The sequence below is a fragment of the Crocuta crocuta genome, unplaced genomic scaffold (assembly GCF_008692635.1).
Source record: "Crocuta crocuta isolate KB4526 unplaced genomic scaffold, BGI_CrCroc_1.0 scaffold142, whole genome shotgun sequence".
Lineage (NCBI taxonomy): Eukaryota > Metazoa > Chordata > Mammalia > Carnivora > Hyaenidae > Crocuta > Crocuta crocuta.
In genome coordinates, this window is record NW_027528892.1 from 3,007,379 (window position 1) to 3,069,745 (window position 62,367).

The 62,367-nt window shown below is 45.9% G+C and overlaps 4 protein-coding genes across 4 annotated transcripts in view; 1 reads left to right on the forward strand and 3 right to left on the reverse strand.

Annotated features, from left to right (window-relative positions):
* LOC144225717 (uncharacterized) overlaps positions 1–335 on the forward strand; it is a gene marked incomplete at its 5' end in the record, with an annotated part of 6,756 nt that extends 6,421 nt beyond the window's left edge. Inside the window, 2 exon segments of the mRNA XM_077756954.1 lie at positions 1–158; positions 161–335. The exon segment at positions 1–158 is cut by the window's left edge and continues 1,119 nt beyond it. Of these exon segments, the coding sequence (XP_077613080.1) occupies positions 1–158; positions 161–238 (236 nt within the window).
* Positions 336–2,581: 2,246 nt separating this feature from the next.
* LOC144225718 (vomeronasal type-1 receptor 1-like) lies at positions 2,582–21,653 on the reverse strand. Its single transcript, XM_077756955.1, has 6 exons — positions 21,642–21,653; positions 16,615–16,817; positions 11,375–11,424; positions 8,178–9,130; positions 5,524–5,595; positions 2,582–2,671 (listed from the first exon to the last, which is right to left on the reverse strand). Exons 1-6 carry the CDS (start codon positions 21,651–21,653, stop codon positions 2,582–2,584), a joined length of 1,380 nt encoding a protein of 459 aa, XP_077613081.1.
* An 11,110-nt stretch (positions 21,654–32,763) lies between these two features.
* ZNF550 (zinc finger protein 550) lies at positions 32,764–41,444 on the reverse strand. Its single transcript, XM_077756956.1, has 4 exons — positions 41,308–41,444; positions 38,996–39,122; positions 37,226–37,321; positions 32,764–33,614 (listed from the first exon to the last, which is right to left on the reverse strand). The coding sequence occupies exons 1-4, from the start codon at positions 41,332–41,334 to the stop codon at positions 32,764–32,766; spliced, it is 1,101 nt and encodes a 366-aa protein (XP_077613082.1). The 5' UTR covers positions 41,335–41,444.
* A 4-nt stretch (positions 41,445–41,448) lies between these two features.
* On the reverse strand, positions 41,449–57,576 carry LOC144225721 (uncharacterized). The gene is given in 7 exon segments (XM_077756957.1): positions 41,449–41,663; positions 48,652–49,079; positions 49,320–49,675; positions 49,760–49,906; positions 56,609–56,680; positions 56,790–56,828; positions 57,406–57,576. Coding segments are annotated over 7 exon segments (1,428 nt in total).
* Positions 57,577–62,367: the final 4,791 nt, after the last annotated feature.

Genomic DNA, 62,367 nt, shown 5'->3' on the forward strand with positions numbered 1-62,367 from the left:
GGCCTCCCACATGCAGGGAACATGGGGAATTCTTCAGTGACACCCAGTTTGCTCAACACCAAAAAATTCACATCAGAGAAAGGCCTCATGAGTGCAACAAATGTGCAAAAGCTTTCAGCCGAAGGTCTAACCACATTCACCACCACAAAAGAAGTCTGTATACATGCAGCAAGTGTGGGAAAGTCTTCAGTCAGCAGTCTGCTCTGATTCAGCACCAGAACGTTCACAGTGCAGGTAGGCTTTATGAGTGCACTGAATGTGAGAAAGCCTTCAGCCAGAGATGCAACCTCATTCGACACAAAAAAGTTCACACTGGAGAAAGATCTCATGAGTGCAGGGAATGTGGGAAAACCTTCAGCCGAAAGTCTCATCTCATCAGGCACCAGGAAGTTCACACAGAGCAAAGGCATAGCCATGCAGAGAATAGGCTGTTTACTTGTTTGATCTAAAGACATCGGAGGAGCGCCTTTGTGAGGGAGACATCTTCCTGAAGTTGAACTCCTATCTTAAAACACCACAAGGAAGATTCTCTGTATGTTCCAGATACGTGGGAAGCTTCCAGGAACCGCTCTTCCTAACCTGGTTGGGGCCCTTGCTGAAATTGTGTCACTGCCAGTTTCTGTGGTATAAGTCATCTGAACTCAACTCCCTGAAAGGCCCAGGCCCCCATGCTGTGCATCAGTCACCTGGTATTTATGGATGTAGACCTCTGTTTTCTCTGGAGAAGACGAACAACCTGAGCCTTCAGAGGGCATAATTTCCTTCTCTCTAATGCGTGTACTCGACCCAGTTTTCTCCGAAAAGACCTTATTTGTGTTCTATTAGTGACTTGCAGAGAAAGTTTGTCTTCATAGACATTGTTTTCATATGACACTTGTGATGGAATTTTTCCAGTCTCCATGTAACCAACTTGTACACCGCCTCCCTTTGCTATGGTTTGTGCAGTAAAAAAGGCATTATTCAAGCCATCTTTTGTCTTGGGGGTTGTATTCACTAATGGGTGCTTTGAAAACATCATGCAGGGGTAAACTGCTTGAGGGGTGGTTCTATGGTGCACCTCGGAAGAAATCATCTGATGGCAGAGGACAGCTCTTGAGTTTGGTCCTAGTTTGCATTCATGTCCATGGCCTCCAAGGAAAGACTGTAACCTTTGTACAACTGATTTGTAGCCTGAATGCCAAGGTCTTTTTGTGGGCCCAGAGGTCACATTGAAGAGCAAGCACTTGCAAGAATATCCAGTGCTTCTGGGATTGATTCCTTTCCTTATAGTGCATATTCTGTAATGACCGCATGGTGAAGGGGAGTCTCTTCCCCCAGGTCCTTCAGAGGAGCCATGTGCCCTGATGTCTAGAATTTGTAAAGTAGTGTCACTGATCTTAAAGCTGTAGGGCCCAGGGAGGGTATCGTAATTGCTGCAGGTAGGTGGACCGTGCTGCTTCTAAAAGTGCACCCTCAGCTATTGCAGTGAGTGTGGCTGTGGCTGTGTTGGGTAAGCACATACCTCTAGACCTGTGTGTCTTGCGTAGCTGAGGTCATTGGCAGAGAAAATAAAGGTTTTGTGATTCCTGTAGCTTTCTGGGCTGTTGACCTTAGAGGACTTATTACACATGCAGGAAAATAAGAATAGAGAAGGGAGAGTTTGTGGTCCAGTGATACGACCTCTGTGACTAAGGTGGAAACATCCACCATTGCTCACCAGTATTTGTTATTCTTGAGGTAAGACCTTCCTCCTAAAGCATTAGGAGAGAGTGATGGGTGGGGCGCCTTGGGGGCTCAGTCAGTTAAGTATCTGACTCTTGATGTCAGCTCAGGTCATGATCTCAGCTCATGAGTTTCAGCAACATGTTGGGCTCTACTGTAACAGCACAGAGCCTCTTGGGATTCTCTCTCTCCCTCTCTCCGGGCCCTTCCCCCATGCTTGCTTGTTCTCTCAAATATAAATAAACATTAAAAAAAAAAAAAAAAGTTGATGGGAGATAATAGTTGCCAAACCTGATTTTTTATAGAGAGGGAAATCCATACTCCTTTTGTTGTTGTTTTTTAATTTTTTAAAATGTTTTATTTATTTCTGAGAGAGAGATAGAGACAGCGTGAGCAGGGGAGGGTCAGAGAGAGAGGGAGATACAGAATCGGAAACAGACTCCAGGCTCGGAGCTAGCTGTCAGCACAGAGCCTGACACAGGGCTCAAACCCACGCACCATGAGATATGACCTGAGCCGAAGTCGGACGCTCAACCTACTGAGCCACCCAGGCGCCCCAGATCTATATTCATTTTGAACCGTTGCTTAAAGCTTTAAGTTACAATGACTAGACATATGTTTTAAGTATAAATTGGTAAGTTCTTGACAGTGTAATCCACGAAATCGTCATAATTGTGATAATAAGTCCCACACATATTTACCTCCTACATTTTATTAATCTCTTTTCCCACCCTCTCTGGCTTTCTGGACAAACTTGGATTTACTTTCCTTTACAATAGACTATATTTTCTAGAATTTTAGTTGATTAGAATCATAAAATATTTACTTTTTTCTGGCTTCATATATGCTGCATAATTAGAGATTCAAAGAACTAGTTCTTTCACTGCCGAGTAGTGTTCCGTGATATGGATCTACTGCTATCTGACGTTGGGTTCATCTGTTCATTGACATCTGGGTTTCCAGGTTTGGGCTGTTACAAATAAGGCTGTTATGAAGATTCACATATAAATCTTTATACAGATAAACGTTTCATTTCTTTTGTGTTAGTACCTCTGAGTGCAATGCCTGAAGCATAGGGTACGTAAGTATTTAACTTTTTAAGAAATTGCCAAACTGATGTGAAATGGTTATTTCTTTTTCATATTTCCTACCAACAGTGTATGAGAGTTTCACTACCTTCTTGGTTCCTATGAGACATGGAAATTTCCACTTAATCTTTCCCTCCGTAGGGTCCATCTACAAGAATATAAAACCACTCAGATCCAGGCTTGAATAGGCTCCTCAGCAACAGTACCACTACACGTGTTGCCTGTAATCTGCTCCCTTTGGTTTGGTGGTGTCCTGTGTGACAAGAATAGCAGGAGGTGACAGTGTTTGCTGTCTTATGCTATCTATGTAAGGAATAATCTTTCTCAATCAGTTTGGGCATGTGGCTTCTTTACTAGACAAATCTATGGCAGATTGGCAAGCAAAACCTAGCAGCTGCTACTGCATCAAGATTAGATGACTATTTGACACCACCCTTTTCATTGCCATGACTTTCTGGTTTTCTCGTATCTGAAGAAGGCATCTGTTAGCCTTATCGTTCAAAGTTACCTGTAAGCAAAACCATTGTAAAGGCGGCTACCTATAACACTGGAAAAACATATTTTTAATACATTTAAAAAATTTTTTTTAAATTTATTTCTGAGAGCGAGAGAGACAGTGAGAGCAGGGGAGGGTCAAAGAAAGAGGGAGACACAGAGTCTGAAACAGTCTCCAGTCTCTGAGCTGGCTGTCAGCACAGAGCCTGGTGCAGAACTCAAACCCATGAACTGTGAGATCATGACCTGAGCCGAAATCAGACGCTTGACCGACTAAGCTACCCAGGCGCCCCTGGAAAAACATATTTTGTAAAAGACTACAATATCTGTAAAGTAAAATATAGTTGTTTTCAAAGTGAGGAGAGTATTAGTAATATATAGTACAATATAAAAGTTGTGATAGTTGGATCACCTGGGTTGTTCAGTTGGTTAAGCATTTTGGCTCAGGTCATGCTCTCACAGTCGTGAGATCAAGCCCTGTGTTGGGCTCTGGACTGAGGGTGGAGCCTGCTCAAGATTCTCTTCCCTCCCTCTCCCTCTGCTCCTCCCGCGCTTTTGCAGGTGCATGCTCTCTCTCAAAAACGGTAAAAGTAAAAATAAAATTTTAAAAAAGCTGTGATATGTGGAAATATCGGACATCAAATTCAGTGGTTTCGTAAAGAACACAATATAGATAGGATAAATGAGAATGTCTGTGCAACGAAAAAGAAATATCGGTGTCTGGCTTGCTCAGTTGGTAGCGTATGTGACTCTTGATCTTGGGGTTTTGAATTCAAGCCCCACATTGGGTGTAGAACTTGCTTTAAATTTTTTTTTTTAATGTTTTTTTTTTTTATTTATTTCTAGGAGAGAGAGAGAGAGACAGCGTGAGCAGGGGAGGGTCAGAGAGAGAGGGAGTCACAGACTCTGAAACAGGCTCCAGGCTCTGGGCTGGCAATCAGCACAGAGCCCGACGCGGGGCTCGAACCCACGAACTGCGAGATCATGACCTAAACGAAAGTCGGACGCTTATCCGACTAGTAAGCCACCCAGGCGCCCCGGGTGTAGAACTTGCTTTAAAAAAAAAACAAACCAGATGGAGGAGATCTCAAAAGCAGTTGGAAGGGGGTAAAGCCATTGGAAATTTTAAAGGAAGGCTAAAAATCTAAGACATGAAAGAAGCAGACCTGTAGATAATGCAACAAACATGAAGAAGGAGGAAGTTACCGAGGGGGGATGTTTAGAAAAGGGAAATACATGCTGTCTAGAATTGTCCAGCATCGCAATAAGGAGAATCAAGGACAGGAGAAAGTTATATGCAAGTACAGTGAGAAATATAGCGGAGCAAGAATAAGCATGAGCTCTTCCCTTTCTACAATTGGTGAATGCAAATGTACCATGAAATAAATGTTTTTAAAATGGGGTAAACAAAAGTGTGGTCCTTAAATGTCAGCATGAAAAAACATAAAATGTAAGGATTTAATGGAGATGAATTATACATAACCTGCATAGAGCAGAAAAGAAAAAAAGTGGAAATGGGAAACAAAGCAATAGATTGAATATTAGATTTAACTAGTAGGTTTCTCTGGAATGAGATTTAAAAAAAATTTTTTTAACGTTTATATTCGAGAGACAGCATGAGCAGGGGAGGGGCAGAGAGAGAAAGAGGGAGATATGGAATCCAAAGCAGGCTTGAGGCGCTGAGCTGTCAGCACAGAGCCCAATGTGGGGCTTGAACCCAGGAACCATGAGATATCATGACCTGAGCCAAAGTCAGACACTTAACTGGCTGAGCCATCCTAGTGCCCTGAGATTTCTGTCATGAGGGGCAAGGCGTGCAACATAAACACAATCAGTATCCGTATCAATTTCTCACAGACCCAGAGAGTGAGTGAGTGAGTGGCTGAAAATCAGGTGAAACACAGATCAGTCCATAAAGTGCAAAAGAAAACCCTTTCCCCAAATGATTCATTCACCTTCAAAAACAGGATGATCAGGTATTTGGAAGCAAAGTATTTCCATTAAAAACAGGGTTTGGAACTTGGACAAACAAGGTTGAGTCAAGTGGTGCCATGGAGTGATGGCTGGAGTTCATAGGCTGTAAATGTGTTTGCTCATCTTCCAGATGGACATGAGGATACCTAGACTGTATGTATGAGCAAGCTGTTAGTAAACCCATAAAGATAAAATGATTTCAGCTGCACTGTTAGAAAATATGAAACCTGCCATAGGATGTACAAACCAACAAGGTCGGACAGACCTGCAGGTGAGGAAAGAACTGAGGGCAGGCATTAGAGCAGATCTCCGGGAGCTCGCTGGGAGGTGGGTCTGCCTGAATCAGAGACGTGGGGTCATCACAGATGAGGAAACTGCTGTGTCTTCTGTGGCTTCATTGGTCAGCTGTGAATTAGGTGTCATTGGGATAAGGCTCAGTTATAGACACAATGTTTTCTCATCAACTATTCAGGAATTAATTGGTCTAGGAATTACCTTAGGATTAGAGAAGACAGAAGTTGGTTGGTGAGTGATAGGTAATTAGAAAGCATTTAATCAGGGTGGTTTAGGGAAACACACCCTGACTTGATAGCAGAGACTGTGTGAGTAAACATAATGGGAACAATAAGGCCTCATCACTGACTCTTGTGCAAACTTGAGCTCAAGAAAGTTGCACAGTGCATGAAATTTTTATAAAAATTGGACTTAAGGAGGCTTTGAATGTCATTTTCTGTGTGCAAGTAAATAAGGTTATACATTCTTAAAGACAGCATTCATTCCTAGGATTTATCAAAATTAACTATAAAACACAGTAAAACCTTGGTTTTGAGCATAATTCATTCTGGAAGCATGCTTGTAATCCAAAGCACCTGTATATCAAAGTGAATTTCCCCATAAGAAATAATGGAAACTCAGATAATTCATTTCACAACCCCAAAATATTAATATGAAAATGATTATAATCCTGTAAAGCAAAATAGAAAGAAAAATAAACAAATTAACCTGCACTTACCTTTGAAAACCTTTGTGGCTGGTGTGAGGGAGAGGGCTATGGTGTAGGATGACTTTCACTGTCACTAACAAATCACTACTATCGGCTCAATAGAATCTTGATGCATGAGGGTCATTGTATACACGCATGGGTATTGACTGCAATACAATATTAATAAACGTCATATGCTATATTAAATGTAACTGGCAATAAGGCAGCAGAGGAAAGGGTCTCTATCTGCAGGCAGCCTGACCTAAAATGAAACAAAGCATTCCTAATTTGTCTCTTGTATGGAGAAGCAAAGGACTGTTCATAGGTGTTTGAACTGACAAAAAAATACACTGGTGCCAGTTGTGAGCACCTTCCAACATTCTGAAGAATCACTGATTTCTGCCAAACACTGCGGCCTGAGACCGAGCATCTGAGCATGGGAGACAATCACCCACAATCCTGGAGAGTGAGAAAGAGATGAGCCATTGGCTCAGTTGTGATCTTGTGATGTTTGGCATCACATACTACTCGTATTGCAAGACATTGCTCATTTATCAAGTTAAAATTTATTAGAAATGTTTGCCTCTTTTGTGGAACACTCACATAACGATCCAATGTTTTACTGTAGTTGTAAAATTGCCTGGACTCTTCAGGAAAATTAAAGGATTGAACTAAAATCCTTAAAGACAAGGGGCGCCTGGATGGCTCAGTCAGTTAAGCAGCTGACTCTTGATTTCAGCTCAGGTCATGATCTCATGGTTTGTGAGTTTGAGCCCGGTGTCAGACTCTGTGCTCACAGTGTAGAGTCTGCTTGGGATTCTCTGTCTCTCCCTCTCTCTCCATCCCTTCCCTGCTCTCTCTTCCTCTCTCTTTCTCTCCCTTTCTCACAGATAAACTAAATAGAAAATAAGAGAAAATCCTTAAGACAATATGAACAGCCTGAATTAAATAGAGAAAAATAGGTCAGCGGGGAACATTTTTTTCTTGTATTTGATATTAAATGTGAGAAATGAGTGAAAAATGCTTAAGCTCTTGAAATTTTGTCTTTATTTTAGAGAGAGTGCAAGCAGGGAAGAGGGGTGAAGGGAGAGAGAAAGAGAATCTTAAGCAGGCTTCACGCTCAGCACAGAGCCTGATGCAGGGCTCAGTCCCACCACTGTGGGGGTCATGACTTGAGCCAAAATCAAGATGGGACGTTCAACTGAATGAGCCACCCATGTGCCCCTGGCTTTTCTTTATAATATATGCCAATGATTGAAGATTGGAAACACACTAGGTTTGAGAACTATTAAACCAAAATATTTTAACCAAAATTAGGAGCCAAATGGAAGTTTATTAAAATGAAACACATTTAATTATGTATGTGCTAAGTGACATCTAAAAAGCAAAGGTGATGATTCATACATATCCCTAAACCTCTTCATTGACCTTTGTCATTGTCAGGACAAAGTTTAGAATTTTTGTCTGATCTATGGCATTCTGCCACAAACACTACAGTTTTGTTGTTTGTTAAGGTTGCATGTACATTCCCCATATGGGCCATTTCAGATCTTTTCCCTGATCGATACAGCCTCATTCACTTATGCTTAAGGAAAAATTATTTAAAACTATTGAAAAGCCCTGTTTAATACCAGATATAGGTTACTTTTTACTTATGTTGGCAAACTTGATGGTTCTCATACACTATACTCTCCTAAAGGACCTTAAACTTCTTAGTTGAGGAATACAGCCTGTGTATGTTAAGTAATAATTACATAATTGTGTAAATCTATTTTGGCTCTACTGTACTTGCACGAGAGGGGTGTTATTCTTGATCACTGGATTATCACAGATTCCTAGAATTGTAACTAGCACCAAATAGTCACGTATATATTAACAAAGGGTGAAATTAAAAATAGTTGTATCTGCACAGATCAAAAGATATACAACTGTTTTACCAGATTAAGGAACTTTGTTTTCCTTGTCCAGCAGGCAAAGCAGAACTGAGAGACTTTCATTTCACTACTAATGAGAACAAATGGGCTGAATGTTGGAAAACACGATGCTACAAACACACTGGTGTTTACTAGCCACTGTTTTGGACTCATAATAAGTACTAGGCAAAGAGACAAAATAGAAGACAGACAGTAACAGCAGACGAAGGAGCTTGCTAGAATCAGGATGGTGCATGTGGCTCTGGCCTCATGGGAAGGTCTGGGATAAAGGCTGTGGCTGTGAATGTGTTGGACTCGCTGCTTGTGCCTGAGCAGGACAAGGACCATAGAGCCACTGGCCCAGACCATGATATTCAAACACACAAAGTCAAAGAAAAAATATGTGACAACGTTTAGTGGGCCTATAAGTTTATCTTGTGGTAGTCTAGAACAGTAGACAAATACATTTTTTAAACTAAGGTTTTTGCTGTTCTCTGGCTCAGTCACTTGCATTGGAATGTAGATATTTAACAGGAGATGCAAGATCCAGCAGAGGAAACAGCAGAAGCCAATGCACTTTGGAGATGTTCTGAGCCCCATCGCCCCAGAGATATTAGGATGAAGCTTACTAGCCTGGTAGCCACTCAACAGGCAGGTGATGCTGAGGGAAACTCCTCTGCCCACCCTGTGTACATAGAAGACAACTTTACATCCAGGGTTATCCAGGAAAGATTTCCATCCAAAAGCTGCCATGGTCTGAGGGATCCCTTTGGAGAAAAGCACCAAGTTGTTGGCTAAGACCAGTTGGTTGAGAATCAAGTCTTTGGGTTTCAGCTGGTGTCCAGTGAGCAAAGTGAAAGTATAAATACCAAAGAGGAGGGAATTTCCAAGAATCCCCACTGCTACCTGAACGAGAAAGATAATCCCCATTTCCAAGTTGTAAGAGCCCAGCACCTCAATATCAAGTGGAAATTGGTCTTAATTGGAGCCGAAGATCTGGAGGAAATCCAAAATATATGTATTACTATCTTCATGTTTCCTGTAGGGGTTTCCATAAACCACGTTTATTTCCACATAGAGGACATTCAGAATATGTCCTTAAAAAGCAACAAAAGGGTCAAATAGAGGTCATTGTAGATAAATCAAATGTTTCTCCAAGGATGCACACCAGTTGACAACAACATTTGGGCCTTGGGTTATTGAAGGAGGAGGGAGCTGTGGCATATTTAGACATAAACATTCACATTAACTTTATAGGCAGATGGAGTTCAAAATGTTTAGATACAATTGTAATTTTCATAACAGCAATTAAAATTGAAGGGTTAATTTTTGTTGTTTTTTCTTAGATAGTTTATTGTCAACTTGGTTTACATATAACACCCAGTGCTCATCCCAACAAGTGCCCTCCTCCATGCCCATCTCCCCCCTTCCACTCTCCCCCACTCCCATTAGCCCTTAGTTTGTTCTCAGCATTCAAGAGTCTCTCATGGTTTGTCTCCCTCCCTCTCCCCAACTATTTTTCCCCTTCTCACACATCGTCCTCTGTTAACTTCCTCCTAATCCACCTATATGTGCAAACATATGGTATTTGTCTGAAAGGTTAATTTTAAGAAAATGTAGTACAATATACATATGAACTTTATCAGAGAAGAATTTTAAACCAAGAGAATGTTCAGGAAATAACTTTGAAAAAAGCATGTAATGAATTCTCCAACAAAGATATCATTTTATGTGGAATGAGAATTTATATAGCTTCTGTAAATCAAAGTGTACTTTGAGAAGTCTCTGACTCCTCGACAGCTGTGATCACCATGGGTCACTCCTATGCTCAAACTGTAGTCATTCAAGGGCAAAAAGAAGGGACTCAGTCCCTTAATCAAAGGGGAATGGAGGCCATGGAATCATGGGTAGGGGCTAAATTATATGGGCTGTGCTCTCAGAGAAATAGTGAAACATCTATCATTATGCTTCTTGAGTAGAACTTTATCTGCCAGAACAAACCATGCTGTTAACGCCACACATATGTGAGGGTGACCACATTAGAAACTCCTGTTGATCAGAGAGGATCATGAGGTCCTGGTTGGGTAGGAAGAGTTACAGATTTGGAGGATCATTTAAATGTCACAGTAATTTTGAAATCTGGTTCCAGGTCAGGGTAACATTGAGAATCTGAGAATATTGAAATCCTCGATGATCTCTGCTCTCTTAAATGTGGAATCTTTAGTTCCTTTTCTCTGAAAAGAGTGCTGTCTCCACATGGGAGTTGGAGGTTTATACTCTTCCACCAACCGTACATATTTTAGAGAAATGTGATTATGGATTTCTTTAAACACACAGGCTCTCAGTGGTGAAAAACTAACAAAACCCTACTGCATCTGTCTGCAAGTGTCACCCAGAAACCAAGTGTCCACTTTGCAGATGAGAACTACAAATCATGATCTTGCTGTTCTTCACTTCCATTTAGAGTAAAGCCTTTGCCCTGAATGTCATGAGGGTGTCTGCATGTCTGCTTCCAGAGGCAAGAGGGAGAAGATGTAGACAGGGTAATATCAGGAAAGAAGGAAAGATCTGCTCGGGAACCCAGAAGCAGATAGACAAGCATGACAGTGTGTCAGGAAACTCCCTGGTGCTTTTTTGTTGTTGTTGTTAAGTTTATTTATTTTATTTTTGAGAGAGACAACACAAATGTGAAAGGGGCGGGGAGGGTGGGGGGATTCCCAAGCAGGCTCCGCACCATCAGCACAGAGCCCTACGCGGGGCTCAAACACATGAGCCATGAGATCATGACCTGAGCAGAAACCAAGAGTTGGACATTGAACCAACTGAACCACCCAGGTGCCTCCTCCCTGATGCTTTTAATCATGAGAGTATTTGTTTTAATATGAGCAAGAAGAATGGATTTTTTTCCATAAAATTTTCTTACTAGGTTTTATGGAATATATCATATTTCTTCAGGGTTTCTGATATTTGTTTTTAAAAACAGCCAATTGGGGGTGCCTGGGTAGCTTAGTCAGTCGAGCGTCCGACTTCAACTCAGGTCATGATCTCATGGTTTGTGGGTTTGGGCTCCGCGTCAGGCTCTGTGCTGTCAGCTTGTTCAGAGCCTGGAGCCTGCTTTGGATTCTGTGTCTCCTTCTCTCTCTGTCCTTCCCTCATCTGTCTCTGCTTCTCAATAATAAATACACGTACAAAAATTAAAAATAATAAAAACAGCCACTTACCCAGTGTGTTTGCTGCCAGGACAGTAGCTTCAGTGGTGATATCTATGCACCTGTGCGTTTGTGGAGATGGGCATTCTGAACCTGAGATAAAGATGGGATTTCATGATCTCACCTCTTGCCAGGAGGTGATTATCTCTTCACTTGTAATTGGTGGGAAAGGGTCTTATGGGATTTAATATTATATCTGAAAAGCATTCATGAAGTGAGAAAATTATGTAAAGCTATTAATGTTAACACAGTTATACAAAGAGAACAACAGAAATAGAGAATTATTTCGATGAAATTGATAATAAAGCTTCAATGAAATTATCAATTAAGTTGGTGATTGGATAAAGTCTCAGTGGGAAGTAGAAGTCTTGAGTTCTGAGACATGAGAGAATGGAGTCTGTGGCCATGTTGCATCTGGGCTACCATGAAAGCTGTTTTATAAAGTATGTTTTTATTTCTGAGAGCACTGAGCAAAACCTAACTTGGATGCTAAGAAAAAGTAAAGTTAGAAAAAGCTGACCAACGTGTATAAACAGGAGGAAAAGGGTAGTGTCTTGTTTCATTGTCGAATAAATATTTACTGAGCCCCTAATCTGGCTCAGATGCTATTCTAAACGTGTGTTCACACCAGTGAAGATAACCAAACTTGCATTCACATTCGAATTGATGGAAAGAGAGAACAAATAATGAAAGATAAATACTGGAGTTCATAGTAAGTTGTAAGGTTATGTCACGCAAATGCAGACAGTAGAAAATTCAGGTAATGATGAGCGTGTACCGTCGAGTGGATGGCATTATGAAATAGGATGCTCAGGGTTGGCCTCACAGGAGGAGTGGCATTTGAGTCAGTATTTGAGTGCTGGGGGAGCATATATGGGAGGATGTCCCACACAGATGAAATAACCAGACCAGTGCCTACAGGACGGATCCTACTTGGATCTTTCTGAAAATGTGAGGAGGGGAAACAGCTAGGAAGGGAGTGAGTATAAAGCCTTGGGGTTGAAGAGCTAGGGGAGCCAGGTCATGTCGGGCGCTGTGGACCATTGCAAGGAATTTGGAGTTTTCTCTAAATGAAAGAATGAGCCAGTGTGGACATGGTATTGGAATAGGGAGGGGCATGATCCAACCTGTATATCTATAAGGTCACTCTGGTCTCTGTGTCCTATGTAGACTGTAGGAGGAACAGGAAGTGGAGAGGACAGTGAGTCTCTATTGCACCATAATTTGAACAGGGAAAGTTGAATATAAAGTAAAGTTGGGGCACCTAGGTGGCTCAGTTGGTTAAATGCTGACTCTTGATTTTGGCTCAGATCATGATCTCATGGTTTGTGAGTTCAAGCCCCACATCAGACTCTCCACACAGTTCAGAGTCTGCTTGGGATTCTGTCTATCGCACTCTCTCTCTTCCTCTACCCATTCGTGCTCTCTTTCTCAAAATAAGAAAACAAAAACAAACTTAAGCATCCAATTCTTGATTTCCGCTCAGGTCATGACCCCACAGTTCTTGAGACTGAGGCCCTGTGTTGGGTTCTGTACTGGCAGTGTGGAGCCTGCTAGGGATTCTCTCTCCTCATCTCTCTCTGCCCCTCCTCCCCTCTGTCTCTATCTCTGTCTCTCTCAAAATAAATAAACTTAAAAGAAGAAAGGGGAGGAGAGGAAGAAGAAGGAGGAGGAGAAGAAGATGAAGAAATAATACTCTGTTTTGGAGTGCCTGGGTGGCTCAGTCGGTTAAGCATCCAACTCTTGATTTCTGCTCAGGTCATGATCTCACAGTTCTTGAGATTAAGTCCTGTATCGGGTTTTGCACTGACAGCATGGAGCTTGCTTGGGGTTATCTCTTTCCATCTTTCTCTTACCCTCCCCCCTCTTTCTCTCTCTTTCTCTCAAAATAAATAAATAAACAAAAAACCCCTTAAAATCAGTACTAAACAGAGACAGACTTATTTCTAAGACAGAAAGTCCAGCACTGTAAATGATTTAATTAACATAATTAGTGTCCTTTGCATGTAATTCAGCTGAAAATTTCTAAATTTTTCTTTTTTTCTTCTTTTTTAACTATTATTTTAAGTAATCTCCGTGTGTAATATGGGGCTTGAACTCACAACCCTGAGCTCAAAAGTCAACCGCTCTCCCAAGTGAGCCAGTCAGGCATCCTTATGTTTTTCTAATGCTACAAAAGAACAACAAATTTAAACATACCTAATTACATACTATATATTATATACATTCCGTATTACAATGTATTTTATATCATCTAAAAATTTACACTTAAGTTCAATGAAGAGAACTTGCTATCCCAGATACAAAGACCATTAACCATAACGTGTCATTGCTGAAGAAATATACAGATCCTCAATAGCACAAAACAGTCAGTACATCAAAAACAGTACTGGATGAAAGCAAATCATTAAATATTTGGGAAAACTGTTGATTTAATACATGATTAAACTACTTGGAGATTTATTTGAAATAGAGGTATATTTTTTTTAAGGGGTAAATTTCTTGCTTTTATCTTAGAATTAAATTACACAATATATCTTAACATCAAGACATCAAATCTGCCATGTAAAAATATTAGAGTATATTTTTATAAATTTGTTTTGATACATCATTACCGTGCGTGGCCCAGATCAGAGGCCTTTTTTTTTTATTACCATGAAAGTCGTGATAAGTAAAGGTGTACGAGAAATGAATTAAATACAAAGAAATTATTTAACTGTGTAGATTATAAGGAGGACAAGTAAGGATAGTAATCATTTAGATAATCGATTTTAAAAATGCTGTCAGGCCTGTTTCAGTCTGTGACTCCCTCTCTCTCTGACCCTCCCCTGCTCACGCTGTCTCTCTCTCTCTCCTNGTGGTAGTCAGAAGTAAAAACATTGTAAGGTTATGAAATGCTTGTTTCCAAAATAATAAAGTGAACTCAATTGAAAATGACATTCCATTATTTTCAGGTGTAATCGTTTTTAAAGTTTATGTATTCATTTTTTGAGAGAGAGAGAGAATCCCAAACAGGTTCCACACTGTCACCAGATGCAGGGCTTGAACTCATGAACCTCCAGACCATGACCTGAGTCAAAACCAAGAGCTGATGCTTAACCGACTGAACCACCCAAGCGCCCGCCCCCACCTCCCCCAACGCTGATGACTTTGACACAGGGTCCTTCACAGTGTCCATCAGCTTGATGATAATTGTTTCACCACGAAGCTTCTCCAGAACTTTAGCCTCTCCTTTTATCTTTTTTCTTCACTGGCTTGAGAGTTTTTACAACCACTGCCTCACTGTTGGTGATGTTTAACGGCCTCAAATACTTCACTGCGCTTTCCCCGACCACGTTTTCCAACCAGTTGGTAATCATGTTGATGACCTGAGCTGGGGAGGCGCGCCTCCCCCGCTGTGCACCTGACCTAGACCCGGGCCCTGCTGCCGCAGTGGGCGGGGCGCGGCGGGTGGGACCCGGGGCGCCGCTGGGTGCGTCGCACGGGGGCACCGGGAGGGAGCCACGCCAGGCTGGGCCCACAGGGCCAGGGTGAGGGCGCGGGGTGGGGGAGGCACCAGCACCCAGGAAAGGGGCAGCGCCAGGGCGGCAAAGGACTATTTTTTTCTTTTTAATAAGAGATCTAGGGGCGCCTGGGCGGCTCAGCGGGTCAAGCGGCAGGCTTCAGCTCAGGTTGTGATCGCGCAGTTAGTGAGTCCGAGCCCCGCTTCAGGCTCGGCGCGGATAGGAGCCAGGAGCTGCTTCGGATTCTGTCTCCCTCTCTTTCTGCCCCTTCCCTGCTCATGCTCTGTCTCGCTCTCTCAAAAATAAATAAGCATGAGGAGAGATCTCACAACAGAAACATGTGGATCTTCAGATGAGTGTGATTATGAACACTCCAGGCCGGTAAAGAACTGTAGCAACGCACAGGGCACTAATGGCCCACAACGTCCACCTGATCATCGTGGCTTTGTGAGTCACAGGCAGAATCTCGCGTTAGTGCCCTCGCTCTCTGAGAGCGGAAGGCGAGCAAGCCTGTCAGTAGAGCCTCTGGTCAGAATGATTTTCTCTTTGAAAAAAAGAACAATGTATAAAATGAGGTAGGTGGGTAAGTGGATGGGGTGGCCACACACGATGTATATATTTAGATAGAATGATAGAAGATAGAAGATAGATAGATGAATGGATAAGGATGGATCCAAAGAACAGCTGGGGTCCCTAGAGGGTAGAGAGAATGTCAGATTTGTACAAGGACAAGACTAGTGAAGCACCTTTAAAATCTGATTACCTGTCAGAGTAACAAGTGTGTTTTGTGACTATTACAGTCCTGAATACTCCTCTTGTCCCCCACAATCTTTTTTTTTAATGTTTATTTATTTTGGGGTAGAGAGAAAGAGCAAGGGAGGGGCAGAGAGAGAGTCGAGTCCCAAGCCGACTCCATGCTCATCACAGAGCCAGACATGGGGTTTAAGCCCATAAACTCAGATCACGACCAGGCTGAAATCAAGAATCTGAGGCTTAACCGGCCACCCAGGTGCCCCTGTCCCCCCACAGATTTTTGGCCACATTTTTCTTACCACAAGGTGTTTGTTTCTTTTTTATATTTTTTAATTTATTTAGTTTAAGTAATTATTTACTTGTTTTTCTTTTTTTTAATATTTTTTAATTTATTTCTAGGAGAGAGAGAGAGACAGCGTGAGCAGGGGAGGGTCAGAGAGAGAGGGAGTCACAGACTGAAACAGGCTCCAGGCTCTGAGCTGGCAGTCAGCACAGAGCCCGACGCGGGGCTCGAACCCACGAACCGCGAGATCATGACCTAAGCGAAAGTCGGACGCTTAACCGACTAAGCCACCCAGGCGCCCCTATTTATTTGTTTTTAATGTTTATTTCTAAGAGAGACAGACAGACAGTGTGAGCAGGGGAGGGTCAGAGAGAGAGAGGGAGACACAGAATCTGAAACAGGCTCCAGACGCGGAGCTCAAGACGCCCACAGAGCCCACCGCGGGGCTCGAACCCACAACCGTGAGATCATGACCTGAGCGGAAGTCGGACGCTTAACCGAGTGAGCCACCCAGGCGCCCCGTAAAATGTTTGTTTCTTTCATGAAAACAACTGAGACCTTATTTTCTGTAAATGAGATGTGAATGTTTACAAACGAGAGAAATTTAGACACAGATCATCGGACTTCAGTCAGCACCATATGCCTCTCCCCTTTGCAAAGCAGAGCAGCACCCGCCCGCCCCCCACCCCCCAGGCGGCCGCTCAGACACTCACCGTCCGGCCACTCTTCTCTCGCCGCCGCTGCAGCCGGTCACGCCCCTGCCGTCCCTGCCGTCCCTGCCGTCCCCGCGGTGAAGTGCCGCCTGTGAGGTGCGGGCTGGGACCCGGGAGAGCTGGTTTCGCACAGGGGGAGGGAGCACCCGGCCGCCCAGGGCCTCTGCTTTCCTCAGCTGGTTCCGGGAGCAAATGTCTCCATACTGGAGAAGAATTTATCTGGGGGAAAAAAAAAAAAAGCTACTAACCGAGTTGGAGTTTGCCGTAAGGGCAGTGGCTGTGGTGTATGTGCTGCGGAAGCGAGCACAGGGGCAGTGGCTGTGATGGCACCTGGGCAGGTGCGGAAAGAGGGATCCTGCGCCCTGAGATAAAGGCTTGGAGTTTCCATGATCTCATCTGCTTGCTGGAAAGTGATGATCATTTCACCTGTAACTGCACTGACAGTGTCTGCTGGGGATTTCCGATTATTTGTGGAAAACATTTGTGAATTGTGCATGTCCCTGAACGCTCTGAAAAATGATTAATAGAGATATCTGTCAGGAGGGTCAGGACAGGACGCGGAGGGCAGAAATCCCAATGCAAACTGAACAGAAGGCACTGAGATCTAGTGAGAGAACTAAGCTGAGCACATCCTATCCCCTTAGTCAATCCAAAATACCATTTCTCTCCTTTCCTGAGAGATCTGAGGGCACTGAAATTGAAGAGAGAGACTCCGCTGGGTGGGTAGAGTTGGAAACAAGACACGACGTCGCAAAAGAACAGGAACTCTGTGCGGGATATTTGTTCAGTGCCTCGGCAGATATGCGGGCCGTATGTGGGCCAGGCACAGTTCTAGGTATATGACATATGAGTGCACAGAACATGGACAAGGAATGTTTCCTTGTAGGATTGCATTCTGGTTAAGGGACACAGACAATAAGCAATGTTTCTAGGTTGTTGAGTTACATGGTATCTTAGAAGTTAAGAGGTCTCCTGGAAGGAGAAAAGAACCAGAAGGAGTGAATAAAGTACATGGGCAGGGAAGCATCATAATAGTGTAGACTGGATCTCCATAGTAGGACCCAGTGCAGATGTTATTTGAGGAAAACATTTAAGGTGGCTAGTGAAAAATTATTTATTCCTTTCCAAATGTTATATATTCATTTTCTTGTTTTATTGCACTAGACAAAAACACCAATATTAATACTGGATAAAAGTGCAGACAGAGAGTGGGCATTGTGCTTTGTTCACAATCTCAGGGGAATTTTTTTTTTTTTAATGGACAGAGTCATGGCATTTGCAATAGCACGTTTGTAGAAGCTCTTTAGGAAGATCCCTTCTAAGTCTGATGACTGTCACATACACACACCAAAATAAATTTTAAAAATTGCTCTAAAATTATTTTGAATGGAATGGGGAAAAAAAATCCCTCAACCTAAGACTATTTGTGGAAGGCTTCTAAAGCAGTTCTTCAAGGAAAATTTATCACATTAAACACTTAAAGAAAAAAAAAAAAGGTCTCAAGTCAAGGATCCTAGCTTCCACCTTTAGAAGCTAGAAAAGGAAGAGAAATGAAATTCAGAGAAAGCAGAAGAAATAATAAAGATCTGGGGCGCCTGAGTGGCTCAGTCGGTTAAGCGTCCGACTTTGGCTCAGGTCATGATCTCACGGTGCGTGGGTTTGAGCCCCGCGTCGGGCTCTGTGCTGACAGCTAGCTCAGAGCCTGGAGCCTGTCTCAGATTGTGTCTCCCTCTCTCTCTGACCCTCCCCTGCTCACATTGTCTCCTTCTCTCTCAGAAATAAATAAAACATTAAAAAAAGAGAAATAACAAAGATCAAAACAAAAATGAATGCAATAGAAACTGAAAAATTATAGAGAAAATTAGTGAAACCCAAAGCCTTAAGGTCACTAAAATTGATGAACCTCTATGCAAACTGATCATACAAAAATGATGGGATACACAAATTTCCAATGTCAGAAACATTAGAAGTTACGTCACTACGGATGGGCTTCTGGATGGGTTCTGCTCACAGAATCTATAGGTATTAAAAGGATAATGAGGGAATATCATGAATCCCTTTATGCCAGTAAATTGTATCAATAAATCATGTAAATGGCAAATCCCTTGAAAGACACAAATCACCAAAACTAATTTTAAGAAACAATAGATAATCTGCATATCTGTATCTACTAAAGTAATGAAATTTGTATTAGGATACCAGTCCAAAAGAAAAACTGTAAGCTCAAAAACATCCGCTGTTGAATTTTGCCTTTTAATCTGGCCCTTCACTGGGATGGCCAATCCCCAGTTGAAGCTCTGTGTGGGTCACAGTGGAACTCTCACACCTCTCCCACCCCAAACCTCTCCTTACATCACTTCAGTCCCCAAATTTAACTTGGAAAAAAATAACCAGGGAATATATACATTTTTAAAAACGTGGTTTCAAATTACTAATTGAGAATAAGGAAATCATGTCAATATATCACATAAAAGTGGAGGTTCATTGTCAATTGGGGTGTCACAGAGCAAGAAGAAGTTCTAAATAAAAGTTTATATTCATTTTATATATATATATGTGTATATATATATATATATATATATATATATATATAGGCGCCTGGGTGACTCGGTTGAGTGTCTGACTCTTGGTTTTGGCTCAGGTTATGATCTAACAGTTTTGTGAGTTCAACGCCGCACGTCAGACTGTGTGCTGACAGTGCAGAGCCTGCTTGAGATTCTCTCTCTCCCTCTCTGCCCCTCACCTGCTCGTGCTCTCACTCTCTCTTAAAATTAATAAATAAACTTAAAAATACAAAATATATATTATAAACATATTTCAGGAAAATGATTAAAAGCTGTGGATACACATAAATAACTAAAATTTTAACACATCACAGAAATGATAAAGCAGATAAAAAAGTAAGCAGAAACACAGGAGATAATAACAATGTTCAGAAGATACACACATCTATGTCTTAGATCGTTGAACATTTACAAAAACTTAATACACCAAAAATGAATTGACAGTGAAGATTGCAAATTTTTCAATTGTTTGTGGGCCTATAGATATGGAATCTCTTTTGAAAACAGATTTTCATTAGATAATTAAGCTCTACAGAAAACAACCTGAGTTTATCTTTTTTTCTGATGAAGCTACATATGATACTCGTTTAGAGGTATTAATTGTAGGTGAATTAATCCATTGTTGGGAGATAACAGAAAATATGTATTACTTTCTAACCCTGGTTCCTGGGCCAGAGCTCCTGAAACTCATATAAATTCATAAATTCATTTATGAATTCATAAATTCATAAGAGCACTAAGAGCATTTTTTGTTGTAATGAGGTGATTCTGGGTGGGCTTCTGGACGGGTTCTGGTCACCTGAAAGAACAAGGTAAGACTTAGAAGCTTGGAACATTTAGTTCCACCCTCAATTCTCCAGAGACGGGAGAGGGGCTGGAAATAAGAGTTAATGATTGATTGTGCCTGCATAAGGAAGTCTCCACAAAACCCCATTAGTAAGGTATTTGTAGAGTTTCCAGGTTGACAGACACATTCACACTGGGAGGACGGTGCACCCCAACTCCACAGGGACAGAAACTCCTGCACTTGGGCACCTTCCCCCGTGACCTCGCCCCATGTATCTCTTCATCTGGCTGTTCGTCTGTATCCTTTATCACATACTTTAGAGTGGCCAATGTCAGCAGGTGTTTCCATGAGTTATGTGAGCTGTCCTAATAAATAATGGAATCCAAGGGGCAGAGGTCATGGGAATCTCTGAGTTGCAGCCAAGTTGGACAGAAGTTCTGGGTACCCTGGAGACCTACTACTCGCAACTAACGTCTGACGTGGGGGTGGGAGCGGTCTTGGAGACCTGAGCCCCTAACCTGTGGGATCTGGGCTATCTCCAGGGAGTGTCCGAATTGAGCTAAGTTGCAGGATACCCAGCTGGTACCCCAGACAGTTGCTTGGTGGGGGGAAAATTCACACATCTAGTGTCAGAGTGCTGCACGTGTGACAGCCATGCGAGTATAAGGGACACACAAGGAGGAAGACTGGCTTCTTCCCCCCCCCCCCCCCCCCCCACCTACCTCANCTGGTCACGAAACATGTGGTGTGGGAAGAGGGTGGGGGGTGAAGAACATGTGACTCCTGGGTGGCCACATGGTCACTGTGGTGTGAAGCAACAACTGCGCTGCAGTTACTAATGGTCAGAGTTACCAGTGGAATTCAGAGATGGATCCAACGCCTGGGGAGCCGATTCACTGGATGCATAAAGAAATGCAGACTCATAAGCGATCTCCTGGTTGTTGCTGTGTGTAAGAGTTGAAATTCAAAGAGTGCTGGTGTCTCATAATACGTTTCATCTGCATTTCCCCCAAGGACTGATGACTTTGAGCATGTTTTCGTGTGTTTCTTTGCCCCCATGTTCTTTGGTAAAATATCTGTTCATAGCTTTTGCCCATTTGTTATGACTGTTTACTGATATTAACAAGAAAAAAGATTTTTGTCAGACATTTGTTGGAATGTAACTCCTTCATCAGATGACAGGACTCATTTGCTGAATGTGGTAATCATTTTTAAATACTGAAAGAGTATGTTCTCATTTATTGTGCTATTTACAACATAAAGCCACAGACACAATACATGTTTAATTCTGCATTGATACTATTTTCTTCATTACTTTCTTAAGTCCGCACAGTCAATAAAGCAGTAAGGCAAACCTTGAATTGTGTTTAGAAATTTCACTAATGTAAATACTCCCACCATGGCCAACTTCAAGCTGTCAATGAGTGTTTAGACCAAGTGGAGCAAACCAAATATGCTCCCCTAATTAATCACCTAAGACATCCAAATTCTAGTTGGCCCTCCTCCAATTTTCCCACCAACAGGCTCCAGTCATGGGACACCTGAAGCCTTCCCATTTTTTCCAGCATAAAGCTTTCCCACTCCTTTGCTGCCTTTGAGGAGGTGACCGACTCCCTTGCTTTACAAGCTCAGAATAAGTAGCCTTTTCTTGTTCTCATCAGAGTGGTCTTTATTACCATAGCTATCATGGAGGTTCCACTGAGATAGTCTGCATTTTTCTTGACCAGCTTTTCGGTCTGTGGAGATTGGTCAGTGGCCAGACTATCAGTGTATGACCCTGAGTTTTCTGTGGCTTTGAAGAAGAAGCCCTATAGGAACCAAACGATGACGGCAAGTTCTGAACCAGGCTCCCCTACACAGCCCACCAGCCACGATGCCTACAGACAAAGGAATGCAATGTGGCCTTTAAAAGAAGGTGGTAACTTTAGGAATACAGGGTGCCTAATAAGGAAGTATGAGGTGTACGATGAGGAGGTGGCTTAGGTTGTCCAAGATAAGTGAGAAAAGCAAACTGCAGGTCAGTGTACAAATAAGTAACTTTATATGAAGAAAAATGACTTGTATAGAAACATTTGAACACACACACACACACATAGTGATGCGCACAATCGTGCTGCCACAATTCTAGAAGGACAATACTATACTGCAAACATTTTTCTCCAGGACGTATAATTTTCAGAGACTTTTTACTTTCTATTTTATAATGCATAGTGTAGTACTCCTTAAATAATAGGAAACTGACATTCATTCGATTTTTTTCAAGAATTAGGAAGATAAAGGTACCCTGCTTCTTTCAACCTCACTGTAAAACTGTTTTAGATGAGATTCCTACCACTCACAAGAGACAGGTAAACCCCATGCCCAGCAATCACGGGAGAAAGATGTAATTTCTTTGCACGTGCACTGAAGTCACTCGAAAAGCTTGTTAATTCTCAAGCTCAACTGCTGAGTGTGTGATTCAATAGGCGTCTGGACTGAGAATTCGAATTTCTAACGAGTTTCCAGGAATTCGGATCGTGGAGGCATCAAATCCAAGAGCCAGCATTGTAGGAAAAGCGAATCCATAGGCTGGAGGTGTGTGACTAGGCGGGCCAGCCCAGAGTTCTCCCTGGCATCTCTGCGGCGAGCCTTCTAGGCTGATGGAACGCCGACTGTGCTGGGGCGCCAGGCACCCCGAGCCCGGCTAGGCGCCGGTGAAAGCCCCCAGCCCACGCGTGGCAGGTGGCTTCGCAGGTCGCTTTCCACGTGGAGGCGGGACCCGGAGCCCCCCACTCCGGGGTGTAGTCCCCACCGCTGGCCGGGGACTTCCCCCCGCGCAGAGGCGCTCCGCGCACGTCGGCTGACAAGCCACCCTCCCTACTCCCTCCCGTAAACACCTGGACCCCAGCACGAGGCCCCACACCTCACCTGATGCCGCCCCTTCCGGCAGACCTTACCTACCCCCGCCCCATCCTGACTCTGAACCAATCGCTCTCTGTCTCTCGCGCAGGCTCTGTTTCCTCCTCTACAACTGGGCAGTTTTTCCGTCAGTCTCAGAAACTCCAACCAATGGGAGTCAGTCTGGAGCTCTGCGCTCAGCCAATGGAGGCTGAGCGGGAAAGGACGCGGAGCCCTGAGCTGGATTGCGGGTGCTCATCCCAGTTCCCGATTCTTGGGCCGTCAGGTGAGGCAGCGGCTGGACTCCCCGCCTCAACCCGAACCCCCACCGCTGGGATACCTCCTGGTGAGGTGCGGCCCACTCCCTGCCCCAGGGCCTCCTTGGGAGCAGAAAGGAGTTATGGGACCTGGAGCCTGAGTGCTTCCTTCTTCCCTCGCGCCCCATTCCCAGGACGAGCTTGGCCCAAACACCAGTGTCCGTGGGTTCAGGATAGAGTCAGCCGGTCGTGGTCTCTTGTCATGAGCCACCCCCGGGCTGTCCTGAACTTGGTCGTGGCTGAAGCGCACAGATGCACGGGACAGAGAGGGATAAGGGCAATGAGAGGTGGCAGGAAAGGGCCGCAGTGCAGGAACTGGGGGACCGGGCGAGGGGGCACCAGCAGCTATTTTATCACCAGGTGCCCTGGGCCACCAGCAGCCCAAGCATGAGAACGACTTCGGCTTCATGTCTGTAAACAGAAATGCAGGGGGAGGCGTCCAGATGGAGAGGAGCGTGGATTCGTGACGTCAGGAGCCACCCGACTGAAGCCCCAGGCTGGGGCTTGAGAAGGAAAAGATCTGCGAGAGGCCAGCCCTGCAGCTCACCCAGGGAGACCTCCAGAAGCTCGGGGCCCTCAGGGTGGCGTGGACACCGCTGGGGCTTTCCTGACTTGCTGCTTGGGGACGGCTTCGGGCCTCAGTGGTCTGCGGAAAGACAGAAGCAGCCGAATCACGTCCAGCACAGCCTCCTGTATACACTCAAGGAGCAGGCAGAACACTGAGCAGAGAAATCAGGCTTGTGTTTCTCTGCCTCTGACTGCGTGACGACAGGGGAGTTTCCCCATCAGCGCGCTGACCCTCTGCAGCGTCTGTGTGCGGGCGGCAGTCTGCACATCCTCCGTGTGTCCCTCGCCAGCCCCACCCGCTCCCCTGGGAAATGGGTTTGGTTCTCCTCTGACGATGTGTCACGAATCAGGACACTCTTCATCACGCCCCGCTTACCCTCCCTTTCCCCTGGATCGCTGCGCTGGCCTCCACAGCTGGCTCTCAACCCAGCAGCTGGCGAGGCCAGGGAGCAATATACTGGGGTCCTGTCTCTCCTGTTCGGTTATCTGTCATGGGATACACCTCACGTAAGATGGAAAATCCTTAGGACCGTCTGCGCTGTCCCATGCGGTTCTGACCTCCCCATCCCCCTCTCCCTCCCTTGCCTGCTTCCACCCTGGCCGCGGAGCAGGAGCCGGAGCGGGACAGGCAGCGCTGCCCCTTGCGCCTTTGCAAAGGCTAGTTCTTGTGCCCGGAAGCTATTCCCAAAGATACCCGCCAGGCTCCGTAGCTCGCCTCCTTTAAGTGTTTGCTTAATTGCTCTAATTAGGAGGACTTTATTATCGCACTTTGTAACATTACATCCCACCCCGTTTTTCCAGTACCCTGATCTTTCCTTCTCTCCATTGTGCCTGACATTATACTATGTAATTTAGGGGCGCCTGGGTGGCTCCATTGGGTGAGTGTCCGACTCTTGATTTCGGCTCAGGTCGTGATCCCAGGGTCGTGGCTCTGCGTTGAGCGTGGAGCTGGTTTAAGATTCTCTCCCTCTCCCTCTATCTCCCTCCTTTTGCCCCCTCCCCTTTTTATGCTCTCTCTCTCTCTCTCTCAAATAAGATAAAAACTTTGATATACTATATAATTTATAAATTTATGTTTTCTGTCTTCCTTGATTAGAGAATAAGGTCTATGAGGATAGAGATCTCTGTCTCTTTTTTTTAAACGTTTATTCATTTTTGAGAGACAGAATGTGAGCAGGGAAGGGGCAGAGAGAGGGGGAGACACAGAATCTGAAATAGGCTCCAGGCTCTGAGCTGTCAGCACAGAGCCCCATGCGGGGCTCAAACCCATGAACCGTGAGATCATGACCTGAGCCAAAGCTGGCTACTTAACTGACTGAGCCACCTAAGGTGCCCTGTAGGTCTTTGTCTCTTGTTTCCTGTTATCTCCTATGTATGTATGATAGTGCCAGAAGCCCACTAGTTGTTCACTGAACATTTGTTAGATTTGTGAATAAATAGGATTGCCCCTCCATTTTCCCTTTTTTATTCCCTCCCTCCCTCCCTCCCTTCCCTGTTCTGACACCTCTTTCTAAGTAGCCTCTATACCAATTTCTTGCCGTGAGTATTCCTTGGTGGTTTCAGAATGAAAAGGAATCACCTTTTAGAGACAAAAGCGTGAGGGTTGCTCAGGCCCCATCATCGTCATGTGCTCAGCTTCATTCTCTCACTGCCCAGGCTTCACTGAGTTCCCAGTGACCTTTGTCATAGACGTTTTCCCCTAGGTATCTCCACCATTAACTTCTCATAGTGACATAATCCTTATTAATAGCAATCGGTAATTTCCACCTTTAACGGATGGTTTTCTGATAACCTGCACTCCCCTTGCAGACACTGTCGTTGCAGTGATAATCACTTCCGAACAAGGAAATATCGTGGGAACTCAAACCTTTATCTCAAGTTCAGCTGCCCACTTTGTGCACCTGCACAGGCTGCCCCCACACCCACTCTCCTGACAGCAGATGCCCCCGGGGTAAGTAGTTTTATTTATTTCAGAGAAGGTTAGATTACTCAGTGAAAATTACCTTAGGAAACCCAGTCACAAATGTTCTCTGCAATTTATTTTTGCTTTCTGGTTTTGAACACAAAAATATTTTTGTATATACGGGACAGGCGTTTGCTCAGAACCACAGGCATATTGCCCCCCTTGTCTCCCTGTATTGGGACAGCTTAACATCTTCCTTTCTGCCGCCCTGTCGTGGCCTCTCTGTCATCTTCTCTCTCGTCTCTGAACGCGTTCACGAGAGGCTTCACACCGTGGACACGTGAGAGGCAGTAAGCTAGTGTATGTGTGAACAGCCCACTGCCAAGCACATACCTGGTGTGTGTGTGACTCCCACAAGCTCTCAGCATTACTTACTTTTATGTGTTATGGAAGCAGAATCTGTGAGATCTCTCTGCATTTCTGACATAAGCAGAAGGCTATTAACACTTTTCTGCCATTGAGAGAACTTAAAGTCTCATTTCCTTTTCCATTTACAGACATGCAAATATGATATAAAAGTAAATAATGTGAGAGATTGTAGGAGTCAGACAAAATCATCAGGAACTTTAAGATTCTCAAGATATAAATGTTACCTTGCCATATTTAAATACCTTGATGTCCTCATTCTCCATGCTCCTGGGCTTATTTACCACCCCCCCACCCCACCCCCACTGTTTAATAACGGTTCTTTTTCAATGAAAAAAACAATCTCAGAGACCGTGATTGAAGAACCAAGTTCACCTCCCTCTTGCTGCAAGCCGGTGGTGCTTGCTTAGTTGAATCCCCTTCAGGTCTCCACAGAACCCCTGTGATCAGGGGCAATTATGAGCCATAATCATCTGTGAATCATAGCCTTTCAGAGGGCAGGAGTGCTCCCTGGTGGTCTAGTGGTTAGGATCGGTGCTCTCTCAAAGGGCGGGAGTGGTCGATTACAGTAGCAAATTGGGTCTTTCTGGTCTCAGGAGACATTATCAACTCCCATGCCTTGTCTACTGACATGTCTTTTGCTTATTAAGTCCCTGCTGTGACTTGTCTTTCAGAAGATCCCCAGTTCTTCCTCCTGCCCCCTCTCTTATTTTTCTCATTCTGAAATATATTGCATTATATTAGTAATTTCAGAAACTTTTGTAATCTTAGTGTTATTAAAATTCCATTTTTCCTATGAATCGTGTGTGTGTAAAGTGGAGGCGAATTTCACTCCCACGTACTTCCTGCCCCCCCTTCCTGTTGAGTGGCTCTTTCTCTGCATGCTTTGTGGACCTTGGTCACCAGTGTCCATGGGTCACACACAGTCCTGTGAGTGGGGTCCGCCCTTCCGGGGACACGTCACCTGTATCCCTGTCTGCTGATGTGCATTTTATCAAGTCGTTTTCTTCTCCCAAATCTTCATGCCAGTTGCCCTGTTTATTTCAGTTACAGATGGGAATTAATGTAAACTACTGACACAAATTGCCAAAGAAAAAGTCTTATTTCTGTACATCCTAAATTGCCTGTCTCCAAAAACATGGAAATTGAAGAGTCTTTAAAAACAGAATTGAGGTAAAAGTGGGTTATAAAACCATACCAGATTAGGGATCATATAAACCTGTGACTATTCTGCACTCAGGTTTTTGACAGCTTTAAATTTTCAGGCTATTTGGAAGGATTCCATATATATATACACACACACACACACACACACTTAAGTTTTTATTTGTTTGTTTATTAATGTTTGTTTATTTTTGAGAGAGAGAGACAGAGTGCAAGCAGGAGAGGGCCAGAGAGAGTGGGACACAGAATCTGAAGCAGGCTCCAGGCTCTGAGCTGTCAGCACAGGGCCTGATGTGGGACTCGAACTCAGGAACCGTGAGATCGACCTAAGCCAAAGTTGGGGCTTAACTGACTGAGCCACCCAAGCATCCTTATTTATTTATTTTTGAGAGAGGGACAGAGAGAGACAGCAGGGGAGGGACAGAGAGAGGGAATCCCAAGCAGGCTCTGGACTGTCAGTGTAGAGCTTGATGTGGGACTCGAACTCACAAACCGTGAGGAAAGTATATCCAATATTGTGATGTTTGATCCATTATGGCTTGTGATAGAGAAGGAAAAATATGTAAAATTTAAATCACAGCGAGTTGATCCAAAATAGTCTTAACAAATTACTGTTATGGTTAAACATTATTAAACATCATTTTTTTAAAGCAGAGTTTAATTTTTTTTCTTTTTAATGTTTTATTTCTGAGAGAGAGAGACACACACAGCATGAGCAGAGGAGGGTCAGAGAGAGAGGGAGACACAGAATCCAAAGCAGGCTCCAGGCTCTGTGCTGACAGCTCAGAACCCACAAACCATGAGATCATGACCTGAGCTGAAGTTGGACGCTTAACCGACTGAGCCACCCAGGTGCCCCTTAAACATCATTTTTGCTTGCAATTTTCTGCTCATTAGTGAGATGAACATGCCTTCTGGGTTTATTTTTTTAATACTGTCTGTTCCTATACATTACACCATTTTTTTGGTTAACCCAACTGATTAATATCAGTACCAGGAGATTATTGATAGTTTCCTCTTTTAAATACTCCAGATTTAAATATTTTCTTTAAGTTTCATTTTAGTTTACTTGTGGCATATTACTGATTTCACTATTATTTCCGTTTTATGAACTCGGGTATCCTCTGGCCTATGTTCTCTTTAGTAATGATTTGCCCTGTCCTTCATTGTCAATATATAGCAGGATATTTTCAGTGATGAGATAGGTCACTAAAAAATATTTTTAGATCGAGAGTGTTATTTTCTAAAACTCTCTAATGTACCAGGTAAAAACTCACCTCTATGTTTCAATTAAATACTCAAATATTTTAATGCCATATATTTAATGAATTTTTTTCTTCCTTCTCCCCTTATCATGTCACCCCGGGGCGTCTGGGTGGCTCAGTTGGTTGGGCGTCTGACTTCAACCTTATCATCTGTCACCTGTCACTTACTTCTCCTCTATCTACGTATCCGTTTGTCTCACAAAGTCCCTGTTCTGTACCACCGAAAAAATTGTCAATTTCTTTCTTCTTTTTTTTTTTTTCTTTTGAGTGTAGTTGACACACAATGTGACATTAGTTTCAGGTGTACAACATAAGAATTGATAATGTCCATGTTATCTTATGCTCACGAGTGTAGCTACTGCCGGTCACTGGACAACCTTATAACCAAATCAGTGACTATATTCTCAAGGCTGTGCCTTTTATTCCTGTGACTTAATCATTCCATAGCTGGAAGCCTGTACCCTCCACCTCCTTGACCTATTTTGCATAAAAACTTGTTAATATAGTTGGTGTTTGTCAGGGCCAGTTCTCTTCACTGCATAATTTTATTTATTAATTAAAAATATTTTGGGGGCGCCTGGGTGACTCAGTAGGTTAAGCATCTGACTTTGGCTCAGGTCATGATCTCAGGGTTCGTGGGTTCGAGCCCCGCGTCGGGCTCTGTGCTGACAGCTCAGAGCCTGGAGCCTGTTTCAGATTCTGTGTCTCCCTCTCTCTGACCCTCCCCTGCTCGTGCTGTCTCTCTCTGACTCTCAAAAATAAATAAAAAACATTTTTAAAAAATTTAAATTTTTGTAATTACTGGAGAGATTTTGGAAAAATTGCTATGCAACTAGTAGTACATTACAGAAGGTATTTTGTGAATTGATCTATTTTCAATATTAGAATTTCTATTTCAGTGTGCAGTGTTTCTTTGCTGTTATTTCATTCTGATCCTATTAAAAGTTATTAATTTCACTTCAATTTACACTTACTTAGTTTTAATGTTGTTTTATGATATTTCAATTAACTTTGCAGAAGATAATTTTTAAAAAGTCTTATTTATTTTGAGAGGGAGGGAAAGAGAGAACACACGTGCACCAGTAGGGTAGGGGCGGAGAGAGGGAGAGAGAATCCCAAGCAGACTCCATACTGTTAGCAGAGCCTGATGTGGGGCTTGAACCCACAAATCATAGCACGACCTGAGCCAAAATCAAGAGGTAGATGCTTTTTTTTTTTTTTTTTGACAGAGCCATCCAGGCGAAGAGGTAGATGCTCAACTGAGTGAGCCACCCAGGTGGCTCTGCACAAGATAATTTTTTTTAATTGCTTTTTTTTTTTAAATATAATATTTCCTACAGACAGGAAATGTGTTGATTTACATTGATAGATCTAGTATATTTCTGTATCCTGGATTATGTTATTAAGTCTAATATGTCTTAGTGGTTCTTTTGTGTTAAGGAAACAACCACTTCAGTTTCCAAACTTGAACATTTGTCATCTGAATTTACAGGGGATTGATCCCACCAGGAAATTAGTGGGTCAGTTTAGTGGTATCTGGTGTGCCTATCTTGATCCTACTCAGTTTTAGAATATCTCCATATTTCATTGTCCAATATGAATATTCAGTTCATTTCAGAAGAAAAGCTTTTTAAAAATTTTTTTAAAGATTTATTTTATTTCTGAGAGAGAGCGTGAGTGTGGGAGGGGCAGAGAGAGAGAGGGAGACAGAGACTCGAAGCAGGCCCCAGGCCCGGAGCTGGCAGCACCGAGCCTGATGCAGGGCTCTAACTCCCAAACCGTGCGATCGTGAACTGAGCCGAAATCGGATGCATAACTGACTGAGCCACCCAACTGTCCCGAACCCATCACCTTCTAATATGCTCTGGAACTTAGGAACATTGCTGTCTCCTCACCCAGAAGTTCTACAAGGGCAAAATCCTTTTGTTTTTTTGTGCATCTCATGTACCTAGGAAAGTCCATGACCCACACGAGATACATAATAAGTGATTTCTGAGAGCACTAAATGTCACCTTAACTTTCTTATCCATTTGTAAGAACCCACTCTACTACTTATCCTAACTTTACTGATTCACTAGCACCTACCATCAGGACCAGTACCCAGAGAGCTCTCAAGAATGGAGAAAAATCCTATTTTGGAGACCAAATGTTCAAGGTGATTAGGAATCCAGCAAAGCCATGTGCTCAACTTCCTTCTCTTTTTCGATTTCAGCGTACCCTGCTCACCTACACTAGGCGTTAAGCTCTCTCCCTGCTCAAGGACAGGACTCCTGTCTCAGCCACTCAGGTGCCCCATACCCCAGAGTGCCCAGAACATACTATGTGGTCATGTGAACGAAGGATGGAGGTCCTTCAGGAGACCCCTGCCTGTTGTGGCGGCGAGTATATAATATGTCCTCACACTGAACGTTAAGACGCTATGGCAAGACCTTGAAGTTGAGGAACAAACCCTGAGATTTCCTTCATTTAGTAGAAAACACATCGCTCCTGCTTTGGGACAAAGTGGGGTCAGCATGGCAGGCATGCAAAGAACCCTTTGATGAAAACCAAGATGTTTCCAGAGGGGTTTCTCCAACTCTCTCGAACCCAGTGCTCAGCCACAAGTACAGCCATGGCTACAATACATACCACCGTCCAGAGAGAGGACAGAGGGTGGGTGGGGTGTTCAAGAGTCAGCTCTCCTTTCTGAAAAACAGAAAACTATGCATGCTATCCTGAAAACAAAAACTAGACCTCACTAACTCATCAATAAGTTCATTTGTACAATGGACCACAGATATATGAGTGCTCAGTGACCCGTGTGACCCGTGCACGTAGCCTTATAAAGGTGCAGAAGAAGCTCTGAGTGAGGAAATGATTCTACGTTCTCCTGTAGTTTTTAGCCTGTTACCGTTACCATGTGTGCCTTGAAAACTGAAGGAAAGTCCACAGGATGAATTTCAAATGACCACATCTGATACCAGCATCAAGGGAGGAAGTCCGGGGTGGCAACCACGAAGCCCACACAAACCAACACCGGCATGTACACACCCAGACTGTCCTGTTAAAGTCCCTGGCCCTTTATTTTGTAGCAGAACTTCACACAACCCTTTATAAGATCAGACAGTGAGGATATTTGGGCATTTGTTTCCTGGGGTCCTCATGAATTTGCCCCAGCAGTGTGTTTTATGTCCCTGGTTCTAGCTACAATTCAAGCCCTAGACGGCTGGAGGGGACGTGAGGCCTCAGGCCCCAAAACCACCAGGACCCACCTGAGAAGGCCCCACCGTACCGTCAGGGAAAAAGAAAGAAAACAAAGGAGCAGAATGGAGTCAAGAAAAAGTGAGGGAGAGAGAACGTCGAGGATTTAAAAACCACAGGAACAGAAGCTTTACTTATAAATACTGAAGCCGTAAACATTCTTGAGGGGAGCATATTTCAATGTGACAGTGTACACGGTGTACGCGGATTCCTTCTCTCAGACCATGTGAGTTTAAGTGGCATGTGGTGTTATTTTCAGAATTCTAACTTTTAAGTTCAAGTATCTTGTGTTTCAGCCTTCACACTTCTCAAGAACGACGTTCCTCATGGGTGAGGATGATTGGAACAAAGTCTTCCAGCAAACGTCTGTAGAGCTGCCCTCACTGTCCAAACTTTCCAGACACAGGATGGCAGTGAACACATAAAAACAAAGGGCTGGGGGTGCCGGGGTGGTCAGTCGTTAAGCATCCAGCTCTTGATGTCAGCTCAGGTCATGATCTCATGGTTCGTGGGTTTGAGCCCCAAGTTGGGCTCTGGGCTGACAGAGTGGAGCCTGCTTGAGACTCTCTCTCTCTCCCTTGCTCTCTCAAAATAAATAAAAATAAACTTAGAAAAAAAAAAAAAGGGCTGAGGCCCTTCCTCTCAAATACTCCCCCATCTGATGAAAAGCTTAATAGGTTTGGCACGGAAATGCGAAAGTCTGTAAAGACATCTGTTTCTTCCATTTGAAGTGTATGTTTCCATCCCCGTCTTTTTATTCTTCTTTTAAAAGTAACGCTGAAGCGGCTTTCTAAGGGTCAACCGAGGGGCAGACGTGTGGCGGGACGTCCTTGTGAGTGCACAGTACCCACTGTCCGTCTACCAGGCACCAGAAGGCCCGCGCGGGGTACGATTCCCAGCGACCCCTGACCTAACAGTAAGTGCTGAGCGTCTCGGGTTTTCTCACAGCAACGACAGTGACGCGGCTGCCCTTGTTCGTTAGGGGTTCTCGGACGGCAGGGAGGGTGCTGCTTCTGGCCAGCGGCTCTCAGCCGTTATGTTAGGAACGTCCTTCCGCGGCGCGNTGCTGCGCCAGCTCCGAGCCGCAGCGGAAGGCCTTGCCGCACTCGGCGCAGTCGTAAGGCTTCGCGCCGGTGTGCACGGCGTAGTGCTGGATCAGGTGCGCCCGGTGGCCGAACGACCTCTCGCACTCCCTGCACTCGAAGGGCTTCTCGCCAGTGTGGGTCCGGCTGTGCCGGACGAAAGTGGAGCGGTGGGTGAAGGCCTTGCGACACTGGGCGCACTCGTAGGGCTTCTCCCCGGTGTGGACCGGGCGGTGCTGCACGAGGTAGGACCTGCGTTTGAAGGCCTTCCCGCACTCCGGGCACGTGTACGGTTTCTCCCCGGTGTGGATGAGGTAGTGCCGGATCAGGGTCGAGCTCTGGCTGAAGGCTTTGCCACACGCGTTGCATTCATAGGGCTTTGTTCCAGTGTGGACCCGCTGATGCCGCACAAGGTACCACTTACGGTTAAACCCTTTCCCACACTCCTTGCATTCGTAGAGATCATTCCCCGCGTGAGGCGTGCGGCCTTTGCCTGGTCCCTGTGGGTCACGTTCATGGAGCACCTCTCCCGGGGAGACTCTCTCTGGCAAGACCCTGGAGTGCAGGCTATCCTCCGTCCCCAAACCATCATCTTCATGGCTCATTCTCTCACGGTGGGTCTCGTGAGCATCTGTCCCAGGCGTCAGTCGGCCTTTCTGCATTTCCAAAAGCCCTTCCCAATCCCTGCTCTGCACCAGGCTGGAGTCCCTTGGAGGTCCCTGGGCCAGGCTGTCCCGGAGCCAGGCTCCCGCAGACAAAACCAGCTGAGAAGTGCTTGGGTCTCCGGTCCGAAGTTTTGCACTGTCACCTGAAGAGAATCCGACACACAAAGGGGGACTTTTAGTGCTGCGGTATAGAGGAGACGAAGTCAACACTTCGGGGCAAGTGAGGCTGAGCTAGCACCACTGACAATGGCTGCGTTTTACATCTCTAGAACCTGGGTTTCTAAGGACTGTTCTGGTCCTTGTACTCTTGACACCATTAAAGGGAAAATCCCAAGGGTAGGCGGGACCAGGAGACAGGGGGTCGGGAGTGGGGGCCCCTCCTCACAATCCAGATGAGAGGATGGGGGACAGTTTTGATCATTTGCTCCAAGAATTGATGTCCCTTGGTGCTAGGAGCACACGGAAGTGGCACTGAACAGGACTGGGAGGGAAAAGATGTCATCTTCTCAGAGGAGGTATCCCACGAGCTAGGTCCTAATGGAGAAGCCACAGAGAGCAGGAGGGAGGGGCGCGGATTGAAACGGAAGGAGCACGCGTGCAGAGTCACTCCTGGGAGAGTGCGGTACAGCTAAAGGAAGAAAGGGGCCCCGGAGGCAAGCCCGGAGGCTTCTTGGTGAGGCCACTAGCAAAGGGGGATCACAGTCCAAGGAAGAGCATCAAGACTGAAGAAGAGGAGGGATGGAGGGACACCCGGGGCCAAACGGTAGAAAAGACAAGCTTCTGCTCTGCTAGGAGGCATCACATGGTGGTTAACAGGGCTCTGGAGCCAGAAGCCGTTGTTCCAGCCCCACCTCCACCAAGTGAGTGATCTTGGTGGATGAGTTACTTTCTTCTTCAAGGCGTGGCTTCCTCATCTGAGAGACCAGGAGTCCGTTGTGAGGGTTCAGGAAGAAAATGCCATAAAGCGCTTGACACGAGTCTTGATGCGGCGTGTATACTATGCTGTGGGTCATTATCCTGAGCTGCTGTGACGGTCACCTTTACACATCAGCTTGGTTAGGCCTAGTCCACCAGTTCTAGTTGAGGTATTTTTAAGATGTAATTAACATTTAAGCCAACAGACTTTGAGAAAAGATGATCATCCATAATCTTTCTCTCAGAGAGTGGGCCTCTCTGAAAGAGGGCCACATCCAGTCTCCTGAAGCCTTAAGAGAAAAGGCCGGGCTCCCCTGGGAGGGCAGGAATCCTGCCTCCAGACACCTTCCGACTCAGGCCGCGACATCAGCTCTTCCGCCTCTGGGCCTGATTCTACCTCCTCCTGGCTGTGATTCTCTGGAGAACCCTAATATGCTGTTGTTCTCACTGCCGCACTGGGCAATTAGGGTGGCAGCAAGGACACCCTCAAACACAAGCAAAGCTTGCCCTACAAGTCAAGGAAAGGGGCCTCAGCAGAAGCCGACACCACTGACACCACGATGTCGGACTTCTAGCTTCCGGAACTGTGAGAAAACAAATTTCTGTTGTTCAAGGTACGAAAAGGGGTGGGAAAGCCCCTGATAAACCCATCTTCAGTGAAAGCATGGGGACAGTGGTTTCCACTGTAGGAGGAGCCATCTCAAGGATGGGGCACAGGGGCCTGCTAGTTTGCTGGAAATATTCCGAGTCTGCACTGGGGTGAGGAATACCTCAGTTAGCACACATGCAAAAGCCTAAGCCTGACTTTTAAGACTTGTGCACATCACCGTACGCTTCTGACAGTAAGGAGAGAAGACCAAGCAGAGTTTAAGCAAAAGGTAAGGAAGTCAAGTGTATACATTTTTCCTAACCAATGAGACGGCTCCTTCAAGAAACCTGGCTTTATAAGGTACGTCAACACTGGCCGCAAGCTAGTCCTGATCTGCAAACGCTTGTGTTTGTTGTGTGTAGACAATCGGAGCACATGTTTATGTGGAGCAGACAGACGACGAAGATGCAGCCAGGCCGGAAGGAAGTGAGGCAGCAAGCTTCCTGAGAAGGCAGAGGCATGGCCGAGGCTGTGGGGGAGGAACAGGCCAGGATCAGAGGCACAGGATCTTCCACAGAGGACGAGGAAGCCGTAGATGCGGGACAGACACGATGAGTCATTCTGGATTGAGGAGCCAGAACCAGAAGTACACAGTCTTCATTTCCAGTGCGAGGCAGAATATATGCTGAGACCCTGGTGACAGCAGAAGTGGTGAAGCCCTGGAAGGCATCCGGGGGGCTGCAGGAGCCAGTGTGAGAGGAAGAGCTGCCCGGAGGCACATGGCAGATGCAGGGAGACCTGCCCAGAGGCTCTGGCATCATCCGAGCAAGAGACGATGGAAACCTGGACTAGATGCTCGTGATGGAGCCAATTAGAGCAGTGGGGGCGATACACTCGGCAGACACAGATCATGCCAAACGGGCAGGACCGGGGAGGGATCAATGTTGGGTCTGAAGGAGAGCGAGATGCTGAGGTGCTCTCTGAGGTATTTCCAACTTCTACCCTGCTTTGAATAGCAGGACGCTCTCTGACCCGGGATGGGGAAGAGTGGACAGGATGGTGAGTATCTAAGGCCTGACGGACTCGACGTGCCTCTGAGACACTAAGCGGAGATGTGGATCTAGGAGCTGGGAGGGCCGCCAAAGACATGCCGGCTGAGAAGCCTGAAGGACCGCCAGAGAGGAGGCCACGCCTCGCCATGACGGCCCCAGCTACTCCACGGCACAGATGTGGGGCTGAAAAGGCCCACTGTCACCGTGCGGTTTTCAGGGCAAGAGAGGTAGGAGGATCCAGCCAGTGCAAGGGGCTGCTTCTGATGAACAAACAGGGGGCTGGATGAACGGAGAGAGAAGGGTGGGAGACAGTTGGATACAAAGCGAAGTGTAATTTGCAGAGTAGAGACAGTACTTTCAAGGGTAAGAAAGGTCCCTTGAATCAGAAAAAAATGTGTTACCTCACTGTCACCCACTCGGACTATAATTACATGGACACACCAAGAGCTGACTTCTGGGGGGCTCAGTTGGTTAAGCGTCCAACTTTGGCTCAGGTCATGATCTCATGGTTCCTGAGTTCAAGCCCCATGCAGAGCTCTGTGCTGACAGCTCAGAGCCTTAAATGTTTAAAAAAATTTTTAATTCAAAAGACAAAAAACAAACTATTTAAAAAAATAAACTATTAAAAAAAAAGACAAAAGACAAAAAACCTGACTTCCATTGACGCTTCCACAGGCCAGGCACGGTGTGCTGGCTCACCACAACCTCAAACAATGGAATCACAGAAACTGTCGTTACCCTGAGTTTCCAAGTAGGCTGAGCACAGCCGACTGACAGGATACAAACCAAGTACGCCGGCTCTTCTCCGCAGGCACGCGCAGCTAAGCACCCCCCAGGCTTGAGCATCCAGGTGTGGCCAGATGCCTACTTCTCTTCCAGGGAGCATGGGTGGAAGTGACCTTGGGGTGTCTGTGGATGTGCCTTCTCCCCTTCCCCCTGCATTTCCCTTCCACCAGCTGGATTAGACCAGAGAGCACGCCTAAAGCTACACGCTGACATCCAGCACCAGGTCTCTAAATAATGCTGGGCGTCCGAGCCGGCCTGCAGATGCAATGCGACACCTGGATGTGAGAAACCACCCGAACCCCCAGGAGGTCACAGAGAGTCTCACACGGGTGCAGAGGCACTGGTCCCTTGCATGCTGGAGGCTGCCAGGAACCCCCACCTCTCCCCGCCCTGCACAGCTCCCTGCTCCTACCTGGGCAGGTGCTCCGTGAGAGGCCTCTCTCCCCAGTCCACAGCTCCCGCCCATGCTTCAGCAGGTGGGTCAACTCTGCTCTGGGGACTGAGTGCCCTGTGGACAGAGAAAGAAACAAGCCCTGGTGTATGAGAAGAAAGCAATGTCTCCATCTGGCCTGGGACTTAATGACAGGGAAAAGACCCGAGTGAAGCTACTACTGACGTGAAGAATGTGCCGACCTACACACAGGTCCCTTTCCTGGGCTGCAACTACTATAGAGGGTGCTGCTGTCTCTGCACAACACCAGCGTCCTTGAACTTCGTCGGTGGAAGCCAACCCTACTTGGGGGCACACCGCTTTCACACATAGACATGGGACCCTGGGAAAGCGAGCCCCTCCTTCCAGAAGGGATTCTGTAATTCATCTAAGTCGCTGGTTCTCAAACCTAGGTGCTTTGGAACCATCTAGGAGTGCTCGATTCTGACCTCAAGCCAAAAGGAACACAATTTATTGGGGTGAGGCCTAGCGATCTATCTGAGATCTCTCCCCAGAGGCCGCCCAGGGGGCACTGAAAGCCAAGGGGCTAGAAGTCCTGGAATGGCATCCCTGAGCACTGATAATCTGAGGCAGGCAGGTAACCTGAGCTGGATGCCCATTCTGAGGACGAAACCCTTATTCCGCGAGGCGAGGCTGCAGCACCCCACAGGCCACAAGGGGGCGAGCCTGAGGAACAGGGAGATGCCTGGTCTGGGGAGAGGAGCGGAGACCACCTTCACATCACTGAGGAAGGAGTGGTGAAGGGGCATCCTCCAGACCAGGCCAGTCCCACCCTGGGGCTTGTCGGTAGGTGAGTTGGGAACTTTCCTCAGGGGAAGGCAGTTTAAGCTGGTCTTGTCACGTGCAGCAGATACATCTCCACAGAGACAGGCGGGTTCTGCACAGAAGTCCAGTGACTGAGGTACCAGGACCCACTGAAGTTTCAACTGGCAGATTCTGATTGTGAGCCCAGGACTCATGGGGACAGGTCTCAGGAATGGTCACTGGGTGTTTTGTGTTAAACTATGTTTACAGTAAATAGGTCCTAGAACGATCTTAGGATTGAGCGAGTGTGTGCTATGTGCAGGGTGCTGAGCTCACAGAGGGGCTGGCGAAAAGGTGAGCCAGATGTTCCTTTGGCTCGCCTTTCTTTCACCCCAGGGCCTTTTCTTATATTGGTTCCTCCACCTGGAAACCCTCCTTGACCTCCCCTCCAAGCTTCAAGTCTCAGTTGGAGCCACTTGCTGCCTTTTTTTTTTAAGTTAGACTTTGTTTTGTTTTTTTTTATTTTTTATTCTTTTTCAATTTTCTTATGTTTTTATTTATTTATTTATTTTTAATATTTTTATTTATTTCTAGGAGAGAGAGAGACAGCGTGAGCAGGGAAGGGTCAGAGAGAGAGGGAGACACAGACTCCGAAACAGGCTCCAGGCTCTGAGCTGGCAGTCAGCACAGAGCCCAACACGGGGCTCGAACCCACGAACCGCAAGATCATGACCTAAGCGAAAGTTGGACGCTTAACCGACTAAGCCACCCAGGCACCCCTCTTATGTTTTTATTTTATTTTTGAGAGAGAGAGACAGAGTGCAAGTGGGGGAAGGGTAGAGAGTGAGAGGGAAACAGAATCTGAAGCAGGCTCCAGGCTCTGAGCTGTCAGCACAGAGCCTCATGTGAGGCTCAAACTGAAAAACAATGAGATCATGACCTGAGCCGAAGTCGGGTGCCCCACAGGAGTGAGAGGTAAGTCCTTACCCAGGGAGACCAGAAGCCCACAGGTCTCCAGCATCACCTCCTGGTACAGGGCCCTCTGGTCCAGTTCCAGCTGTCCCCACTCTTCCTGGGTGAAGGTCACAGCTACATCCTTAAAGGTAACCAAAACCTGGGAAGCCAAACAGAGGTAGTGGCATTGGTCTTGTGCTGTTGGATGCAGTCAGACCCTGTTACTCACTTGTTGGTGAAGGTGCAGAGAGACCCAGGCCTGAATCACTGAGGCCTCCTGAGGGCAGAGCTCTGTGCTGGGCTCAAGGCGGAGGTAGAGGCAGCCTTTGTACATAATGCAGTTATGGCTGAGAGAAAAGCCTCCCCTGGAGAAGCCGCTGGAGATGACAGACGGTGGTGTTCCTAAGGACTGTAGGGGCAGTTAGTGATCTGGGACATGCGAGGAACAGGGAAAAGGATCATGCCGGTAAGTCCAACAATGAGAACCACAGCAATAGTAGCTGAGGCTCCCTGCTCCTCCCCTGTGCCCGCCCCCCAGCAGAGAGCTTTTACCACTCAGGTAAAGTGACTAAAAGTCCCTTGTTCTGGACCCAGACTCCCAGGGACCGAATCTGACACTTGCCAGCTGTGACCAAGAGGAGGACATCACATCATTTCTCTAAGCCTTGGTTTCCACATCGATACCATAATCCCTCCCACTTCACCAGGCAGTTCCGAGAGCTAAAACAAAAAGGTTCACATGCGGACACTGGAATGCCCAGGCCGGAATGTGTTCAATGTATTTTGTGACTTTTCCTAACCCGCCCACAGCCCACGACATAAATGCTACTGTCATGTCCATGTGACGGCCCACAGCCTGGAGCTTAGGTAGCTCTAGAAAGCCCATAATCTCACATTAAAGGAGCAGAGAAAGGACTAGAACATCCAGCAAAAGATGATGTCCCCAGAAAACAGGAAGGTGGGGGCCAGGCGCACCTCTGCCAGAACTAAAACAGCCAGGAAAAGGCTCTTCTAGTAGGTGACACTGACGCACAGGAGAGACGGCCCTGCAGAGGCCTGGGGACAGGGGCCCCGGAAGAAGGAAGTGCAAGTACAAAGGCTGCAAAAAAGGAAGGACTTGGACAAGTTCAGCACCATCCAGAAGGGAAGGGAGGAGCACCGAGGTGTCGCAGGGGCAGATCCAGCACAGCCCGGAAGGCCAAGGTGGGGTTTGTGTGCATTTACTACAAGTGTGATGGTAGCCCCTGAGTGGGAGACCCGTTCACTCATTCAGCCTTTTACTGAGTACCTTTTACAAGCCCAGGCCGTTCTAGGTCTTGGCATAGGGCAGCGACAGGCGCTCACGATTCGGGGCTGGAAACATCCTAAACAAGCAACTAAAATCAGCAAGACAACGTCTGAGGCCCCTAAAGATTCCCAAGACAAGAAAATGGAGTAAGGAGACGAATGAGATGACAGTGACTTTACACAGGGCAACAGGGAAGGCCTCCTTCAGGCTGGGTCTGAAAAAGCGAGGAGAGGGCCCTGCGGAGGGGGAACAAGACGAGTGCTGACAGTGGTCTAGGCTATGAAGCGGGGACTTGGGGCGACCGCTAGAGTCTCCCCAGAGCCCCTTGTGCATGTGTGTGCAAAGGGACATCACACTCCTGCACACTGTCATCACTGACCATGTGGATGGACTCAACTTTTCAAACCTAACTGAATGTCTTAAAGAAGAAAACAGCTCCACTACTGTCAGGGGAAAGCCGGTTCCATTTGTTGTAAACGGAAAAAGAAGTTCCTTGGACGCCCTGGCGCTCAGCCTGCCTTTCCACCTCTCCGCCCAAGCACAGCAGCAATTCCAGAAACTCGTCCCCCCATTCTCCGCCCCGGCTCTAGCCCGCTAGAGGCCGGAGGGCGCAAGGGTCGGACTCCCGCCGGGTCTAGCCTACGCGACAGACACAGGCTCAGGAGGCATCTCCGTGGAAAGAGCCCCCAGAGCGACACTCCCGCGGCCCTGCTGGACACCGGGGGACACACGCCACTCACGTATGGTTTCCAGGGCCCCCAACCCGGGACGCGGATCCGTTAATACTACTTCACCTCCGGGAGCACAGATGCCCGGCGCCGCAGGGGGACTCGCTCAAGGTCACGGCNTGAGGTCTCGGGGGTGCGAGTCGTCCTCCGCACCCGGCAAGGACCGAGGGCAATTCCAGAAGCCGCACCTGTCCCTTCCACACAGCGTCCCGCTGGGTGCCAGAAACGGACGCTTCCCCACGTGGCCCCGGCCGCCCTCCAGAGCCGAGAACCACCCCGGGGCCGGGAAACTGAGGCACAGCACGCCGCCGCCCCGCTCGTCCACTCACTTGCGCCGGGTCCACGCGCGCCGCCATCAGGCCGTGGGGACCGCGGGGCCGCGCGAGGACGCCGGGGGTCCCCGCGGGCTCAGCCGACCCTCCCCCAAGTCCCACAGAGGCGGGGGTGGAGCCCCTCCCCGGCGTCCCGGCTCAGCCNCGCGACGCCGGAAGTCCTGCCTCTGCCAACACGGGCCAGTAACGCCCCCTGCCTGTGGCACGGCCTTCTGGGTAATGTAGTTTTTGTCCTGCCTCCGGCCCCTCCTGGCAATTCTCCACTCTTTCTAGGAGCCAAGGGCCCAGAGGCAGGGGCGCCGGGAAAGGGCTTGCAGAGGCTCGGATGAAGAAGGGGGAGGCATTGGATACTCCTAAAGGGGACGCACCCAAATTTCCACAATTTCCCAAATTGTGTTTTCTGCATCTTTTAATTTTACAAGCTCCTAAAGGGGCAAGTGGGTACACTGTATTGTAAATTTTTAAAATCACATTTTCCTGCTGCCTCAACACCCTACAAACAGGCTGTCAGCACCCCACCCACATGAGCAGGCACACCAGCGTGATAAGTTCCTTTTCTTGTCCTCCCCTGTGACGTAGCGACATTCCAGTGGATTAATAAATTCCCTTTTGTCGTTTGCATGCTCCCTACTGACTCCCAATAATGAGACTTGCCCAGGAGTCCTCTCTCTTTCTGGGCTCTTCACCTGCTTGATTGAGCCAGTTGCCTTACTCCATCTGGCCTTCCATCTGGCCCCCTGTATGGGGTGTGGTGCCTCCGTCTTCTAGGAGTTTTGAATGTTACAGATCCTTTAATTTCAGATACTCTTGAGAGTAGAATTTCAATAGCTTTGTAGTGTTTCTTAAGGACTCCACAAGGGGGACTTACTCACCGTATGGGGGAGTAATACAAGATATCATAATGTTATAATGCTACTTAGATACAAAGTACTTTCTCACAGCTTCTAATAAACATTATCTTGTTGCTCTTCAAATACACTCCGACTGAAACTTGAGAGTACGCTTTGTAAGTTTCAGTAAGTTGACTCAGGGTCTAGAGAGAGAAAAGACTTCACACGGGGCCATTACTAGGACATTGGAGAGGAAAATGTGTCCCTGAAACGGGGTAATGTGAAAATTTTGTTTTCTTTACATTTTTAAATAAATTTATGGAGCTCCTTCAAATTTTATGTGGAGCAAATAGAGGAGATTGAATTTACCTAAAATGAGAGAGGTTTGACATAAAGTATAATTTTAAGCTTATTATCCAAGTATTCTTATATTTATTCTGCCCTTTCTATTTTTTAAAAAAATATATATTCCCTAAAAGTAAGACAAGATATTACAGATTCCATTCAGTAGAACAGAAACCCAAAGAAACACTGAACACACATGCTGCCTGTCAGTCATGAGGTGTATGCTTTCAGTAGTTGGGCAGCCAACAAATATTATCACTCCTCGACTATATGCTGATCAAAGCTTCATAGTCAATATTTTAGGGCTTGATATGTGCAGTCAAGGGACAAGGAAGAAGAGCATCCAGCTAGGGTCATGACAAGGGAAATGGATGGCGAATGTCACAAGGAAGCAGATGATGTGGCATTTTGCCAAAATTCTTCCCTGCATCGTGGTATTCTAACCCCAGCAATCCTATCTGTTTTTCCTCTCATATGTTTCTAACTGAATTTCCTGACACAGATACTGCTATGGTCTGATTGTTTGTGTTCCCTTCAGTTCATAAGCTGAAAACCTAATGCTTAATATGATGGTATTAGGAGATGGGACCTTTGGGAAATGATTAGGTAATGAGGGCTCTGTTCTAATGAATGGAATTAGTACTTTACAAAAGAGACCCCAGAAATTTCCCTTGCCCCTTCCACCATGTGAGGACACAGCAAGAAGGCTGTCTGTGAACTGGGAAGTGAGCTCTCACTAGACACCAAATCTGCCAGCACCCTGATCTTGGACTTCCAGCCTCCAGACCTGTGAGAAATAAATTTCTGTTGTGTATAAGCCACTCAGTCTGTAGTGTCTCCTTATAGCATCCCTAACAAAGACAGATACAATTCATTTAAAAATCTTAGTCTTACCCAAAAAGAAGAGCCCCTTGCCCAGTGTTTCTTCCTGCTGTGATAGTGGCCACTATGATCACAGTCCGAGCACGTGTGCAAAGGGGGACTCTTATCCCTGAGATAAGCATTTGGTTATTGTTTGAGGATGATGTTAATGATTCAAACAGTTATTCTGAAAATAACTAAATTAGAGCGAAGGTATCAAGCTATTTCTTCCCTTTTCTGCACAGACTGTATTTTGAGGTAACTGAATAGATTTTGGAAAATTATTCTTCTTTAGAATTTCTAACTAATAAATGCAGAAATAGCAATACACGTGGGGTACAAATGTTTCAACCATGTACAGTCAACTACCCAGTGATTATCACTGAATGCTGACATGATAGAAGATGCATGGAAAACTGGTATTAGATAGAAAACATTAGGACTCATCACAAAAGAGAGACACCCACACACCCAGACATGCGAGCCGACTTACTTGAGGCAGTTTCTCGGCACTGTGTGTGGAGTATCATGGCCAGAGGCTGAATCTGGATTCTAAACTTGTTTGTATGGCAAGACTACTAACTGAAATTGAGGATGTTGGAATATGAGCTCAAGGTGCATTTGAGACTTTCAAGTGGAGATATTGGATTGAGGATATAGGGGTACATTTGGAACAGACTCAGGAGTTTAGTTGCGGTTGGATAAGGGTACTGGCTGGCTAGGCAGCCTGAAGGATGAATAGAGGGGAGAGGCCACAACGTGGCAGTGAAGCCAATCCATTCATTTGATGGCTCCAGCTGCCTCTGCAGTCAGAGGTGAAATAGACAAGGCTAAATATATTGTATTGAAGACACTTCAGTTATGAGTATTAACACCCTCACCTTTTAGGTTACATATTAAGCTGATGTTCAAGTTTCTTGTCTAAAATTTCTTGAAATATTTTCCTGTATAATGTTAACACAATTTAAAGATTGAAGTACACAGCTGAATTTGAATTTAGATTCTGAAGGTTAACTGTTAGTCTTTGGGCTAATAAGAGCCTTGGTTTCCTAGTTTTAAAATGGATTTGGTAGGGGCGCCTGGGTGGCTTAGTCGGTTAAGCGTCCGACTTTCGCTTAGGTCATGATCTCGCGGTTCGTGGGTTCGAGCCCCGCATCGGGCTCTGTGCTGACTGCCAGCTCGGACCTGGAGCCTGTTTCGGTCTGTGACTCCCTCTCTCTCTGACCCTCCCCTGCTCACGCTGTCTCTCTCTCTCCTAGAAATAAATAAAAACATTTAAAAAATAAAATAAAATAAAATAAAATGGATTTGGTAATAACCTACTTCTAGACGTCATTTTGAGGATTAAGTGAATTAATCTGCATCAATTGCTTATGCCAGGGATTTATATGTATTTAAAAAGTTATAACTATTATATTCTAAGGGATAAGGTAGGAAATAAGTGTTTAAATATGCTTGGACATCTTTTTTTTTAATGTTTTATTTCTAGGAGAGAGAGAGACAGCGTGAGCAGGGGAGGGTCAGAGAGAGAGGGAGTCACAGACTCTGAAACAGGCTCCAGGCTCTGAGCTGGCAGTCAGCACAGAGCCCGACGCGGGGCTCGAACCCACGAACCGCGAGATCATGACCTAAGCGAAAGTCGGACGCTCAACCGACTAAGCCACCCAGGCGCCCCGTAAATATGCTTGGACATTTAATAGCAAAATTTTAAGGTATTAAATCACATAGTTTGTTAAGGAAAAGCTTCTTTTAGTTGCTATCAAGCCATGTTACACATGAGTGGTTTTCATGTCAAATTCTTCAGGGTAGATGACAGGATAATAAATTAATGGGAAAATTATGCTATGTTTGAATGTTGTTTTCCATTCTTTTTTATCTTTGTCACTCTAATAGTTTAAAAATCATTACTTCCTCATTTTAATTTGTAGTTTTGATTACTTGTGAAATTCTAAATTTTCCAAAATATACCTATGTTTATAAAAGCAGAAGGGACAGCTCTTCCTTACAGTAAAATTCCAATTAATAAATGCGGGTGGAACTAGAAAGTTTAAAAGCAAGCAAATGGTGTTCACAGTCATTTCATTAAAGATATACAAGTGGCAAATAAACATAAAAAATCCTCAGCATCATGAAACAGGAGAGAACTGCAATTAAAATCATAGCGAGTTGCTATTAGAGTCCTATTAAAACAGCTAAAATTAATGGGGCTCTTGGGGGCTCCATCAATTAAGCATCCAATTTCAGCTCAGATCATGATCTTGGGGTTCATGGGTTTGAGCCCCGTGTCGAGCTCTGTGCTGATGGCTCAGAGCCTGGAGTCTGCTTCGGATTCTGTGTCTCCCTCTCTCTCTCTGCCTCTTCCCTGCTTCTATGTTTCTCACTCTCTCTCAAAAATAAATAAACATTGGGGCGCCTGGGTGGCTTAGTCGGTTANTAATAAATAAATAAACATTAAAAATTTTTAATTTAAAAAGACTGACAATACCAAGTGTTTGCAAAATGTGGAGGAAGGGAGCTCATGTACTGCTGGTGGGAACACAGATGGGTGTAACCACCTTACATCACATTTCAGCAGTTTCTTAAATATTGAAACATTCACATTCTCTGAGGTGTTTGTATAAGAGAAACAAAACTCCTATTCATGCAAAGAATCATATGCCTATGTTCACTGAAGCTTTATTTCTAACAGCACTAAACTGGAAACAATCCAACTGCCCATTAACAGATGAATGGATAAAACAAATAATGGTGAATCCATAAAGTAGAATGCTACTCAACAATAAAAAATATAAACATTCATATAAGCCACATTGAGGAACCTCAAAATAATTATGCACTGTGGAAAATATCAGAAAAGATTAGACACTTGATGATTCAATTCATGTAAATTCTAGACAAAGCAAATATATTAGAGACAGTACATCACTGTATCCTTGTAGGTCTGGTAAGAACAAGGAGAAATTATAAAAGGGCATGAGGTACATCATGGTCATTCATTGTCATGATTATGATGGTTTCATGGGTTTATATGTGTGACAAAAATTTCAAATTGTACGCCTTAAATATGTATAGATTACTCCATTTCAATTATGCCTCAAAGTTTCTAAAAAAATTGTTCAGGGGTTCCTGGGGGGCTCAGTCAGTTAAATGCCTGACTTTTGATCTCAACTCAGGTCTTGATCTCAAGGTCATGAGTTCAGGCCCTGTATTGGGCTCTATGCTGAGTGTGAAGCCTACTTAAAAAAATAAATAGTTCAAAATAAAAAATCTGAATTGCCCACTTTGGAAACTAGCAGGTTAACAACCTAATACTATTTTCCCTTATTCCTGAGAAGGAGTAGCCATGAATCGGTGCAGGAAAGGTTAGTGAGCAGTGGGGACTGTTCCAGTCTGGGACAAACGGAACACTGGCTGGACCACAAAAGCCACATCCCTGGATGATAGGATCTCCATTCGCTGTCATTTCTCTGCCTTTAGAGCAATGGCTGGCCCTTGAGATGAACAGCCTAGGAAGACAATGAGAATTCACAACTCTTTAGATTATTTGCTCTGACAATGACTTCAGCTATAGAAGATACGCAGCTGTGGTGGTCCTGTAATTCCTCACAAGCGTAGTCACTGGAACATTTATGGATGCCCTCTTAGAAGAGGCATATACCATCTAGTTTGCTGCAGGCCCCTTCCCTGCCTGTTAATCACATCGAGGATATTAGTACCAGTTACAGTTGAAGCCTGGCTCCTGTTGTCTGAGTGATGCCAGTCTTCAGAATTAGAAACATCAGGACACTTGACTCCTTTGTAGAAGCTGGTGAAAAGCAGCATGTTCTCCTCAAAACCACCCTCCAGGCAAGAGAACAGATTCATGCCACTCCTAAAGGCACTGGAGCTTGGCAAAAGGGACCCCTCCTTAAAGTGTCCTATGGTCTCACCAAGTATGGAGTCCACAAATTAGGACTATGTAGCACTGCACTGGTTCCTAGGTCTTGTGCAGCAATGCAAATTAGGCTAAAACTGGAACGAGAGCTACTCTTGGTCAAAGCTGGGGCCCACACAAAAGCACATGCACAGGGGCGACTGGGTGGCTCAGTCGGTTAAGCGTCCGACTTCGGCTCAGGTCATGATCTCGCAGTTTGCGGGCTCGAGCCCCGCATCGGGCTCTGTGCTGACAGCCAGCCCAGAACCTGAAGTCTGTTTCAGATTCTGTGTCTCCCTCTCTCTCTGACCCTTCTCTGCTCTCTCTCTCGCTCTCTCTCTCTCTCTCAGGAATAAATAAAACATTAAAAAATTGAAAAAAAAGAAAATTCGAATTTGGCCATTAATGGCACTTAAGAAAAAAAAAAAGCACATGCACAGAGCACAATTCTGTTTTCCACCCACCCCAAAGAGTGAACACAATCCCCGAGATTAAACAATAAGGCCTTTATTACTGCACAAACCAGAGCAGATAGTTACTGGTTGATGACCTGAAGGCTAGAAAAATCAACTACGAGTGGCATGTGAAACCAGTAATTTCCATGAAGCAGCTAAGTCTTCCCTGCAAGCCTCCAGCAGAGCCCACTCTGGGCCCAAACTGGGTCATATTCACACTTAATCAGAAAAGGGCAAAGACTACTCAAGATTTCCTCCAGGGAATGGGAGAGAGCACAGACATCTGCCTTGCCTTAGGCACACTGGAGTGATGGATGAAGCACTGTACAAGGTAGTAGAAGTGGGATGGCTTCTACTGGGGAAACTGGCAGGGGTGGGATTCGAGTAAGTCTCCTGGGTGGTTTGGAATGTGCAGTGCAGCCCCAGTAAGCCTCCCACACGCCTGTAAATTCAGGGGGAATCTCACCCCCCTGGATGCTTGGAGGTGCGAGGATCAACTTCAGGCACGTGGCTCCCTCACACAACTATTTAGGGCCATTAGAGTGAAGAGGAAGACAGAATGTTTCTTTCAAATCTAAGCCCATTTTCAAATGTGGACTTTCTGGTGCTAAACAATGTTAGAGGTTGGAATGACGGATTTCCTGTATTTCCTGCATTCACGGGCCCTCTCTTTTTTTTTTTTTTAATTTTTAAAAAAATTTTTTTTAATTTATTTCTGAGAGAGAGAGAGAGAGAGAGAGCAAGCATGAGCAGGGGAGGGGCAGAGAGAGAGACACACACACAGAATCTGAAACAGGCTCCAGGCTCTGAGCTAGCTGTCAGCACAGAGCCCGACGCGGGGCTCGAACCCACGAACCGTGAGATCATGACCTGAGCCAAAGTCGGACACTTAACCAACTGAGCCACCCAGGCGCCCCTTCATGGGCCCTCTCTATACTGTGAAATTTTTGGTGGAGATTGAGGCTAGAACGGTGGCTAAATGGGGCAAAACCCCATTTGCTGCATTCGTAAGGCCTTTCTCTGGTGTGAACTACTCGGTGCTGAATGAGAACAGATTTTTACCTGAAGGATTTTCCACATTGGCCACACTCATAAGGCCTTGCTCCTGTGTGAATGTTGCGGTGCTGAATACGGCTGGTGCTTCGACTAAAGGATTTCCCACATTCATGACACGTATGAGGCATTTCTCCAGTGTGAATTCTTTGGTGTTTAGTGAAAACAGCTCTTCTGCTAAAGCGTTTCCCACACCGGTCACACTCAAAAAGCCTTGCTATGCTGTGAATTCGCTGGTGTTCAGCGAGGCTGTAGCTTTGTCTAAAAGATTTCCCACATTCAGCACATTCATAAGACCTTTCCCCAGTGTGACTTTGGTTGTGTAGATAAAGTCTGGATTTGGATCCAAAGGCTTTCCCACATTCTCCACACTCATAAAGGCTTTTACTGGTGTGAACTCTCTGGTGTCTAGTGAGGGCAGCTCTTTGTTTGTTTGTTTGTTTGTTTTTTACAAATAGTTTATTGTCAAATTAGTTTCCACATAACATTCAGTGCTCATCCCCAAAGTGGAGGGCAGCTCTTTGGCTAAAGGATTTCCCACACTGAACACACACATAACGGCTTGCTGTGGTGTGAATTCTCTGGTGTTGAACAAGGGTGAAGCTTTGTCTGAAGAATTTCCCACATTCACTGCACTCATAAGGCTTTTATCCAGTGTGCGTTCTCTGGTGCCTTACACGATTGGATTTGTACCCAAAGGCTTTCCCACATTCCTCACACTCAAAAGGCCTTTCTCCGCTGTGGATTCTGCAGTGTTCAGTAAGGTTGGAGCACTGACTAAAGGATTTCCCACATTCATTACACTTACATGGCTTTTCTCCAATGTGAACTCTCTGGTGTATAATGAGGGTGGCTCTTAGCCTAAAAGATTTTCCACACTCGCTGCACTCGTAAGGCCTTTCTCCAGTGTGGGCTCTCCGGAGCTGAACAACTGACTACTTGCAATGAAAAGCTTTCACATATTTGCTAGACTCATAAGCCCTTTTTCTAATAGAGATTCTTGGGTGGTGAACAAGACTGTGTTTGTGACTGGAGACTTTCTGACATTCATGTGATTTGTAATGACCTTCTCTACCAGGAAAGGCCTCCCCACACGTGGTGATTTTGTTTGGCTTCTCACAGTTAAGAATGACCTGGTGCTGGAGAAAGTCCAATGTGGCCGGAACTCCTTTCCAACCCTCCTCCAGGTGAAGGGATTCCCTAACACATGGAATATGCAGCTGTTTATAAGTGAAGCCCTGCCCACATCCCTCTTCTCTGTGCTGTGACACTCCTGAAGCCAGTGTACGTCTGTACATGCTCCATCTACGTACAGTTTCTGCCCAGATAGATCAGCCAGGTGCAAAATGTCTTTCAGGATTGGGACACATTTCTCACAAGGGTGAGTCTTCTGGGTGGATGGACCTGCCTTTGGAGTCCGGACCTGTGACAAAACCTCTACAGAAACACTCTACTCAAAAGGTGTCTCTTTATCCTCCATTCCGTGCCAATAAACTGTTAAAGGAAAAATACTGATGAATCATGCTATGGTGGGAAAGTATTAATCATGTTTTTTTTTTAACCTTCTGTATAATACGATGTTTTCACATTTTATAAAACCATGATGGTAGAGAAGAGAGTGGACCTGAACAACACTACAGACCAAATAGAGCTAACAGACATACACAGAACATTCCAGTGAATGGCAGAATACACATTCTACTCAAGAGTGCAGGGAACATTCTATGGGATAGATTATATGGTAGGCTACAAAACAAGTCTTAACAAATCTAAGAAAACTTGAAATCATATCAAGTATCTTTCCTGACCAAAATGCAATGAAAAGTAGAAATTAGTAACAGAGGGATAACTGGAAAATTCACAAAAAGGTGGAAATTAAAGAACATACTCTTTTTTTTAATGGTTTTTTTTTCATTTATTTCTAGGAGAGAGAGAGAGACAGCATGAGCAGGGGAGGGTCAGAGAGAGAGGGAGTCACAGACTCTGAAACAGGCTCCAGGCTCTGAGCTGGCAGTCAGCACAGAGCCCGACGCAGGGCTTGAACCCACGAACCGTGAGATCATGACCTAAGTGAAAGTCGGACACTTAACCGACTAAGCCACCCAGGTGCCCCTAAAGAACATACTCTTGAACAACCAACCAGTGGGTCAAAGATAAAATCAAAAGGGAAATCAAAAAATTTTGTGGCACCTGGGTGGCTCAATTGGCTGGGCATTTGACTTTGGCTCAGGTCATGATATTGCAGTTCATAAGTTCAAGTCCCCTTTCAGGCTCTGTGTTGACAGCTCCGGGTTCTGTGTCTCCCTCTCTCTCTGCCCTTCCCCCACTCATGCTCTGTCTCTTTCTCTGTCTCAGAAATAAACATTAAAAAATTTTTAAATAAAAAATATCTTGAGACAAAAGAAAATATAAACAATATACCAAAATTTATGGGACCCAGCAAAAACAGTTCCAGAGGGAAGGCTATAACAGATACATATCTACATTAAGAAAAAAATGAAAGATCTTAAGTAAACATTCTACCTTTGCATCTCAAGGAACTGGAAAAGAACTAAGCCTGATGTCAGCAGAAGGGATGGAAATGAAAAAGGTCAAAGTGGAAATAAATAAAATAGAGACTAGAAGAACAATAGGAAAGATCAAAGCTAAGAATTCTTTTTGAAAAAGATTTTTTTGAAATAAATTGACAAACTTTTAGTTAGACTAAGGAAGAAAAAAGAGAAGACTCAAATAAACAAAACTAGAAATGAAAGAGAAAACATTACAATTGATACCACAGAAACACAAGGATCATAAGAGATGACTATTAACCAGTGTACATCAACAAATTGGATAGCCTAGAAAAAAATGGAAAATTCCTAGAAACATATAACCAATGGAGACTTATTCATGAAGAAATAGGAAATCTGGACAAACTGATAATGAGTAAGGACACTGAGTCAGTAATCAAAAACTTCCCCTTTAAAAAACAAAACAAAATAAATGCTTCCCCAAAAAGAAAAGTGTAAGATTGATGGCTTCACTGATGAATTCCATGAAACATTTAATGTCATTCCTCATCAAAGAGACACACAGAATCTGAAACAGACTCCAGATTCTGAGCTAGCTGTGAGCACAGAGTCCGATGCGGGGCTGGAACCCACAAACGTGAGATCATGACCTGAGCTGAACTCGGATGCTTAACCGACTGAGCCACCCAGGAGCCCCAATGCAATCATTTTCAAAATACCCAGGGAATTTTTCACAGAAGTAGAAAAACAATCCTAAGATTAACATGGAACCACAAAAGACCCTGAATAGCCAAGGCACTCCTGAGCATGAAGAACAAAGCTGAAGGCATCACACTTCCTGGTCTCGAATTATATTCCAAAGCTATAGTAATCAAAACAGTATGGCACTGGCATAAGAACAGACACATAAGTCAACAAAACAGAATAGAGAGCCCAGAAATAAACCCATAAATATGTAATCATAAATATATGACAAGGGAGACTTGGGGAAAGAGGAAATGGAGAAGTGATGGTTAAAAGGTACAAAATTTCAATTATTAAGATGAGTAATCTTCTGGAGACCTACTATATGCAGTCTATAGCTAACAATACTGTAATGTGCAATAGTTCTCCCTTATCTTTGAGGGATACACATTCCAAGATCCCTAGTGGAGACCTGAAGCTGCAGATAGTACTGAACTCTGTCTACATTACACTTTTTCATATACACACACACCTATGATAAAGTTTAATGTATAACTTAGGCCCAGTAAGAAATTAACAACAATGGCTAATAAGAAAGTAGAACAATTACAATAATATACTATAATAAAAGTTATGTGAATGTGGTCTCTCTCAAAATTTCTTATTCTATTACACTTTCTTCTTGTAAAGATGTGAGATGATAAAATGCCTGTGTGGTAAGATAAGTGAATGACATCCGCACTGTGACTTAGCGTGGAACTACTACTGACCTTCTGAAGATACATCAGAAGGAGAATCATCTACTTCCAGACTGCAGTGGACTCTGGGTAACTAAAACCAAAAAAAGAGAGACCACGGGTAAGGGGGGACTACTGTTTATTTAAACTTGCTAAGAGGCTAAACCTTATTTTAAGTGTTCTTAACACACACACACACACACACACACACACACACTTTATAATAAAGTGGGAGAAGGAAATTTAGGGAGGGATGGATATGTCTGTGACTTTGCTGACGGTAATGTATTTATGGGCGTATACTTATCCCCAAACCCATCAAATTGTATCCATGAAATATACGAATATTTTCTTTTTAAAGTTTTTTCCATGTCAACAATTCCTCAATAAAGTGATTTAAACACCATTTACTAAAAGGCACCAAAGCCCAAACCTCATCAACTTAATCATTACTGGGGCTCAAATTGTATCTGGGGAATCCCACTACTTTTACACATTGTACTCCTATACTCAGGAAGGTAACCAGATATAAAACAAAGAAAAAAGAGATACGCCTCATTTGAACACTAGCCTTTCCTAAATATCCCAGAGTCAGAACACCCAAAAGTACCCCATATTGGGCACAGATTCTCTAAGATGATGAATACACTTATTTGACAAAGATGAGCTCAATATAAAATGGGATTCCACAGTCCCCCACCTCCACCCCAGGTAAAATAGTTAATATGGCCCAATGTAAGTTAAAACAGGGCCTCTGTGGATTAAAACTTGTTATATAAGGGGCGCCTGTGTGGCTTAGTTGGTTAAGCGTCCGACTTTCGCTTAGGTCATGATCTCACGGTTCGTGGGTTCGAGTCCAGCGTCGGGCTCTGTGCTGACTGCCAGCTCAGAGCCTGGAGCCTGTTTCAGAGTCTGTGACTCCCTCTCTCTCTGACCCTCCCCTGCTCACGCTGTCTCTCTCTCTCTCTCCTAGAAATAAACAAAACATTAAAAAAAGTAAAAAAAAAAACTTGTTATATAAAATCTAAGAAATAAAGGAGTGATTATCCTCACTACTTCTCTGTCCTATAACTCAATTGTACCTGTTCTTAAATATGGAAAAAATTAAAAGGTACCTCATGGTGGGCTACTATAACCTTAATGTTGTGGTCCTATCCATTAGGACCCCGTATCCAACATCAATACCATTTACCCTTTGTGATTCACACTTTATAAGCATTGACAAATGAATGCAGTATTACTAACTAAAGTCCACAGTTTACATTAGGGTTTATCCTTTGTGTTTTACATTTTACCAACATCAGTAGTACTAAAACCACTGACTCAATCCCCAATTAAGCACTTGGGACACAAGGTGCCATGGACACAAGTCATCCTGCCAGGGAGAGAGCAAACAGGGTTAAAGTGTGTTAGGCTGACTGCAAGACTCCCGAATCGCAGACCCTTCCTGATGCCCAGAGCAACAGGACTTAGGTCTTCTCAGGGCAGCGCGCACAACTATGATCCGCCCCACGGCACGTGTGCCAAGAAAATGGCAAAGCGAGCAGAACCCACAGTGTGGCTGCAGAAAGGGCAGAGCTGCCCGTGAGGTAAAAGACAATGGACAGAATCCCGGATACCAGGGTGAGTGTGAAGGCCTTACCCAGCGAAGCTATAAGTGCCAAGTTCTCCAGCATCGCATCATGGCACAGGCATCTCACAGCCCTGCTGTGATGAGGATAGATCATTCTTGATCAGCTTCTTTCTTATGACTCCAAGTTTCTTCACCCAGATGTCCATTCCCTCTTCACCCTCCTTCCAGTGGTCTCCACTATGGAGCAAATATCAGGCCCTGGAGCCAGAGAGACCTGCTCTCTTCTCACTGTATCATGATCATTGTCGCTGCCCACAGCAACAACCGCCATGTGGGCAGGGAGGTGCCATCTCAACACTGAGCCCGGCATTAGGACATATGTCCTTGTGTCTGGAGTGCCCCAGATTGTGGCTCTGAGACACAACCAAACGCAGGCTCACCCTCCACCCTTACATCCTCAATGTCATGGCCCTGCGTCCTTCAGTTCATGCTCTCTCTCCATGTAACTACTTCTGCCACACCTTTCTCTCATAGTCGCAGTCTGGAAACTTCTACCCTCCTACCCAGAAGCATCACCCTGTCCTCCCCATGTTTCCCACATATGGCATCCAGGTGGTGTTTGGCAAATTCCTACAGGATCCCTGCTGCCAGAGGAGACAAAGCCCGCTTGCGGGCCTCTCTGCCTGGTTCTGCTCCTTGCTTCAACCCCGGCCACCAAGAACCGCCTACAAACCTCCGGGCCCCACGGCTCTCTTCTACTCGTGGTGCACGCGATGTGCCCTCATCAGTCACTGCCTTCCTCTCCATCAAACCAGCATTCAAAGCCCAGCCCTGGAGGTCTTCTGCCCCACCCCAGTGACGCTCCTAGATGATGACCTGTGCCCCTGCGCTAATGTGCCAGCCTCACTGGCAGGGATACACCAAGGGACACAATAAAGTCCTGCTAAGTCTGCGCATGAATGAGCACTAGTGTGGGCCTCAGTGTCATCTTGTCTCAATTAGTCTTGTGCTTCCGCATTCCCCTTATGTCTATACTTCCTGTGGCAGCCCTGGCCACCTGACAGACTGTCCTCTCCCACAGCCTCTTCTCGGCCTCAGCTGTGTTTGTGAGGCCCAGCACCCCACCCAGATGCCCAGGCATGACACCCAGCCACAGCCCCCGGCTTTCCCTTGCTGGGCAGCCAATACCTTTACCATGATGACAAGGATCCCCACAGCTCCCCCGCAGGGCAGACACTGACCACCACCTTCTGGATGTCTCCCTACTGAACCCTTCCTCAGAGTTCCAGACCTGTGTGGCCACCTGCTAATTGTTCTGCACACGTGTTTCTCTGAAACATCTCTGAGTCTTAAGATGGCCGAAACCAAAACTCATCTGCCCCGTAAAAATTAATCCCACTACCAATTTTAATATCCTGGTTAAGGGAGTTTCCATCCTTCCAGCTGCTGAGCCCTAAAACTCCCTACCTTTCTCTCTTTCTCTTTCTCAAAATCTGAAATTCTGGCCAGGCTGAATTTAAAAGCTGATCCAGAATCCGACCAGCTTTCCCACTTCAACAGTCAGCACCCCAGTGCAACCACCAACACTCACCTCAAGGACTGCAGTTGCCTGTTCTTCCCATTGACCCCCACCCTCCAACAGTATCTGCCCTCCCCATCACCCCCCCATGCTCCAACAGTATCTGCCCTCCCCATCACCCCCCCATGCTCCAACAGTATCTGCCCTCCCCATCACCCCCCCATGCTCCAACAGTATCTGTTCTCCCCATCCCCCCCCCATGCTCCAACAGTATCTGTTCTCCCCATTACCTCCCACCCCAACACTATCTGCTCTCCCCATCGCCCCCCACCCTCAACAGTATCTGTTCTCCCTATCACCCACCCCAACAGTATCTGCTCTCCCCATCACTCCCCCACTCCAGCAGTATCTGCTCTCCCCATCACCCCCCCATGCTCCAACAGTATCTGCTCTCCCCATCACCCACCCCAACAGTATCGCTCTTCCCATCACACACACCCCCTGACTCCAGCAGTACCTGCTCTCCCCATCACACACCCCCCTGACTCCAGCAGTACCTGCTCTCCCTCTCCAGGCTGCAGCCACAGGGGTCCTGAAGAGACCAGGGTCAGATCACCTCCCTCTGCTCCTATTTTCCCCATCACCTTCAGAAGAGACTCCCAACTTTTCATGGAGCCATTCCAGGCCCCACCCCTGCTATCCGTTCCCTTTCCTCTCTCATGAGAAGGAGAAGGGAGAACTGCAGGTCCATGAACAAACTCGCCCTCACCTCCTAGAATGAACATATTCTAATACCTCTGTCTGGAACAATCTTTTACCTCGCTGTGTTGGCGGTCAGCACCAGGGACCTCTCCATATAACTTCCGGCCTGGATTTATGACCCTGGGTCTCTAGGCCCAAGAAGAGTGGAAGAGTGGCAGGCAAAGAGACTCAAGACACAATCCCAGAGACAAAGGGTGGGCTCAGGACCATCGGGGGCCTGGGGTATCCTTCACTCACCTTCATACAGCCCAAAAGCGCTTCTGTGGTCTTGGTAATCTGCCCAAACAGGAGGGTCATCAGAGGGATGTAACCGTGGCAGGACTCTATGGTCTATAGGCTCATGCCTTCCTGCACCCCTGCCCCGCCCTGGAGCCAGGAGAGCCGGGATGACTGCATCCTCCCTGAGCCTCAGTCCCCAGTGCTGACTCTTACAGCTGTGTGACCTGGGACAAGGACTCAACCTCCCTGTGCCTCGGTATCACCCTCTCCTTTCCAGTCTATTCTAACTCCGAGTACTTTTTTGAAAACTTTGAGAAGCCTAACTCAGGTCATGTGCCTCTTCTATTCAGAACCCTCCATGGTTCCCAGCATCCTGAGAATTAAGGTAAAACTCTTCACCTTGGCACTACAGGAGCATCTGCTCCTGGATCAATCGCCCCTGCAAACCGGTCCCTCTGCCGGTAACACTCTCACACCTCATCAACAGTGGCTTTCAGAAATGGGGACGCCACTCATTACCTCCCCCACTGTCCCCGAGGCCTAGGCCCCAGGGACGCTAGCAGGCACCTAGCGCTCGGGCCTTGAGGGTCTGGGTGGGCCAAGGGCCGGGAGGTCCCGGAAGCCGCGCATTTACCTGAGCCAGGTCCCTGGGCTCGGCCGCCGCCGTCGGACTCTGGGTACAGAGCGGTCCTAAGAAGTCGGCGACAGAGAAGGGACTCGCGCACAGGTATCCACAACCGCCACCGACCCTCACACCACCTGCTGTGCAGCGGGGACGACCCTGTCGCCTTCTCGCTCTCCCCATCCCGGACGCGACTGCAAGCTCCTAAAGGACCCAGAGAGCGGCTGCGCGCGAAAGCGGTCACAGCGACGGCCACCACAGGGGTGCCGGAAGTCCGGCCCCGAAGCTCTGGTCCACACGCGAAAACTCCCCTGTTTCTGCGCGTTCAGTGGCTGCACGCTCTGGGCACGTGTCTCTGGGCATTATGGGTACGTAGCTCTCACCGCGGCGCTTGGCACGAGGCTCGCGGAGCCCCGAGGCCGCGTCGCTCGCGGGGTGCAGACATCGTCTCCTGAGGTGTGAGGCGAGGCCCCGGGGCGGTCCCCTGGCGGGAGCTCGGCCGCACACGGGGTCACCCTGAGCGGGGTGCTCGCGGGCGACGTGGGAGGACTCCCCGGGGAAGCGCCCTGTGCGGACGTGCGAACCTCTCCCCAGTTCCCGAGCCGCGCCCCACGCCCGCCGGCCCCGCGTCCCAGAACCGGCTCAAGGCCCAGATCAGGCCCCGCGGGTCGCCCGCAAAGGTCGGGATTCGGCCTCGGCGGATACGGGTGTGCGGCCCGAGGGGCCTTCGCCCCCGGGATCCCTGCGGAAACCTGGGGCCTGGGGGACCCGGGGAGCCCTGCCGGGGGGAGCCCAACGCACGGGAAGTCCGCACGCTCCCACAGCTCCCCGCTGTCCTTTGGGAGGCCCTCGGGGCGGCCTGTGGCCCTCACCGCTCTCGCGACCAGGGCAAGCGCCCCCTAAAAGCCCCTTGGGTGGAAAGGGGGAACTCAGACTGGGGGGGCGGGGGCGTCTCTGAAGAGGTGCCCGCGCACTCTAAGCGTGTCCCCGGCCCGCCACCCGAGCTTCCGTGGGGCCCGCGGGCACCTTGCGGTGCGAAGTTCCACCCCCCGCTGTGCCCGACCCGCGCTGCCCCCTCAGATCACGCCCGGCCCGCTGACCTGATGGTCGTGTCTTTCCGGGGAGGGAAAGAACTCACCGGGTTCCCTCAGAGAAGCAGGAGCAGTGAGAGCCCCGTGCGGATCCCACCCTCAGCGTGGGCTCCTGGGGCATCGAAGACTCCCCTGCCGCGAGCCTAAGTCCACGCCAGCAGGGCCCCGCCCGGGACAAGGCCCCGCCCCCTGTGCGGCCTCCCGTCGGGGTGTCGGGAAAGCAAGCCAGAGCAACGGTGAATTCTTTTAAAACAGAAAATTCAGGAATTCTTGATAATTCAAAGGATGAGAACTGCCTGTGGGGTAGGGGGATGGGGTGCAGCCCGAGGGTAACTGCAGGGCGGCCGTTGCTGCCTTTGTTCCCTGCAGGGTCCTGAGAGCCCCGTCGCCGTCGCCGGGCGGCCTGTGCCGCCGGCGGCTTTCCAGCCCCCGCAGCGGGTGCGCGCCCGGCTCGTGAAGTCAGCCCGCGCCTGCACAGGTTAGTTGTTTCCCCAGACACCTTGGCGACCCCACGCGGATTATTGAGGTTTCTTAATGCCCGCATCCCACTCTCTGTCAGGCTTACATAGGGCTTCCAGCCTCCTCCTCAGCCCTGAGCCTGGAGTACACGGAAATCCACAGAATACCGCATGAAACCTCTAACCTATTTAAGGAGGAAGAAATCTTATTTGAAGTAGGAGCTGCTTCTAGAAGGCTTACTTGAGTCAGGAAGGTTATCTTCTGAGTTAAATAAAGGGGGAAGAAAATCCCAAAGTGACGAGCTCAAGTCATATATTACCTCTGTTTCTAATAGGATGTGTCTATCTCCTGTTGGATATATATTTTGCTATGTGAGTTCCTTCACTTGATTTGGGGAATGGAAGAGAGCGTGGAGGAGGGATTATGTGTGGGCTGCACGGCGGATTGGGGTGGGCAGTGGGGAAGATGATATGGGAGCATCAGGAAATGGAATAGAGCATTAGGGAGGTGACGGAAGCAAGAGTACTCTTCCTTTCAGGAGAGTAGGTGTCAGTCCCTGTTTATATACTGACGAAAGGTCAGGAGAGAGGGGAAAATAGATGAGGAAAAGGATCATGGCAAACAGCAACTGCGAATTACTTAAGATGTTAACAGTATGCTTCATTAGGGAAATTTTTTAAAATGTTTATTTTGTGTGAGAGAGAGGCAGTGTGTGAACAGGGAAGGGACAGAGAGAGAGGGAGACGGAGAATCCAAAGCAGGCTCTAGGCTCCGAGCTGTCAGCACAGAGCCCGATGTGAGGCTCGAACTCACTGGCTTCGAGATCATGACCTGAGCCAAAGTCGGACTCTTAACCAACTGAGCCACCCAGGTACCCCTCATTAGGGAAATTTTATCNCTGATGGGAATGTAAAATGGTACAATGTGGGAAGTAGTTGAACAGTGTGAAAGCCAGCTTAGCCACTCCTCAAAAATTTGAATATGGAAATACCATTGGGCCTCCCATTTACACTCCTGGGTATCCACCCCAAAGAACTGAAAACAGGACTCAAACAAACACTTGTACACCAGTGTTCATAGCAGCACTCTTCATGATATCCAAAAGGTCAAAACAACTCAAGTATCTGTTAAACATGAAAGGATTTTTAAAATGTGGTACATTCATTCAGTGGAATATTATTCATCCATAAAAAGGAACGAAGTTCTGATACATACTACAAGATGGGTGAAATTTGAAAACATTATGCTAAGTGATTAAAGCCAGACCCAAAAAGATAAATATTATGATTCTATTCATAGGAAATATCCAGAATAGGCAGGCTCATAGAGACTGAACATAGATTAGAGGTTAACAGGGCCTAGGTAGAGAGGGACATGGGAAATTCTTGATCAGTGGGTACATATTTTCTGTTTGGCTTGATTTTTTAAAAAGTTTTGCATGTCCAGCTATAAAATAAATAAGTCACAGGGACAAAGATACAGCATAGGGAATAAAGTCAATAATATTGTAATAACTCTGCATGGTGACAGATGGTGGTTGCACTATGGTGAGCTTTGTGTAATGTATAGAGTTGTCAAATCACCACGTTGTACACTTGAAATTAACACAGCATTGTATGTTGTATTATTTTCATATATGTATTTTGACATATATATTCTGTGTGAACTATAAATAGATAGTAGTAGTGGTAGTAGACACAAAACATTACAGATTTACTTAATGCCACTGAATCGTATACTTGAAAATGATGAAAATGGAAAATTTTATGTTACACATAATTTATTGCTATATATACACAAAAACACCTGCAAAGTGAGAGATTTTGTCCAAATCCCCAAACTCACAATTTCAAAATTTCTTTTTCAAAGTTTCTGTTCTATTTCAAAATTTCATGAACTTTTCTTTTGATGAAGCTAAAACAGTTTGGGGCGCCTGAGTGACTCAGTCGGTTGGGCATCAGACTTTGGCTCGGGTCACAATCTCACGGTTTGTGGGTTTGAGCCCCATGTCAGGCTCTGTGCTGAGAGCTTAGAGCCTGCGGCCTGTTTCTAATTCTGTCTCTCCCTCTCTCTCTGCTCCTCCCCCACTTGCAGTCTGCCTCTCTCTCTCTCTCAAAAAATAAACATTAAGACAGTTTGAGTAGTGTTTGTGTAAACTACTTACATGATATTCACATCCTCCTATTATAGGGTTCATGAGTTCTAGAACCTAATTGTTCCAGTCTACACAGAATAATATTTTCTTATCAAAAACCTAAAAATTATTGATGCCCGAAGTATTAGCAGATGATGGAAAGAATGATTGAATTTCCCGTAGAGAACACAGTCTTATGGTTTCAGCCAAATTAGCAAAAGCTGTTTTCCTCGCCTAGCAGATAAGACAGAACCGGTTTTGCAGTTTACCAGTAATACGTGTATCACTGAAAATGAGCACAAAGGGGCTGAATGTTGAGAAACATAAAGACAAAAATATAGAGGCATCCACCAGCCACTGGCCTGGAATAACAAATAGAATCATCCAAACAGACAAAAGAGAAGACAGTGAGTAAAAGGAGAGAAAGCAGCTCACAAGGATCAAAGTGGTGTGTGTGGCTCTAGCCTCGGGAGAAGGTCTGGGAGAACGGCTGTTGCCTGTGAATATAGTGGACCTGTTGCCTGTGCCTGTGCAGGAAAATAATCATGGAGCCACTGGCCCAGACCACGAAGCCCAAACATACAAAGCCAACTGTAGATAATAGGGCTTTCACTATAAACTTTAAAAACCTGTCTGGGTTGGGGCGCCTGGGTGGCTTAGTCGGTTAAGCGTCCGACTTCCGCTTAGGTCATGATCTCGCGGTTCGTGGGTTCGGGCCCCGCGTCGGGCTCTGTGCTGACTGCCAGCTCAGAGCCTGGAGCCTGTTTCAGTCTGCGACTCCCTCTGTCTCTGACACTCCCCTGCTCACGCTGTCTCTCTCTCTCTCTCTCCTAGAAATAAATAAAAAAAATTAAAAAAATTTCCTTTTTAAGCAATAGCCTCTTCCAAGGTATAAGTGAAAATACATTAGTGAAAGACTAGTGGAATTTTGGAAAACAACATTAAAATAAACTAATGTAAGGGAAACATTGACTTAAAACCAGAAACTATACTTAAGTCATACAATTCATTTTGAATAACAACAAAGAAAACCATTGTCCTAGATGGAAATGTTTGTAATGTTAATAATACAATTCACATTAAGAAGTATGCTATTGAATCAAATTCCAATGCAAATGTTAACATTTCTTTTTTTAATTTTTTTTTATTTTTGAGAGAGAGAGAGAAAGAGAACAGAGAGAGAGGGAGACACAGAATATGAAGCAGACTCCAGACTCTGAGCTCTCAGCACAGAGCCTTATGTGGGGCTCGAACCCACAAACCATGAGATCATGACCTGAGCCAAAGTTG

What these genes read in the sequence shown, in the direction of transcription:
- LOC144225718 (XM_077756955.1), bottom strand. An exon ending in AAACAAAGTTCCTTAATCTG is followed by an intron (nt 5,596 to 8,177) that starts GTAAAACAGTTG and finishes TCTCTGATTCAG; the next exon opens with GCAGACCCACCTCCCAGCGA. An exon ending in AGTTCTTTCCTCACCTGCAG is followed by an intron (nt 2,672 to 5,523) that starts GTCTGTCCGACC and finishes TATTTGTAACAG; the next exon opens with CCCAAACCTGGAAACCCAGA.